The sequence below is a fragment of the Mirounga angustirostris genome, unplaced genomic scaffold (assembly GCF_029215605.1).
Source record: "Mirounga angustirostris isolate CCGP_5_RB_7025 unplaced genomic scaffold, mMirAng1.0.hap1 SCAF_3, whole genome shotgun sequence".
Classification (NCBI taxonomy): domain Eukaryota; kingdom Metazoa; phylum Chordata; class Mammalia; order Carnivora; family Phocidae; genus Mirounga; species Mirounga angustirostris.
Window position 1 is genome coordinate 56,327,678 of NW_026991711.1, and position 72,089 is coordinate 56,399,766.

General features: G+C 40.2%; 1 protein-coding gene across 3 annotated transcripts; it reads right to left on the reverse strand.

Moving 5' to 3' along the window:
* Nucleotides 1–2,715: 2,715 nt before the first annotated feature.
* Nucleotides 2,716–58,647, reverse strand: HTR2A (5-hydroxytryptamine receptor 2A). 3 transcript variants are annotated; one of them, XM_064586107.1, is made up of 4 exons: nt 58,245–58,647; nt 57,082–57,727; nt 54,133–54,333; nt 2,716–4,485 (listed from the first exon to the last, which is right to left on the reverse strand). In XM_064586107.1, exons 2-4 carry the CDS (start codon nt 57,491–57,493, stop codon nt 3,686–3,688), a joined length of 1,413 nt encoding a protein of 470 aa, XP_064442177.1. In that variant the 5' UTR covers nt 57,494–57,727; nt 58,245–58,647; the 3' UTR covers nt 2,716–3,685. The 3 variants fall into 3 exon arrangements, with proteins under 3 accessions (XP_064442177.1, XP_064442176.1, XP_045725403.1); XM_064586106.1 differs by having other exon boundaries at nt 57,082–57,814; XM_045869447.3 differs by having other exon boundaries at nt 57,082–58,647.
* Nucleotides 58,648–72,089: the final 13,442 nt, after the last annotated feature.

Consider the following 72,089-nt stretch of genomic DNA (forward strand, 5'->3'; position numbering starts at 1 on the left):
CTCTCCCTCCGGCTGCCACTCCCCCTGCTTGTGCTCTCTCTCTCTCTTTCTCTCCCCCCTCCCCGCCCCCATGTCAAATAAATAAATAAAATCTTTAAAAAAAAAAAAAAAAAGAAGAGCCAGGGCAACTTTCCAGTTTATTCAATGATACCATGTTTTCTGGGTTTACTTCAATTCCTGAAATGAGCTCCTGTGCATGTCTTGGGGGTACACCTGTATACACATACCCATCAGTACCCAGCATGCCCTGGGGCTACAGCAGTGGTTCTCTATGTTTCTAGGCTGTGCCGAACCAGATACAGTGACTGAACGTGGAGCATCTGTCTGCTGCAGATAACTGCAACCTGGATCCCAATCATAAATCTAACTCTACCACGTAGATCCTGGTTCAGTCACTGGACCTCAGAAGCACAGACTTTGTGCTCTCAAAATATCTGGATGATCCATAGAGTTCCTAGTTTGATGACTGGAAGGTTTGGGTAATTCCCTTTAGTAGACAAAACTATGGACTCACAAAATTACATTGATTTTTGAGTATACTTTATTTATAATTATTCATTCTTTCTTGAAATCTTTTAGAATCACCTTGATTAAAATCACTACACAAAATAACCTTCACTGTATTTATTATATATTGCACAGAATGATTTAACACTTTATAAATATGTTTCGTTGATGCACAAATGGGAGAAGCACCCTTTGCCAAAAGCACTACAGTAACTTAGTTCAATTTGGCTACGGTAGCACTTTAAAAAATGACCATGAGATGGCGCTGTGGCCAAGTAGATTAAATATGTCTAAACTGAGTGTTTCCCCTAACTATATGGCATTTAATTCCTTTCTTTAAATATAGAAGAATCCACTGTTCAACTTAAAATATTGATTAGAAGTGAGTCTTTTAATCACAGATCGATAAATCATTCAAGCACTGTGTCTCACTGGGGCGGGGTGGGGATGTTTTAAAAGCCTTAGTAGTCAGAAACTCCCCAGACTGAAAAAGGGTCCAAAGGTACCATTTTATTTAAGATCACTCAGCTATATAAAGGACCATTGTTTTCACCACCCTCGTAGAATTGTGTTAGTCTTCCCACAAAATTAGGCGAACTTCCAGTTTATTTAAAGAGCTGATACTTCTGTTACATTTTAATCTGCTTTGACAGCAATGGAAGGTCTTAGAAACTTTAGAACATGAATTCACATTTTAATTGACAGGATACAAACATGCAAACATGTGTATATACTGAGTGTTTTCATTAGTGACTCTTGCTTTTTCTCCATATAAATATATAAATATCGAATAAAGTGCATGAGAACATGTCTGTACATATACACAGATACATGTTTGTCTATGTACATTTGAGTAGATACTTACGGAAAGAAAAAACATACACATTTGTAATATATATGTAGTCAAAAGACATCTGTCAGGCAGTATTTATGTTCATCCTGATCAGGATTGAGTATATGGGGGTAGAATCTAATCTTTTCTCTAATATTTTATGAGATGTGCAGAGTTATAAGATATGGCAAAATACATTAGAGCAGAGATTTTTTAACATTTGTATTTTTATAAGTTAGTATGGTATTATTAAAGTGGTTCAGGTCAAACACAGCGTTGATATAAGTGGTTTACTGTAAATTCTAGCTTTGAAAAACATACCTTTCAGTGTATCTATAAGGATATAATTGGATAGCCTTAAAGCGTTTCCAAATTCCACAGTGGCATCTCCCACATCCTTTAGTTTTCAAATCTATACTATTTTCTCAAATGGCTTAGAGCAAAAAACTATTTTTCATTTAATAGAAATACTTCAGTATTGTAACCACATATCATCTAACATCTATTTTAGTAAGGATGTATAATTTAATCTAGAGTAATATCAAGGTGAATTAACTGCTGTTAATCTCTTTCTCTCTTTAGCAAACTTTTCTACAAAACACTCTATTACTGCTCTTTTTTATTAGGGAGTCCAGTGTCAGTGAATAACAAATAAATTAGATTTTTGGGGAAGTAAAACAAAATTTTCTTGAAACTTTAGTGATAAATTGTGATAGGTTGGGTCCATGTCGAGGTGTGAATTTCTAAACTACTTTCAAATTTTGACCTCCTGTAGTATTCCCCCCTTGCTCATTTGGTGGGTATTCCTTGGCAACCAATTGGGAAACTTATTGAGAAAACTACCCTCAGAGTCAAAACAAGCCTTTTTCGGGCGCCTGGGTGGCTCAGTTGTTAAGCGTCTGCCTTCAGCTCAGGTCATGATCCCAGGGTCCTGGGATCGAGTCCCACATCGGGCTCCCTGCTCAGCGGGAAGCCTGCTTCTCCCTCTCCCACTCCCCCTGCTTGTGTTCCTGCTCTTGCTGTCTCTCTCTCTGTCAAATAAATAAATAAAATCTTAACAAACAAACAAAAAAACAAGCCTTTTTCTGACCCAGGTAAGAAGAAAACAGCTTGAACCAATTCTCAAAATGCCTGTTAATTGGTATTTTTGACGAGGACCATTCCAATTAGGTCATTTTCTTTAAAGGCAGGGATCTTGTTTTAATTATTTTTATATCTTTAGTACCTAGGACGTTTCTTCACAGATAGTATACACCCAGTAGATGATCATGAGACCAAAGCTGAACAGTTTTAGTAAAGAATATAGACTGATCTGAAAGCATCAGTTTACCTAATGGGTGCCAATAGGAAAGCCACCTGCATTTTTCAGAGACGTCCTAAGCTTCTGCTGTCAGTAGCCAAAAACCCGAGTTTATTCCTCAATCTTGACCCAGTTACATCAATACTGCTTACTGCTCAAAGGCGTGCATGCACGGTGCAGTCATCAAAGAGCGAGTTACCAAACACTGCTATGGTGCTGTTGAGGAGAAGCAATTTCTAGAAACGTATTTGGTAATGTTAAATTTATCCTTTTGATAGTTTACCTAGTAGAACAAACACTAAACAAGACCACATTGGAGATTCAGAATAAAGCACAAAGAGTAGAAGAGAAAGCAGCAGTAGTTCTTAAATAACATTTTAAAACTTTTTCACTTCTGAGAAGAATTAGCTTGAAATGCAGCAAATGCCAGCAACTTTGTGAATATTTCCAAATGACATCTATGAAAAAGCAGGAATGAAAAAGTCATCAAGTATTTCATTTAATTATCTTAGCAATACAGATTTCATAACACTGTCCTTAGTGTCTTTTTTTGTTGTTCAAAATATGTAGCATAGTAAGTTTTAAAGAAGATCTTTCTTTAAGAGGTCATTATATTATATTCAACCAATTTTCACTATTTATAGCTATTGTTATTTACAGCAACAGGTAACCAACTCATGCCATCAATTAACAGAGTAGCAACGTTTCCACTTGAAATAGAAGGTAATTTAGACTTATTTATGGCCTCATTATAATTATACGATAAAAGCTAATTATTTTAAAGACATATCATTTACAATGTTAAAAATATCATAAAGCTCACAGCTGAAATGCTGTCAGAACATTTTTGAAGTGCACATTTTGTATCATTTAACCCTGCTTTTTTTTTTTTCATTGACGGAATAAAATGAGGCATATAAATATTATTGTTGGTTCTGCTAGACTGGCCTAATTTTTTTTCCAGTCTCCCTGTTTTCTTTTCTTTCCCCAGAATAGGTGAAAATTTGCCAAGTGTGCCCCCTGTGGTTGCTATGGCAACTAGTCTATCACACACAGCTAACCTTTTCATTCACTGTGTTAATATTGTCTGTGGGAGCATCTTCTGAATGTTGTTTTCCTAGAGCAACCATACTGTAGTCATTATCTGTGCTCTTGGCATCTTTCTTTGAATTCTTCTTTTGTCCCATTTGGAGTTGACTAGATTTGTAGGCCAAGGCTGGTATAGTGTTCACTAAAATTAACTGCAGTGGTTTTTTATTTTCCTTGTACTGACACTGAATATACCGGGAAAAGGCTGACCTGTAGGTCTTGTTGAACAGTGTGTATACCAGTGGGTTGACTGCTGAGGAGAGGTAACCGATCCAAACGAACACGTTGAGCAGGGCTCCGATGATATCCTCATTGCAGGACTCTTTGCAGATGACAGCCATTATGTTCGTGATGAAGAATGGGCACCACATCACCACGAACAGAAAGAAGACAATGCCCAGCACCTTGCAAGCTTTTTGCTCGTTGCTGATGGACTGCATAGTCCTCCTGCCATAGGACCCTGGCTCCCTGTGGATCGATCGTTGGAAGAGCTTTTCCGAAGACAGGGAACTCTGAGGGAGGAAGCTGAAAGACGACAGTTTGGCCCGTGTGCCAAGATCACTCACACACAAAGTAGCTTCTTTCTGGAGTGACTTGATAGTTAGAAAGTAGGTGATCACCATGATGGTTAAGGGAATGAAGAATGACACGAAAGAGCCTATCAGGACAAAGTTATCGTCCGCAAGTAAGCAACTCCCTTCCTTAAAGACCTTGGAATCATCCTGTAGGCCGAAGACTGGTATTGGCATAGATATACCTGGAGTTGGACAGAAAATGACACATGACTGTCAAGGAATTGTCTACATGAGGAGCATTGCTAAGTAATGGTGGCTGTGCAAAGAGTTCTATATCAACATTGTTTAAAAGCTCAATATATACTCACAGTGAGAATTTAAAATTCTCTTGGACTGACAGATATTATGTGGTTATTGTATAAATTTAATATATAGTTATATAGCTATACATAGTGACGTATTAGTTATATATAGTTGTAATATGCATATGAATATAATATATATTAGCTATATATAATACATCGTTTCTTATCCTTGTATGTTATATTGCCCTATAGAGATAGTCCTTTACTTATAAAGAATTACAGGGGGCACCTGGGTGGCTCAGTTGGTTAAGCGTCCAAATCTTGGTTTCAGCTCAGGTCATGATCTCAGGGTTGTGAGATTAAGCCCCCTGTCCGGCTCCACCCTCAATAGGGAGTTTGCTTCTTTCCCTCTCTCTCTCCCTCTCCCGTTGCCCCTCACCCCTGCTCATGCACCCTGTCTCTCTCTAAAGTAAATAAATAAATCTTTAAAAAAAAAGTATAATAAATCTAGTTTTAATTTTTCATGCTGTATTTTTTAAAGATTTTATTTATTTATTTGAAAGAGAGAGACAGATAGTGATAGAGATAGTGAGAGAGAGCACAAGCTTGGGGAGAGGCAGAGGGAGAGGGACCCGATGTAGGGCTCGATCCCAGGACCTTGAGATGATGACCTGAGCCAAAGGCAGACGTTTAACGGACTGAGCCACCCAAGTGCCCCTTCATGCTGTATTTTTTTCTGATTACAACATTACACTTATTAATTGAAGAAAATACAGAGTCACACAAAAATAGAAATGACCAATGATGCTACCATCCAGAGATCATCACCATTAACAATGTGATGCTATTTATTTTAGATAAACACACATACACAGCATTCATATACATTTTATAATTGAATTTCATATACAGTTTATAACTATTTGTCTCCTAACATTTTATCATGAGTATAGTTTATAAAAATACCTTCATAAAATTGTAAACATATTTTCTTTTCAGAAAATTTGAAAAATAGAAAAAAGTAACAATGAATAAAGAATACTAATATATATTCTTGCCAGCCAGGGGAAATTCTAATTTACATTTTATGTAGTTTCTTCTTCCATTTACATGCATATGTAAATATATATGTATATGCAGTATTCTTTGTGCAGATTTAGATCTTCCTATTCCATTTAACATTCAATCATGAAAGTTGCATAGATTTAATTTAATTTTGTTTTAAATTGTAATTTAAATTCTAGTTAGCTAACATACAGTGTAATATTGGTTTCAGGAGTAGAATTCATTGATTCATCACTTACATACAACACCCAGTGCTCATCATAACAAGTGCCCTCCTTAATGGCCATTACCTATCTAGTCCATCCACCTCCTTCCATCAACCCTCTATAGTTAAGAGAAAATTGCACATATTTTAAGGTATTTTTAGAAAATATGATTTTCTAGTGTGAATTTAAAGTAACTCACCAATTATATATTTTTTATTTTTTAACTTTAATTTTGATTCTTTTTTATATATATTTATTTTTTTAAGATTTTATTTATTTATTTGACACGGGTGGGAGAGCAAGCACAAGCAGGGGAAGCAGCAGACAGAGGGAGAAGCAGGCTCCCCGCTGAGCAGGGAACCCGATGACAGAGGATGCTGGATCCCAGGACCCTGGGATCATGATCTGAGCCAAAGGCAGCCGCTTAATCGACTGAGCCACCCAGGTGCCCTTTGATTCTTTTTTAAAAGAAGCTTTTTGGTATCAAAAAGTTCTAACATATGCAGGAAAAAACCACTGAAAAACCAAAACAAACCTAGCACAATGAACCCATTACCCAGCTTCAACAATAATGAACTCAAGGATAATCTTGTTTCACCCATATCCCCACCTGCTACAATCTCTCCCATGTTATTTTGAAACAAATCCCAGACATCATATTATCCAATCTGTACATAGTTTCTTATGTAGATATAAAAGCTACACATTCTTTAAAAACCTAATATTAATTATCACAATATCATTCCTACTCCTAAATAGAAATTTAATATTTCTTTAATATTATATAGAATCAGTGTTCCGATTTCCAATTGTTCCATAAAAATCATTATATATTTTTAGTAGTAGGATAGTCATAAGGGTGGAATACAAATAATAAGCAGATACAAACTTTTCTTTTAGTGACAAATACAAGAGTTAGGTACAAGAGGAGAGAAGACATGAAAACGTAAGCCCATGGTTGTTCCATCACTGAAATTTGGACAACCCATACAGCTTCCGTAGGGACATGGGTTAGGTGGAGGAGGGAACGAAGTGAGTAAAAGGAACACTTGGCCTCTAATCGTGCTAACTTATCCCCCCTGATGTAGGTAGGACCTTATTTAAGGGAGATGAAACTGGCCACTTGCTACCATGGTGCAGTTTTGGGGGGAGTGGGAGTGTCTTCCTCTCCTGGCAATCATGTGATGCCCTAAAGGAAAAATCAGGGAGATGAGGAAGGAGAGGAAACACGAATCAAATAACTACTTTGTATAACTTAGTTTAAGATTGCTTCTTTTGTGAAAGGGTAGATACCACAAGGGCACCCTGGGAGAAAGAGTGAAGTTTCTTTCTAATCCCTCCCTCAGAACTATGTAACACGGAGTGTCCTGCACACTGCTTCTGACCACCCTTCAGAGGTCAAGCTAGCCAAGAACACAGGTTCAGTCCAGAGTTGGGAGCTACTGCTTGCTTGAGTCTTGTTAAACGTCTGGAAGAACTTCCTTTGAGGCTCTGTAATCTAATTTGTGCAATACTCAGGACAGAGTTCAGCTCCATCCCACCATGGACCTGACTGTCCTACACTCATATCACCTCACACTGACCATCCTTGCAAGGAGGGGAACATGAGCTTGAGTTAATGTAATGTTTAACTCAAATCTTTCTCAGTGACATTTGCCATTATCCTCACAGACTTAATTGACAGTATTTGTCACTTGTCCATGCTAGGCCTTCCCAGTATTCTTGGAAGGTGGAGATAAATGACACCAGAGCCTGTCTTAAGAACACTTCGTGTGGTTAATGACTCTTCATTTCCTTTATTCCTCTCTGCCTCTGGCCTGTTGCTGGTAACATTCTGTGGGCCAGGAACGGATGGGAGAACTATGGCTCCGGAAGGAACATCCTCTGGATACACACCAGTTTTGTTTCGCCTTCAGAAAAGTCTTGATCAAAAAAGTTAAGAAATGGTTTCTAAGATGAATGTTTTGTTCTCCAAGTGTTTGAACATGTATCTGTGAAAGGTATTTCCCGTACTCATCTAGAAGGTCTTTGTTTGACAGTGTAGTTGCTCACTGATTAGAATGGAAGCTTTGGAGTGAGACAGACCTGGATTTGAGTCTTGGTCCTGGCTCTGTGCCCCTGGGATGGTTACTTCATCCCCACAGTTTCCCATCTCTTCTATGATGTGGGCACCAGCATGCCTCCATGGATGTGGGGAGGATAAAATTAATCAAATATGCAAAGCACTTTAGTCCAGAGGGGCTGTTCTGCCAATGGTAGATAAACATGGGAGTAGCCTTCTCCACAGAATTATTCAAATTGAGTACATTAACTTGATTTCATTCTATTTTGTCTTAAACCAAAGAAGTTAAAAAGTTTTGGCTATTGGCTACATTTTAATAATGATGTAATTATTAGCTTCTGCCAGGGTGACAAAGGGCCTCAATCAATTTTAATTCTGTACAGCTAGAACTGTTGATCACTTTTCTAATGTGATGAATTACAGCCATTACTATTAGTCATGATAACACGTAAACAAAATAACTGTGTGAAAAAAGGTGTATTATTTTGTTATTAAACTCTTGGGGGTGCATTTTCTTAATGCGAAAGAAGTCGCTACCTTGAGAGTCTTTTGCCCTATTTGTTTGCAACTCAGTGATTTATGTAAGTGGCAATTCTCAACCAGAATACGGTATTATTTAAAACACCAAATTCTTCAATCATTTGGAAATCAGATGAGTGTCCTTGTTTGGGAGAACACACATGCACACACACACACACACACCTGTCCAGAATGGCTCAACTCCTGTGGCCAGGGATAGAAAGCGATGATGGGGCCATCTTACTGAAGTAGAGATTCCCTCTTTTAGCTGCCAGGGATAAAGAGCCACTTTATTTATTTATTTATTTTTAAGATTTTATTTATTTATTTGTCAGAGAGAGAGAGAGAGTGAGAGCACAAGCAGGGGGAGCGGCAGGCAGAGGGAGAAGCAGGCTCCCCACTGAGCAAGGAGCCCGATGCAGGACTCGATCCCAGGACCCCGGGATCATGACCTGAGCTGAAGGCAGACGCTTAACTGACTGAACCACCCGGGCGCCCCTAAAGAGCCACTTTAAAATGGATATGGCAAGAAGGCACAGACAGGCTGTCTGGAAGTGGGTCCTTGATTTGGAGGAGAAGAATCAAACTGATTTGTTCTTTAAATGGTCCATTCCTTCTTAGGTTTAACAAAAATGTCCTGACTACTGGTGTATACCATTCTTTCTCAGTGCCTCATTCTTAGTAGGGGGTCAGCAAGGGTTTATGGAAAGAATAACTAGACAGAGCAATACTCTGTAACAAAGGGGAAAGAATTTTATGTCAGAGAACTAGAACATTTAGGGAAGCTTTGTGGGTACAAGAAGCAGTTCAAAAACACTCTCCTACCAAGAGAGATGAAGACGCTGGCTCATATCCAAGGTTGCGGTCACAGCCATCTGCAGTGCATTAATTTTCTGGCTGCTTTGTTTGATAATAGCTGCTTTTGGAGACCTGACATCTCCTCTCACTTGAAATTTCTGCATATAAAGCATTTTCCTTTATGAACAAACAGACAGTGGCTTAAACTACGTGACTCTGCATTTTGTTTAATATATTTTTCTGAGGAGTGATGAGTAGCAGTGAAGATTCACTCTCAGTATTGGACCCTCCATGCACATTTTCCTTACAACTCAGACAATGAAATGAATGGGAAACATTGACACCCAGGCACACAAAGGCTGGGGCTGGTGTCTTCCTTTCAGGGTAGCTCTGCTTACTGTGTACACGTCTATACCTCTGCTTAAGCTCTGACCCCGGTCTGGTGACTGGCCTTCCCTCAGAAGCACTGGCTGTGAAAGATACGCTTTATTCTCAATCCTAGATTTTCACACTTTAGTATCAAGGGTTGGTATGTGCTTCTGAGGTGTCTCCTTGGGGAATAAGAAGGTCGCCTTACTAGGTGGTGGTCCTCTGATAGGGAACATGACAGTGGGAGTCCCCAGGGCCTCGGGTCTTGTGGGAGGTAGAGGGGAAAGAAACAAATACTCTAGGGCTCTTGTGAAAAAGACTGAATTTTGGTTCATAGGTTTCATTTCCTCTGGAACTACTATCTTTCCTTTGTATTTTAACTTATGCTGAATTTTTTCATGTTAGAATGGATTTACTAGCAGTTTGACAGAAAGCACCATGAGTGAATGCTGCAGGATCGTCATCATACTGCGAGGAGAGAGAGATTGAGTATATAGGGAATTGGGGCTGGGACTCATCCTTCTAATACAAAGTGTAAAGCTCAAGAGTTACCAAATTCCTTATAATCTGTGGTCTTCTGACAGGCAGATGTCCATAAAAGTGAGAGCTAGATAAACATGTCAGTTACTCAAGAAATTGTATGTTTCTTCTTAAATCAATTCTTTTTTCCCCTTGGATTAATTCTTGATATCTCTAATAATAAATCATAACTTCTCGAAGTACTTTCACATATATTCATTGACTCTCGACCTTTTTTACACGATTGTAAAAACATTACCCACACTGTCCTATGGGTAGATAAAAATTTCACTTGGTGGAAAGGCTGGGGAGTGGGGGAGCAAGCTTAGGTAATTTATTTAGATTCACAAGCCATTTAGGCACAAAGTCAAGACTCCTACTTAGGTCTCTCATTTCTTATGGATGATTTTTTTTTACCTGCTTATTTATAAAAGTAGTTATAAAAGTTTATGACTATACCAGAGGTCCTTAACATTGGTTTTAGGAAGTCTGTGATGTTCCTAAAATCTGCAAAATTTTCATATATGTACATTTTTTTTGAGACAGAGCTTTCATCAGATTAGCAAAAATGTTCCAGCCCCCAAGGTAGTTAATAAACACTAAGTTATATCAATGCCCTACGTACAGAACACACACACACACACACACACACACACACACACACACACACACTCTCTCTCTCTCTCTCTCTCTCTCTCTCTCTCTGATGATTCTCTGCATCTAGATACTTCCTTTCTTTTTTCATTCTTTAATCTCAAAGTCAAAATTTCCTCTGTTGAGACATTATTCTTTGAGGCCAGACAGGTATTCCAAAACTAAAATCCTTATAATCAACCCCTAGTTTCTTTTTTATGTGGCAGTTATTCTTAACTTCAGCTGCATATTAGAATCACCTAGAGCGCTTTTAAGAATTACATTGCATGGGCTCCATTCCCAGAGGTTCTGATATTAGTACTTTTTAAAAATGCTAATGCTCAGGCCCCACACGAACATTGTTATTCAAACAAAAGAATACCTGGGTAACACCGATACACAACTAGTGCTGAGAACCTGGGATGTATAGGGTTAAAAGCATAGTAAAAATGTCTTTATTTTGAGGGGTACCTGGGTGGCTCAGTCAGTTAAGCGTCCAACTCTTGATTTTGACTCAGGTCATGATCTCAGGGTCGTGAGATCTAGCCCCGCATCTGGCTCCGCACTGGGTATGGAGCTTCCTTAAGAGTCTCTCTCCCTCCCCTCTGCCCTCCTCCCTCTCCTCCCTCTCTAAAAAATAAATAAATAATGTCTTTATTTTGAAATGAAACTAAATAGAGTAGTTTTATAGCTGCTCCCTTTGCCTTTGTTAAACAAATCTCTTACTTTCCAATAGGCTGAGGCTGACTTCCCACAGCAAAGTCAAGTGAAGAAATGATGGAGAGGGAAAGAAACCTCCCCTCTACCCCTCCCTCAACTTGGGCATGAGTTATCTGAAAAAAAAAATGTGTTGAGTGAGGTTATTGTATAAAGCCACGTATCCTTGTTTCAATATTTTGACTGTTGTGGCTAAATCTCCAAAAAGTTTGCTTAAAGCTTGTGTTCTGTCCCAGGCAATATATGATACTCAGAAGAAATGCTCAGACCCCCCTGAAGTATGACCAGCTGTGAACTGCTGAAGTTGGTGGCCCAACTAACTGCCCTGCCAGAGATTCCTGGAAAGGTGGTATCTTGCTCTTCAGACCCTCATTCCTTTTCCTTTTGGTTTCGTAGCCCAGAAGTTGTGCTTTCATATCACGATCTTGCATTCTTGAAAGGCAAAGGGGCTGAGTTCTGACTTGCAGGATATGGATTGTCACCTGTCACTGTGACACCTGGTAGCCCATCCATGTCTTTCATCCTAGGCAGGTTGACTTCCATGGACCATCTTTTTTCCCTGTCAATATGTTATGAAGCCCAAATAGAATCTGAATGATAGGATGGCATATGGATAAAGTATCAGCCTCATTTTGCTATTGGAATCACAAGTCATGGAGAAACTTTTCAAATTCTTCCATTCACCTTGTCATCCACTGACTCTTTTTAAATAAGTGGATAGTACACTATTCGCCAACAATGGAAAAGTTTCTTGTAGCAACATACTCACTAATAGAGGTTTATTATAAAAAAAAAAATTCCAGGGTGCCGGGTGGCTCAGTTGGTTAAGCATCGGCTCAGGTCATGATCTCAGGGTCATGAGATTGAGCCTCGATTGAGGCTCCCAGCTCAGCAGGGAGTCTACTTGAGATACTTTCTCTCCCTCACTCTCTGCCCCTCCCCCCTCAAATAAATAAATCTTAAAAAAAAAAGAAAAATTCATCTCTGCCCCATATTACTGAACCTCAACTTTAAAGGACCACATCCTTTCTTCCATTTGTTTTAAAAGGGACAGATTTTATAGTGTTTCTTTCTGAAAGCTTGGAGAATGAATCTCACATGTGACATCTCATTTCAGAGACTCTGGCCTAGAGTGTGTGTGCAGAATCAGTTATGGTATCTGGAAAGTTAGCTTGCAGCAGGTCCCCACATAATCCAGGCCTACAGGTTGTCAATTCTCCTTCCCCTCGACTCTCTTACACACACCTTCCCAAAGCACCACATTTATCATATTACATAATGAAGATCTACAGTGTCCCTAATGCTCAAGCCATTACCAACTACTGAGTCCATCCTCCAAGGTCTTTGTGATCTGGTCTTAATGTGACCATTCGATGTTCTCAGTTTTTGATATAGTCATGTGATGTGGTGTTTTCTCTCTTCTTTAGGCTATCTCTTGAATGATTTAGAATGGAGTTACACACAGCTTGATTTTTCAGTTAATCTCATAGCATGATCTGAGGAGCTCTCAAGATCTGCCTGTTCCCGCATGTCTCTTTCGCCGGTAGCTTGCTTGGTACACTGTCATGTCCCATTGTTAGAATGAGAGAGGTCCCATTTTTTTGTACCTGTAAAACTTCCAAGGGTTAACTATTAACCCAAGCTCAAGTTGTAGTGGTACAGAGGTGCACAGCAGGGGAGACTCAGGGGGCATCTAGCTTGGAAAGGAAGGCAGTCATAGGAGAGAAGACACAGAGCATAAAGAGATGCAGGTTGGAGAGGGCCGTGGTGTCTGTGGCATGTTGGGTTTCCCATGGGGGAAGGTGCACAGGAAATAGTGCCTGGAAGGTATGGGCTCATTTCTCCATTTTGCCCTGGACCAGTTCTGATTCTATCCTCTTCCCTGAAAAGCTCTACCAACCAGTGGGGACACCAGAATTTCTCTGTAGCAGGTTCCTAGGCGTGGCAGCTGGCTGGGCATGGGGGACTGAGGCAACCTTATTTTGTGGCTACGTTTGCATAGGAAGCACACTGTTTTTGCTTTGACTATATGATTATTTGGGTTTGGGGGCTACAGATAGAGGTTATATTCCCAAACCATATCCTACCTTGAAGACATAGCTCATGACATCTTTCTTTCAAGACATCCTCTGTTGGAAGCTTTCCTAAAGTTCTCTCTGTGATAAGAGACTTTTTACTCTATATTCCTTCATTGCCTCCATAAATAATTTATACTGTGTTAATTCACACTTTTTTTTTAAGATTTTATTTATTTATTTGAGAGAGAGAGAATGAGAGAGAGAGAACACATGAAAGGGGATAGGGTAAAAGGACGAAGCAGACTCCCCGCCGAGCAGGGAGCCCGATGCGGGACTCGATCCCGGGACTCCAGGATCATGACCTGAGCCGAAGGCAGTCGCTTAACCAACTGAGTCACCCAGGCGCCCCACACTTCTAATACCATAGAATTTTTCTCTAGGAGTGTCCTTTCACCCATGAGATGATAATCTCATTAATGGCAGGGATATCTTTTACTTATTGCAAGCCACTCCAGCATCTGATGCAGTTCTGCTCATCCTAGGGGCTTAGTAAATTCTTGAGGGATTGATGAGTAAGTGAATGAGAAGGGGGGGGAACAAAGATAAGGAGTTATAATAAATGTGAATTATAATCAATTTTATAGACCCAGCTTGAATTTACTGAATTATTTTATAATGTTTCCCTTCATTTTTGCCGGGAAAACACAGTAAATGTGGCTGCTAATTAGCCGCATAGGGCAGACAGAAGGAAAATGGATATTACTGTGATGCTAATTTGTGTGCTGTGAGAACTACATATAAGATCAACCAGCACAGGAGCTGACTACCTTAACAGCTAAAAGCACAAGGGACAAGATGCTGTAAAACAAAGTGCCTGCATGGGAATCAAGAGACCTGGGTTTATTCTTGTATGTTTTGACTCATCACCTGGATTTAGAGCTGTTATTTTTCTCAAAGCTCTTTGTTTCAGATAAATTAAATAAGTATGTTTGGAGAAATGAGAGCATGATACAGTAAGAATAGCACAGACTGGGTATCCCAAGACGCAGGGGTGCATCCTGACTCTGCCAGGCACTGGCTGGGAGACCTCAGGTTGCTTAACTTTAAAGCCTCCCTCTGTAAGGTAGAGATAACAAACTGAGGGCTTCCCTAATTTACACATAGGGCTTTGGTGAAAAAATAGTGAGGTATTGTGTCTGAATTCTTTTGTAAACTTTTAAGGTGAAAGTGATTATCATTTCCTTAGCACTATGCTAGACTCTTGGGCGCCACAAAAGGCCTTTGAGAACCTTCATGAAGCCTAAGATCTTGTAGGGAAAACAAAATATACGCACCTAATCTACCGTGGTGCAGAATAGAATGAGACCGAGAGGCAAAATAGATGATGATGTGGATACAGACTAATGTATGAGGTTAGAATGTGATGCTCATGGTAGGTTACTGTCTCCAGGAAAGAGTTGTGGAGGAGACAGGGTTGCTGATTTGGGTCTTGTGGGTAAACAGAATCTGGATGGCGGCATGCTGTGGATGGGGGAGACAGGTATATGACCGCTGGGCCTCCAGGCTGCACTGCACTTGGCCTTGCTGGGGCTGAGTTCTGCCATGTTTGGCATGCACCTGTGAACTCAGGGGCAAGCACACATTATTTATCAGGGGCATCAATAGGTCCTCTCTGTGTGATAGCAATCAGCTTCAGTCATTCATCCATTAATTAAATATTAATCAAACATACAGTGAACTAGGTACTTTAGGAATTTGAGAGGAAGAAGGTACTTGAGTCTATAATCACTGCTTTACAAACCAAGACTTTTTGCTCTCATTCATGAACTCATCAATCCAAAACAATACTGGGGAGAAAAATGGCACAGAGATGTAAGCAGAAAAACTAGGTTTAGCACCAGCGTCAGTTGGTTAAAAATAACACAAACTAAGTAAATCTGTGGCTAGCCTAAGGCAGCTTAATTCAGGATAGCAGTTCTCAAATATTTTGGTCTCAAGTCCCCTCACACATTTAAAAATGATTGAGGACTCCAGGGGCGCCCTGGTGGCTCAGTCGGTTGAGCATCTGACTCTTTTTTTTTTTTTAATTTTATTTATTTATTTGAGAGAGAGAGAGAGACATAGAGTGTGAGCACAAGAGGTGGGGAAGGGCAGAAGGAGAGGCATGCTCCCCGCTGAGCAGGGAGACAGATGTAGGGCTTGATCCCAGCACCCTGAGATCATGTCCTGAGCTGAAGGCAGACGCTTAACCAACTGAGCCACCCATGCACCCCAGCATCTGACCCTTGATTTTGGCTGAGATCATGATCTTGAGTCCTGGGATGGAGCTCCCATGTGGGCTCTGCACTCAGCAGAGTCTGCTTGTCCTCTCCCTCCCCCTCTGCCCGCCCCCACTTAAGCTGTCTCTCTCTCAAATAAATAAATAAATTTAAAAAAATGATTGAGGACTCCAAAGAATCTTTGTTTCTGTGGGTTATACCTATAAATATTGTTGTGTTATAACTGAAAACTTAAAATAATTGATCAATTCATCAAAAATAGCTAATAAACCCATTCCATATTAACATAAATAACATTTTTATGAAAAATAATTATATTTTCCAGAACAAATCAAATAGTGTGAGGAAGGGCGTTGTTTTAGTTTTGAAAGTCTCTTTTAATGTCTGGCTTCTTAATAGACAGCTGGATTCTCATAGATGCTTCTGTTTTACTCTGCCGTATCATACACTACATATCCTCCATTAAACTCCACCGTATCTTAGAAAAGTATGAAAGGGAAAAGGGAAGATAATAGCTTATTTCTTTCCAGCTTTATTAAGATACAATTGACACGTAACATTGTGTAAGCTTAAGATGATATGATACACCTATACATTGGTGTATTGTGACATGTTTGTCACAATAAGGTTAGTTAACACATCCTTCACCTCACACAGTTACCATTTTGTTGTTATTGTTATGGTGAAAACATTGGAGCTCTACTCTCATAGCAACTTTCAAATATAGAATACGGTATTATTAACTATTGTCACTATGCTATACCTTAGATCCCCAGAACTTATTTGTCTTACAACTGAAAGTTTGTACCCTGTGTCCATTTCCCCATTTCCCCCACCGTTCAGTCCCAGGTAACCATCATTCTACTCTGTTTCTATGAGTTTGATATTTTTAGATTCCATATGTAATTGAGGTCATACAGTATTTGTCTTTCTTTGACTTATTTCACTTAGTATAATGGCCTCAAAGTCATCCATGTTGTCACAAATAACAGGATTCCTTCTTTTTCATGGCTGAATGATATTACGTTGCATATATATACGTATATATTATCTCCAGAACTCCCAGGAACACACTTTGAAAGCCACTGATGTAGGAGAAAAAACCATCAGCTTGACATCAGAAAACCCAAGTTTGGATTCCCCAGGACCTTTAGGCAAGCCACTTAATCCCTGTGAGAATTTTCACCTTTTAAATGAGGATTATTTGATTATTATAGTATTCCCTTTAAAAGATTATCATGAGGGACAATGGGAATTTTTATTCCTTTGGTAGTAAAATACAGTATTGTCTGGCAGATGGAAATCTTAGACAGGAATGTTCTACAGCCTTCCTTAATGCACTGAGTTCTTCATCCTATCTAAAAATCTAAAAATCCGTGCTATAGCTCAAACCTCCAATGTCCCTTGTTTGGTTGTAACAGAAATCCAAACCAGCTTGATGTCGCCCTTACAGTTTAAGCTTAAAAATCTGTGCCTTACTTGCTCGGGTAGAGGTCTGTTAATATGGAACCCATTCATCACTTAACATAGAGGCCTTGCAGAGCAAGACCATCTCCCAGATGGTTGATAATGGACTCCTCAGCGCTGAACTTTCCATAACTGACTAGCAAATGGTGAAAATTTAATGACCTCTTCTGTGGATGGTAACAATTAAGTCAACTGCCAGGAGTACTGAGTAATACGTGTAATGTGATATTGCTTTAGAAAGTACATGTAGGATTCACAGAGCAAGAATAAAGAGAGATTTCTACTCTGTACTTCCTCTGTGGGAACAAGGATGGCCTTATAAAATCTGGGGCTTCTTTCACAGGTAATAGGTTTCATAGAAATTAGTGTGAATGACTTTCTCCCAAGGTACCCCCAATAAAAGGTTCTCCAAGACCCGTCTGCCAGCGCTTGTTTTATCAGTGAGGGTACTTTGGTTTTAAGCTATAGAAGCTGATTTGGGCTGATTTAACAGAAAATGAGTTTAATAAAATGATACTGATTAGTTCAAAGAATTCTTGACAGGGCTGGGCTCCAGGCTAAGATTCCGGGAGTAAAATTGCATTACAGACCTGGTTTGATGAGGAAATTTCTGCTGTTTTGCTTGTCCACTGAGCACCAGGGGAAACAACAACAGAAGCTCCTGCCTCACCAATGCCACTTCTGTAACAGGGATTCAATTATGCACCTGCTGGAAGCCTCACACTTCAGCTGCCTCCATGCTGGCAAAAATGGAGGCAGCTTGCTCATCCTATTTGTTCACTTTGCTCTTTTCCACATAACAGTTTTGCCAGGGTACTGCTATTTGGGTGAACCTAGGCTATAAGCCAATGTCCTAGCTATAAGGGAGGCTTAGAATTTGCGTTCTGCCTCTTGGGAATTTCCCCAAATATAGAAAGGTTAGTTGAAAGAGATAGGCAGCCACAAATATGGCAGGCATCCATTTAACTTGGCCCTTGTATGGCATGATTCGTAGCTGTTGTGATTGCGCTGGGCTGGGGAGATGCCTCTTCCAAAGATGGCGATGCTAGAATTTCTGGCCTTTTCCTATTTTTATCTTTTTCCTGTGATCGTCCCCTTTCTCTGTCATCTCTGTAGTCAGCATATGTCCAAGTATTTAATACTTAAAAATGAATCAATCTGAACATTACATACTGGTATCTATGAAATGCTTATGGGGCTAGCATGGTATAACCGAGCTATGTCCTGGGGTATAAGATGATAGGGAGAATAGTGCTTGGTAAACTGGACAGTGTCTAAGGACAATCAAGTTCAGTTAAAAAAATTACACATTGTGCAAGCCAAGGAAGACATATATCTGGGCTAGACAAAGTTTTCATTATTCATTTAGTTCGGCACAGGTTTGGAACTTTAAATAAGCTTTCTTTGGGTCTTCTTTTTCGTATATCTTATGGGCTTCTCATCTTGGCTTTGCTCTTGGAGTCATTGTCCCTGTATTAATAGACTGAGGCTATTTCAACCAGAGGCTTAAAGACAATTTTGACTTGGTTCCTAAGTCCAGTGATCAAGCAAGGTCTTTCTCAGCTTGGGTTTCAGATGTGCTCACCTTGGATTTAGATCAATGTTGTTGTCACAAAGGTGGATAAGTTCTTGTTCTGACAGTGCTTGTGGAGGAGGGGACACAGACAGTCCCCAACTAGCAACTCATTTTTCTAACCTGAGCTAAACTTCAGGATCTCCCTCCTGTTGTAGCCACCCTCTCTTTTTTTTTTTTTTTTTTTTTAAGATTTTATTTATTTATTTGACAGACAGAGACACAGAGAGAGAGGGAGCACAGGCAGGGGGAGTGGGAGAGGGAGAAGCAGGCTTCCTGCCTGAGCAGGGAGCCCGATGCGGGGCTCGATACCAGGACCCTGGGACCATGACCTGAGCTGAGGGCAGACACTTAAGGACTGAGCCACCCAGGCGCCCCGTAGCCACCCTCTCTTTGAGCTGCTAGGATTCTAGAAGCTTCTCTACAATTCCACTTTCCCATCCCTTTCATTACTCATCAGTCTGGTTGGCCCTGACCTCCAAACTTCCCATCCAGTTTAGGGAAGCCTGAGATGAAGAGCTCTGGGTTTTGATTTCTCTCAGACTGTATTTGCTGTGAGTGATCCCAAAGTCGCTACTCAGTGGGATTTCATTTACTCCATCTTCTGCAAAGCATTTGTATCCTGAAATTTTAGTGATTTGGGGGAGAACATTTTTGTGACATTGGAGAGACATTTCTCTGGTGTAATTTCTGCTTCTGAATGCCCCATCTTCCCTGGTCTAAGAAGTTTACAGAAAGATGCACTGATATCAGGTTAAAAAGCAGCTTTCACTAAGAAGTTTATCTGGTTGTTATCAAGAAGATCACTTTTTGTTGTTGTTGTTTTTGTTTTTGTTTTCCAACACTTAACATGGAGCTTAATGATCATCTGGTGAAGCTGCTTCCTTTCAAAGTCGATGAACAAAGGTAGAGAGATATTAAATGCTTTATGAAAGTTTACACTGATAAAAAGTGGTTCTTTGGCAAAAAGAGTGAAAGAATCCTATTTACAGATGTCCTATTTACACCTTTTTACAAGTGTCCATCATGTGTCAGACACTGTGGAAACCTTCACAGATGTCAACAAACTTCATCCTCACTAGGCATCCATGGGGCAAGAATTATTATCCCCATTTTCAGGTAGAGAAAACTGAGGTTTCAAGATATTCCATAATTGGCTCTAGGTCTTTCCCTTAATGAATGAATGGGCTAGGATTCAAATGTAGGACTCTTTGGTTTTCTTCTGTAACCTCACTTTGTGTTAGGACTGTGGCCTCCACATCCCTAGTCTAGAGGGCCTTCAACCACATCAGTGTTTAGTCAGCTTTTTCATTGCTTTCATTTTATAGCTAATACTTTGTTAGGCTTTAAGGATTAAGAGTGTTTATTTGTAAAGAGCCTGGAGAAGCACTTGAGCATTATGTGAGATCTTATATGTGGGAGACAGGAATAGAAACAAGAGATAGGGAATAGAAAACAAATAAAACCTCTACCCCCAGGTTCACAAAGCTCTTCAATAAAAGTATGCTATTCAAGGTCACAAATAACTCTTTAATAAGGAATAAACAAATATCTAGCTACCTACTTTGCCTCTCAGCTTGGATGTCCCCTAACCTTACATGGCCACAGTAGAACTCTGGAATGCATGCTCTCCCCCCCACCACCTCCCAACTGCTCATTTCCCATCCTTTCTCCATCCTAGCTAATGGTGCTACCATCCATCCAGGGGCACAGCTCAAACATTTAGGAGTCATTCTTTCCATTATTGTCTCCTTGCAAAAAACTTACCCACATCCTATTAATTCTACCTGCCAAATATATCTTGTGCCTGAATCTGTTCACCTCTCTCCATCTCCACAGCCGTCTCTGTACTCCACGCCAATACCGCAAGAGCTTCCTTACAGCTCTCACTGTTTCTACTCTTACCTTTGTAGCCCTGCCCCTGCTTAAAACTCTCAAAGGTCCCCTACTGCACTCAGAACAATGTCCAAACTCCTTACCTTGGTTATAAAGCCCTGCCTACCTCTCCTTCCTTGTCTCCTGTCACTCATCCCTTCTTGATGAATTTCTTGAACTGCATTAACTTCTTTCTGCTCCTTCAACTCCATAAGCTGGTTTCCACATTAGGGCCTTAGAATTTGCGGATCCCATGACCAGGAACATGCCCTCCACCGATAATCCCTTGGCTGGCTCCTTCTTATTATTTGGCATTAATTTTAATGCCCTCTCCTCAGTGAGACCCTTCCTGAAAAGCTAACATAAGTTATCCCTTCCTCACCCTACCTGAGTCACTCTATAGCACATTTCCCTGATTTGTTTTCTCCATAGCATTTGTCACTACATGAAATTTTTTGTTGGTCCATTTATTTGCTTGTTTGCTGTCTTTTTTCATGAATGTGAACTCTATAAAAGCAAGGAGTTTTCCTAAGATAGTTATGCCTGGTACATAGTATTTAAGTGTTAAATACTAAATAACGATCTGTGGAATAAAGGAACAGGTAAATTCAGAGGCCTTCGGGACATAAAAAGAACAATTATGAATAAATCATAATCCTCTTCATTATCTTGGTTATAGGGATAAGGGCAAGAGTTTGCCCAAATATAGGTCATTTGAGGCACTAAAAATTCTAATAAATTAGGTCTTTTTAGATGATAAAGGTAAAGCTATTAAACAGGAGGGCTTTTTATAGATATTACTCCTTCTCTAATATCCTGGAGTTAATAATGATACTTTATAACCTAACTACATCAGGGACACTATGCAGTGGTGGTGGTAGTAATAATAATAATAATAATAATAATAATGGTAGCAAATACGTGTATGAGGTTTCCTATGTTCCAAGCATTGTCCTAAGTACTTTACACAAATTAGCTTGCCTGATCCTCATAGCAACACTGTGAGTTAGGTTCTATATTCTCCTCATTTGCTGATGAAAAACTTGAGACACAGAAATTAACCAACACGGGTCACACAGTAAGTGGTGGAACTAGGTTTTCAAGATACTTCCAGCCTGGCGCCATGGTCTGTGGCTGCTTTGTTCTGTGGCCTCAGGACGCCTTAGCCATCAGGCACTCAGGCTTGGGGTGGGGGTGGGGGGTAGTCAAACTACCTCACTGTAGGGAATCTGCTCCTTAACAAGACAGGTCAGTCCGGCTTGGTTTCTGCAGCCTCAGGTCTGGATCCTGACATCCACATTGTGTCCTACTGATAAGATGAGTACAACGAGTGCAAGTCTCCTTCTTCCTGTGTTTGTGCATAAATTTCACATTTACGGTCATGTGGATGTTCTCCACGGAAAGGCCAGTCATGACCTTGAGTCATGAAGGAGGTACGATAGATATGGGACCTACTGCTTAGGAGCTCACGGTTAAGGAGTCATTATGCACTGTAAACCTTTAATACACTACTCTCAGGTTTGTTTCTTTTTCTAATTTAACATTTTTACATTAATATTACAGTAATATTGACAATTTTAACATTTAAAAGATTATAATTTCCTCTTTTTTAAAGCAGACACAACTTAATTGAAGTATAACATCCATACCGAAAAGTGTGTAAGTCGAGAGTGTACAGCTGAGTGAGTTACTGAAGGCGAGCCTATCCGTGCATGTGACACACACAGCATTACCAGCACCTCACAGGGGCCCTGGAGACACTTCTTGTGCACTCCTCCTCTCCTCCTGCCTGAAGGGCACTGCTCTTCTGACCTCTAAGGTAGGTTAGCTTCATCTGCTTTTAAACTCTATACAGTGGAATCACCAGTATGGATTCTTTTGTGCTTGGCTTTTCACTAACATTATATCTGTGAGATATGTTTTTAAACATCTGCTAAGCCTCCTCATACCATTGCTGAGCTTGCAGGTGGTCTAACCGCGCCCCCAGGTGTCCTCCCATGTTAAATACGTACACCTATATAACTGACATTTTTAATAAAAATTGTATACTTTATATTAAAAAAATAAGCATCTGCTAAGTGTTCACCTTTTTTTGTGCTCTTATTGTTTTGGGTGTTTTAGAAAATAATTATGAGAGCTTACATGCACTAAATGTTGAAAAAAATGGAAATTTGTACCTATATGGTATGTCTGAATTCCCTTTTTTATTGTGGTATAACAAACATAATGTAAAATTTACTATTTTAACCACTTGTATTTTTTTACAGAAGTTCATGCTATGTTTTTGAGACATAATGAATAAGACTTGTTAGCATTTAATCCTTTATGATTTCTTACTATGCTTATTTTCTTTCCATGGGTTTCAGCTGATTAGTATCCCACACCTGTTTTGATGTTGAATGTTTTTTCTTCCACCTTAACCTTTAGATGATTTCAAGGGTAAGGGTGGGGCAGGAACCGCCTGAAAATGGATAGAAAATTTATATTATTGTGACTATGTAAATTTTTTAGAAGAGAGGAAATCCCCCAATACTCTGTAATAGAAAAACGATTCTGAGCCACTGAGCCTGGATGTACAAAGGCTATGTTGTGTGTCCTAATAAAAATACAGCTTCACAGTTTCAGAATTGCACTTCCCCTGGATAGTACTTTTCCGAGAATATGGAGGCAAATTATATTTTTGAAAGACATTAAGAAGCAAAAGTCACAGTCAAAATCTAATGAGCCAGATAGTTTAAAGGAAAATGCAGGAAAGTGATATAGAACTAGCTCCTTGATGAATTGTGTATTCAGGTTAAAACACCCACACACACAGAGACACACACTCCACAAAACACGCTAATTAATTAACTTTAGTATCCTGCGGAGAAGTTAATTTGCCAGGCTATCCACATGTTAAAACTGGAGCACTTAGAATAAGTCAGACCAAAAGAATACTTTCACATAGAATATCTACCTGATGGAAACAGGAACATCTGAAAAATGGATTCAGCTGTCCACCTTACCTTATAAGGATAGGTTTGAGACTAACTGGGGGAGAAGCCCTCCTTTTAACAATATTTTGGGCACCTGGGGTGGTTGCGGATCCAGTTAATTAAACTGTGTACTTGCTCATGATGCACTCATCACTTTTCTAAGTTTTGTGACAGTAACAAAGACACTGTTTAACCAACTTCAGCCCACTAAATATTTGACCCTGATGCATTTTGTGGTGGGAATTATGATCCCCCCGAGAAGTCTCCATCTGTCTCCTGGACACTGCACAGGAAAGGGGAATTAAGGCTAAATAGCTGAACTTTAAATAGGGCGCGACCCCTGGGTTATCCAGGTGGGTCCAGTCTAATCACAAGCATTCTTAAAAGTGGAAGCGGAGACAGGAGAGGTATGTCAGAGTGATTCAGTCTCTGCAGAGAGCGGAAGGTGTCTTCTAGAAGCCTCAAGTGGACGCCTTCTCCCTTAGCGTCTCCAGAAAGAAAGTGGACTTGCTGACACCTTGATTTTGGCCTGGTGAGACCTGGTTTAGACCTTGAACAAAAATTGTGAGTAATGAAATTTTTTTTTTTTTTGAGCTAAAGAAAGTGTTGTTTAAGTTTGTGGTAGTTTTTTCTAGCAACAAAGGGAAACACATGTTTGTTGTCTGGACCCATTCCTGCTCCAATTCTTGGGTGTTGCTGTAGGTGTGCATGGTCCTGGAGGTGGGGGGCTCTCTAGCCTAGGATGACCATGTTTGCTTATATGGAGGACTCCCCTGTTCCCACTGTTCTTAATGGCATTGCTTTTGTCCTTGTGCCCTTGGAGTGGTCCTCGCCATGAGAATTCTTCAAAGGGACAAACTTGATGAGTTTTGATGACCTTCAGATTCTGTATTAACTTTTAAACCTTTCTGTGAGCAAGATAACCGTTCCATAATGAAAATGGCGTTGCTTTTCAGTTTTATGTAGGCTATTAAAATGCGACTCAGAACTGTAGCCAACTGGGATAAAGTAAGCCCTGGACTGGGGGACGGGAGCCCTGGCTTTTCCCTGTTCCTTCCTCTGCCTTGTGCAAGAGGCTGTGATGAATGGTTATTCTCCCATAAACATTTTACAGTAACTTCATCAAGTTCCTCAAATCCTTCTGACATTTGAATTGAAACTGTGGGTTAATTTAGGAGAGAACGAATATCTTAGTCCTGTAATTTACAATGCTACGTTATCCCAGTACAAACACATTGTATTTTTTAACAAGTTAAGTCATTTATGTCCTATGATTTTAAGGTTTCATTTTTTTCCCCCAAAAAGGTCTTGCAAGTTCTTATTGTTAAACCTATCTTTGTATCTAGTACTGCTGTAGCATTCTTTTTATTCACTTTGTTCCTCTTGTATGGTGTGTTGCTTCTGAACTGTGGGGTAAATGTTGGTATTCTTGTTCTATCTCTTTTACAGAGACTTGGTTTTCCTATGCCTAGGTAATTGTGTGTGTGTGTGTGTGTGTGTAAATGCTCCCTCGGTATAAGCCACCATAACCGATTCTGGACATTGGGAGGAGGTGTTGCAGCCTGTCCCTTCCTGGTGATTGTGACTGGGGAGGAAGATGGAAATTAGGGCAGAGAACCTCTAGAATTAAAATGTGGGCTCAAGGACACCTCCTCCATTTACCCACATCCTGCCTGGATACCTCCATGGACGCCTGTCTGGGCTGCTTTTCTAGCTCCCGATCTCTAGCCCTTGGTCCTGGAGAAGCAGGAGGAGCGAAAGATATGACCAGGCAGCTGGCTGCTCCTTTCCCTCCCTACGTGCCCTAATTCTGGGGTTCTTGACCACGGAGCAGGATGGAACCACCTGGGAGCTTTAAAAATACTGATGCTTGGACTGAACCCATGGTCTGATCTTTATGAGCCCCAGGTAAGGCCTAGGGCATAAAGAGGTCTTAAAACTACACGGGTGATTCTAATGTGTCACTAAGACTGAGCTCTATCTAGGTGGCTCTAGACCTATGCTAAAATTACCCAACCAGCTGGAGGAGGTGCTAGGCCACCATTTTTGTTTCTCTGCTTTGCTTGGCCACCAGGCAGGTGGGCCCCTGCCCAGACTACCCTGCCTGTGGCTCTCTGGTCTTCCCATCTGGGCTACATGTCTGCCATGTATGGGTCCAATCACCCTCTTTCTTAGAGGTTTTTCAAAGCTCTTCTGCTCTCCAGTTCACCAACTTATCTTAGATTTAGAAGAGGTAGCTGGCAGTCCTAGTTGGTTTGCCTACATAATAGTACGTGGAGGCCCTTTAAACCTGGAGAACTAAAGGGAAACCAGCCTGAAGTGTCCTGGTTGTCCGTGCCATGTGTATTTTGCTTCAGAACATTCTTAAATTGAGGGGGGTATTGGAGAAGACCTAGGACAGAGTGCCAAGTCTGGGATTAGATTCTTAGCTAACAAAACAAACTTATCCCTGAGTTCTTGTGAGGATTAAATGGGATAAAATGGAAAAGTACACACCAGCAATGGGCTCTCAGGAGATAATCGTAGATATTAGCTGGATTTTTAACTCCTGTGGTGTGAACAGGACAAACATTAACTGATGTGTGACCAGGGGATCAGCCATCAGAATAAAAGAACCATCTAATAGGTGGTGGTACAAATATCAGGCTCAGGTGTTCCTCAGTGGCCACGAGCCACACCTTAGTGCTTCCATCTGTTAGGATTGCTTATTTTAATTTGTTAGAAGTTAGCTTATTAGATTTGTTATGCTACAAGAGGGGCATATAATAAAGCTCATGTAATTTAGCTCACTTTGGTCTCGGACTGACTTTGAGGTAGAAGCTGCTGCAACTTTGTGTCCAGACTTAAAGTAGTGGTTTGTTGTTTTTTGAGTCTGTATTAGAATACATCAGAATAAAATCTCACCATTCCAGGACTGGCCCTATCTGACTTCAGTTCTTTGTGGAATCTACCCTGAGATTATTAGTCTACCTGACTAACAGAACTTGGTGGTATGGAGATGAGGTAATATAACTAACATCTGGTAACACTTGAGGCTGAAACTGATCTGTGCCTTTGGCCAGTAGACCATAGATTCCCTCCTGCCCCATTATGGGTTGAATAGTGTTCCTCCAAAAGATGTTAAGGTCCTGATCCCTGTGAATGTGTACCTGTGAAATGTGACCTCATTTGGAAATAGGATCTCTGTAGATGCACGAGTGAAAGTAAGATCATTAGGGTGAGCCCTAATCCGTTATGATTGGTGACCTTAGAAAGAAGGTAAAATGGGGGGTCAGACGAGCACACAAGGATAATACTATGTGAAGATTAAGGCAGAAATCCATCAATTCAAGGAATGCAGAAGATTGTCAGCAAACCAGCAGAAGCTGGGAGAGAAGCATGCAATAGATCCTCACAGCCCTTGAAAGGCACTAACCCTGCCAACACCTTTATTTTGGCCTTCTAGTCTCCAGAATTGAGGCAATAAATTTGTTAGTTGAGTCACCTAGTTTGTAGTATTTCGTTATGGCAACCCTAGGAAACTAACCCCGCATTTCCCTCACTTTGTCAGGAGAAGGGATACTATGGATTGGTTGAATTCAAAGACCTGCATTGAATTACTAGGTTGAAAAGTGAAAAGGCTGATATTTAACCATTTTGACCTTCAGAGAGGGCAGTGTCACGTGATCCAACTTAAGACTTTTCTTGGGGGTGGGGGGAGCCTTTCCTGTGACCTATAAATCTCAGTGCGGGTGGGGGCTGTCTCTCAATTTTTTTTTTCTTTTTTCATTCATTTCCTTCCTTGTTGGGCTTAGGGAGGTACCTCAACCGGGGGACATCCTGGCTACCTAGTTCTTTGGCTTTCCCTTAGGCTTTTGGGATGCTTCTATCTGTTCCATGTAGCCAGGTAAAATCTAATGGGATGAGGGGGGAGGAACAGGACCCCAGAGCCTTACCTCCCTAAGAAGGTCTGAGGTGGGTGGGTAGATGGGGACATTTTGGTATTCTGAAGAGCCTACAAAAATCTTAAGACCTGGAAAAAATAATTCAAAGTACAGGTAACCTCAAACACTTAACTTGAATATCTAAAACATAGCATTTTCAGCCAGATCAGTTCTGATAATTCTAGATTAATATATCACATTAAATCATTTAAGCTATGATGTGGGTGGAGTCTCTAAGAGTTACTAATCTTCAACAGCCCTGGGCATTGGGGCAAATGGTCTTTTCTCCTCTAGCTGTACTTACAGCTTCTGTTAGTACACCATCCTGTACTTAAACCTTCTTCCTGGCTGGTACATTTATTGACCGCTAAGATGAGCTTAGATCCTCCCTGGATTGAGGACAAAGGTATGGAAGAAAGCAGTCTTTTGTGCTGCTTCATCTCCAGTTATACATTTCTCTGCGGAGAAATGATGTTCTGATAGTGTGTTAGGAACAAGACTCAGGCATGTCTGTCCCTGCCAATACTTTCTTACCTGTTCTGTAAGAGTCGCCAATTTGAGGAGTTTTCTCTATAAAAATTTTTCATTAACGAAAACAGCAATCCCCTGTGGCTTCATAATCAGCGACGTGATTTAGAAAAAACTTGAAATAAAAGCACATCCCTAGGTACAACTTCCTGACTTGACAGTGAAGCCTCAGTATGCTGAGTTACTTAACCTCTATTTTTCCCAACAAAGTAGGAAGTAAAAATATAAGGAGATGTCACGTTGACTGTGATCCAAGCTTATGAAACTCAAGAGGTTTAAAAAATGCAGCAGAGTTTTTTTTTTTTTTTTTTTTTAGATTATTTATTTATTTGACAGAGACGGAGATAGCGAGAGCAGGAACACAAGCAGCGGGAGTGGGAGAGGGAGAAGCAGGCTTCCCCCCAAGGAGGGAGCCCGATGTGGGACTCGATCCCAGGACCCTGGGATCATGACCTGAGCCGAAGGCAGACGCCCAACGACTGAGCCACCCAGGCGCCCTGCAGCAGAGTTTTTAATAGGAGTCCTCTAAATGGATGTGAAGCTTGGTTAAGGATAACCTTTATGGGATCGGAGTCTTTTAAATAAGAGTCTCAGACTTCAAGCCTATGAATTTCCCAGTGGGCTTCAACTCTTAGGAACAAAATACAAGGATGAATGGACACCTAGAATAATTGAATAGGGTGATTGTTACGCTTATACTCAAAGTACTCTTCTTCAGGGATCAGTTTCTTATTAAAATCCTTGTAATTTAGGTTAAAGAGCGATCACTAATTAATTATCCTGCAAATAATTTCTGAATGTCTACTAAGTGTTAAGCGTGATGCTAAGCAGGGTGGATCCTTGGCCAAAGCAGGTTGGATCCTTGGCCAAAACATGAAGCTTACAGTTCAGTAAGAGGCATTAATAATTCATGTTAATAAGTTCTAGGGATGATGGCTGTCTCAAGGTGCTGTGAGGAACACTATGGAGGAGAGTTGACTTAGATTTGGGGACTGATCAAGAAAGCTTTCTATAGGAAAGGATCCTAAGCTAAGACCACAAAAATAAGGGTTTATTCAAACTGGACAAATTCCCTAGAGGCAAAAAAGCAGAACACATAATATGAACTGAAAGTAATTCACTAGGAAATAAGGATCCTCGAGAGGAGCCTGGAGAGGTATGCAAGAGCCACATCTCGGAGGGCCTTGTGAGCCATTTGAGAAGTTTTAATTTTATCCTGAGAGCAACTGGCAGCCATTAAATGATCCTCGGCAGAGAACGAAAAGGATCAAATGAGTTGCCTGGTAGTGTGGAAAATGGATTAGCAGGGAATTAGACCTGTAAAGGGGCTGATGCAGTAACAAGGAGAGAAGTGACGGACAATGGTGGCAGTGGGGGGTGACCGAGAAGCGGGGGACACATGAGATACTAAAAAACAACTGGTAGAACTTTGTGAGTGGGCGTGGGTATAAGGGAGAAAAGGAAGACTGAAGGTTTCGTAGCTTAGTAGAGTTCTACCCCTCATGGAACTCAGGAACTCGGGGAGAAGGACCAGTTCTAGGGAAAAGGAAGTGAGTTAGCTTGGGACACATTAATTTGTGAAACCGGGGATATCCAAGTAGAGCTGCTTGGTAAACATCTGTGAGATCTGCAGAAGGAAGGTGCCAGGGGTTCCTCCAGGATAAGTCCCTCAGACAGCTTTTGGGGGAAGACTCCAGGAGGAAGGGAGTACTGCGCTGAGTTTTGAAAGATGAATAGCAGTGGTCAGATGATAAAGAAGGGGAAGGTCCGCCAGAAAGGAGCATGTTGGTGAAAGAGACCAGAAGACAATGAGGAACTATAGGTGGCATAGAAGGGTTGAGCTGGAGGAGGAAGACAGGGAATAACTGGGTCTTGCATGTCCTGTTCTATGCCTACAGGTTCTATGCCTAATAAGGTTGTAGGCAGGGGAGGGACCTGATATTTGTGCTTTAGAAATTAAACCAGGGACTAGCATGAGTACTAGAAATGGGAATAAGTCACACTAGTTCAGGGAACATGGTGCTATTCCTGTCCAAAGATGAGGTCCCAAATTGAGGCAGAGGGGATGAAAGAGGTGTGAATACAGGCAATATTGAGGCAGTGGAAATGACCGATGTAGCCATGGACTCTAGGAGGCAAGATGGCAAAATGACGTTCAGGGTTCTGACTCAGCTGATGGTGGGCCACTTGAAAAGGACAGCACCAGGTGGGTGACGGCAAGGGGTAGCTTTGAGAAAAGCAGTATAAATGGGCCATAAACCTTAGTTTTTCATCTTACTAAAGTCATGAGTTACTAAAGGATTAGAAGTTGTGTTCACTATAAGAAACAGCAATTTTAACTTCTGTCCGTAGTGAAGAATTGTAGCAATGTCACTTGACCTTTTTCTATCAGTATTAAGGGACAGGAATTCACTCTGTAAAATTACTTTGTTTTCTAAAGAGACTTCAGTATTCAACACTTGGGGGCGGGGGGGGGGAATACTGGGACTTAGAATTGGTAGCGTCTATTTCTTTCCCAAACCAAGTATCTGCAACAAAAGCTTTTCAATAATTTGTCCAATGCCTCAAGATGTTATACAGCTGATCTATTTTTAAAGTTTCAGCTGAAATGTTCTGAAAAGCCTTCCTTGAATACCTTCTCTAAATAGTATCCTAATAACGGGAACTATGTACTGTGCATTCAGAGCACTTCCAGCAGCTTCAAATCCTGTTTTTTGTTTACATATTTGTTGTTCTCACTATGAGGTCTTGGTGTCTGTGTTATATGGGCTGGTGAAATATTTTGACTGTCACCCCTGGCTACACTTCTGATTTGAAGCCAGAATCTGCTTTATGTGGCTATATGATACATGGAAACCTCCGTAATTTGAGATCCCCAATGGTAACATGAACAAACTCAAGAAAAAACAGTGTCAGATACTACTGGGAAGTGGGTGCGTCTGTGTTCTAGGGGTTCCTGTTAGGGTCTGAGATGGGGAAGTTTGTGGCAAGCAAGGATTGCAGAGCAGTCACTCTATCTTTTGGAGGGAGGACAAAACTTCTTTGCTTCCAAAGAGGAGAGCTTTATTGAAATCAAACTAAGTTTCTATGACTAAGTGGAGAGATCCTGAATGAACCTTCCTCCAGAAGCTGGCTTAATTGGATTCCCACTGGGCAGAATGAGTTCTTAATCAGAACAGATTTTATTTGTTTAAAATGAATATTGAAGTTACCCCCTATTTATCAACAAAGTGGTCATTAACAGCCATCCGTGGCTGATTGACAGATTCCATTACTGAAATAATGAAGTCTGATGGGTTACTATTAACATTTGCTAATAGTTTTACATTTGCAGAGCGTGAGCCTGGAGTGAAATAGGGCTGCTTAGTCAGGTAGGTTGACCACAGGGAGGAAGGAAGTAATGAAAAGCACAGGGAGCTTGATGAAAAACGAATGGCTTGCAGGAAGAATTTCTACAAATAAATGCAAATGCAGATCCATATCTTTTAATTACTGTATCAGAAAAGTTGATTATATAAAATTAGACTTGCCAGATGTTTTTGTTCCAAGCAGGAATGGGAAGCTGACTGAGTGGGGGAAAATACACGAATTTATCCTTTTAAAAGGTCCTAATTATTTCCTAACAGCTTATAGGAAACTGAACTGAAAGAATGAAAAAGCAACCAGGTTCAGAGGGAAATGGAGAAAAGCTTAGAAGTGAAAAGGAGAATAAATAAGATCAAATCCTATTGAGTGTTAGTATTTCTGAAACTTGGAAGCTTGGGCTGATGTACAAAAGGATGAGATTTTATTTTTCTCCTAAGCAGCTTCCTTCTCACTGACGTACTTTGAGATTGTAAAAATTTTCCTTCCCTCATCTCCCAGACCATTATTAATTTTTCTATTACCTCCAACCCCAGGCCCCAGAAACAAGAACTAGTGACACGGTTCGTCTCCTCCCTTCACCCCGCCCCCCCCTCAGCTGGGGGTAGAGAAATGAACCTGCTTCTAGAATACAGTTTGGGAGACATTGGAAAGTCCTGTTCTCTAATTAGCTCTCCTACCATCCTAAAATTTTTCCATCTGATTCATTCGTTGTATCTATCAAGCATCTTTTTCTTTTTTCTTCTAGCACTCTGCCTAAAAAGCACACATTTCTGGAAGGGGTAGTAACTTCAAACCCATTAGCGCTTATTAAAATCTTAACCCAAAGAGAAATCCAGGGGCGGGGTGGGGGGGGATTGAAGCAGGTAGAGAGGATTATCTGGATATTAGCATTTGAAAGCGGGGAGGGGGGGTGAATAACACTTGTAAGAGGTAGAAGAGCTGTGTTTTTTTTTTTTTTGCCTGTTGTGCTCCTCTGAAGAGGCTCCTTCTCTGGTTTAATTGCTATTGCCACTTCCCTGATCACTAATTCCCCCAACTAAAATCAATTTCAGTCTTTATGCCTTTTACATATTGCCAAAGAGCCCAAGATAATAAATACTGGATATACATTGGGATAACCTCTTTGTGACAAAAATTGTCTTGCTATTGTCTGTCCTATAGTTTCTGGGTCAGTGGTCTGGGATCCTAGTTTCTTACATAAGAAATTAGCTGTGGACTTAAATGACCTCTATCCAAGCATGCAACAGAGAACCAGAGGAGGACAAGTAAGTTGCTTGTCAGATTTGACTATTACAATGAAAGAAATTACTGTATCTTTTGAAAGTACTACGTGGCCTATAGGCAATACATCTATAGTTTTGAACCAAGCAGTTTAAACAGCTCACATTGGAAGAAATGGACTCCCAGCAAGCACCTCTCTGGGGGAGGGGTGGGGGGATAGGGATTTTGTGTATTAAATCATTAAGGGCCTACTCTGGTAAGTATTAATCAGTATAGAGGTAAACACTAAAAGATTGGTTCTACCCAAATGTATTGGGGAAGATAAACTATATTTTACTATCAAGTCTAATCAAATATAAAGTACAGAAAATTAGCTGGAAAATATTGTAGAATTCACTTTGGGATAGATCAAAGGTGGCTTTCAGTGACCTAGAGGCCCCCTAATGAGCAACCCCATAAATAGGAAGAAAAAAGAATTTGGCTGACCATGGATAGGAAGTAAAGTTGTTAGTGGCTTCTATTAAACTCCTAAGATAACTTCTGTTGGGTCCGCTAACTGTGTCCTCTAACTGGTAATGGCTCTAGTTGTAAAACCAGTCCGTCAAGACCGAAAGGAAGAGTGGAAAGTGAAGTGAATGGTGGGTGGGGTAGGAAATACTTCAGCTCTGAAGCCTGGTAAGTGGGGAAAGTCTAGGCAGACTTGAAGAGTGTTAAGGAACAAATGGAATAAAGAGGGTGGAGAAATGGGCAGGTGTCTGGGGGCAGAAGGGCTGACTTCGCCTCTAAGCCTAATGAACTCCTTTCAAACTCCTCCTAAGGACAATGGAAAGCCATTGAAAAGTTACTAAAAGATCTTAGATAATGCCCACTTCTGAATTCTGAATACCTAAAATAATGCATCAAGCCTCTGGTTTAAACATTTCCGTGTTCAACTACAAATTAACGGGGTTAACAGGTACATATATTTAATGAGTACATAAAAATCTTGGTACTATTCTGACCACTTGATGGTCATTAAGACCTCTTATGAGCATGAAACCTAGATGTGGACCCTAGACAACTGTTCTTGAGGTGAATGATGCTACGACTCTCGACTGACTTTTATCAAGTACTAGAATCAACTATTATGCAGTAGGGTGTAGTTTTAGTTTGCCTAAACTACAACAAAGCTGGTGAGAGTATTACTGTTACGTAGATTTTTCAATCACAATGAATGAGGCAAAGACCTATAGTAATGCCTGTAATGCAAGCCATCCAAGAAAAAATGTTCTTTGGTTGATGGAATAAAACTTCATTTGAATATCACTATAGTACAAATATTTCTCATATATTTGATCTACAAAGTGACATTCCTACAAATAACTTCAAATAAGCTATTAGTAGAAATATTGAAGTTGTCTAGACAGCTTTCAGGTACATGGTCCTTTCTGTGTAAATCCCTAATTATACAGCTCTTCAAATGAATGGAAGAAGATCCCAAGGACCTGCATTCACTGACCTTTCTCCTTGGTCAGTTTACTTTGGTCTAGTTTACTATGAGCACATGAGAGAAAAAATTAATATGCACTTTAGATTGTTTAATCCAGATTTACTTTCCCAACAATTAGATAAGGTTCCATTATAAGTGATGATACAAATTTGAAATAACCTATTGCTTATGGATATTTGCAGAGCAAATACAAATGAAAATCAAACGGCTTAATTGTCATAAGGAAAAAGGGAGAGACCTGCCCTCTCCTTTTTCTTAGGGTGTTCACTTTTATAAAGTTGTAATTCTTCTGCCTTGAGTTTTAAGTCCTCTTACAAGTCTATTGGAGGGCTTAGAATTAGGACCAGGGAGCCATCCTTTTGAAATGTAATTAAGAGCTACTACATCTACCAAGTTCTGTGGGAAGGTGGGACCCTGACTTTGGCTGATAACCCCCTCTGAGTTGCAAAACTACCTTCGGTCATAAAGATGAAAAATTTATATTTGTATACAGCTAGTTAGCTAACACAGATGGTCACACCAGTTACCAGGTAAGTCTAGGATGGACTTGATGTGACAAATGTTGCTGGTAAGTCCTCTAAACCGGAGGACTAGTGAACTTGAGACCACATAGGTAACAGGCTGCATCTGCCTGGCTATATAAAAGGGTGAGATTTCCTGGTTTCAGCACTCCTAGGTTGCCTGTGATGCAGAGCACATTCTGACTAACGCTGCTTCATTAATAACTCTTGGTTACCTTTCGTGGAGAGGTTTTCTGGGTTGGGAGAATCTGAGTTTAATTTCTCAACCAGATCTAAAATCGATGTAGTTCTACTTCATGCTGTGAAAATATTCCCTCAGGCCTCCAGCAGATGTGAATACTTCTACAAATAACAAAGGAGACTTTGAGAGAAGTTAGGGGAGTGGTCTGTGGGTTAACCATGACTGCCAAATTCCGAGTTATCCTACTTCTGAATCTGGCCTATTTTTACTTAGAATACATTTTGCTACCCTTCCCCATCTTCTGGCCTTTTAGCTAATCTGTAACTTTAATTTGGACATTGAGAATTTTATGATCTATCAAAGGAGAGGATAGCAAAGTAGGTTGTCCCAAGCCTCACATGGCCAGGAACTGTCAGCTAGCTGACAAAAACTATTGCAGGTGGGGAGGGAAGAGGCTCAGCTGTTGAAGACTGAAGGTCAGTGCGTATGATCTGATGGAAGAGAAAACTAGTCTCCTAAGGACAAGGTAAAACAATTGCTCAAAGTTCATGAAAATCAAGTGTCAAAGAGCTATTAGGCACAAATTCTAACGTCGGGGCTGCCAACAGACTGCCACATGAAACCATTATAGCTCTACCAGATTGAGATGTAGACTGTAAATGGTCCTGTATCACGTGGGTTACATCTAGAAGGGCACTGTCCAGTAGAACTTTGTATTGGAAATGTCCTAGGTCTGTGTTGCCCAACACCGCCTTCGCTGTGTCTACTGAACATTGAAAATGTGAGCACTGTGAGGAATTACATTTTATTTTTTAGCTTCAAGTTTTAAACACACATTTCTGGTGGCTACTTGATGGATAGCTTTATGGAACTACTTGATTCAAGGGAAATCTTGGGGTCACTTAAGAGTATGTGTGGATCTATACACACAGACTTGTGTTAGGAGTGGAAATAAGTACCTATGTATAGGACACTGATGGCAGGATATGTAGACACTGGAGTGAAAGTCCTCAGAGTTAGCAGTGATGGGAACGTAGGGATGCTCAGACCCAAGTAAGCTTTTCTGGGCTTTCCAGCCATCTCATGAGGCCTTTTTGCTATCGTTCTCACATACTTCATTATTTTCAAGTTCTGTTTTCGCTATCTTGCCCACATCCTGGGAATCCTAAGAGGATTCACTTGGGAGAGTTTTAGAAATCGCTTTGTAGATTAAAATTCTCTATAAAATCCTATGGGCAGTCCTGACTTAGAGATTAGACTTCTGAAAGCTTACCTTTTATAAAGTTCAGAGAACTGCATCTGTTACCAACCCAGGAGGCTAACCCAAACATACAGTTGGGTCAGGTGGTCTGTTTACTTGGAGAGCTGACCCATCCTTCAGGCTCTGCCTCCCCTCACAGCCCCTCCCTTTCCTGGGGGGTCTCAGCTCCTGGGTAGAGCTTGCATACATGTACCTAGAGGCCTGGGGCAGGGGGAGGCTAGCAAAGTAAGTGACATACAGTGGAAATGGTAACTGAGTCAGAAGACCTGCATCTGTGTCCCAATCCTACCTTGTTATGATATCCCGCTGAGATACTTCATCTCTTTGGGCCTCCGTTCTCTCCTATAAGCAAATTTCCTGAGCATTGACTGTGGGTGGTTACACATTGTTTGGGGCTGGAGATTCATCATGTGTACTAGATTACATACCCTTACTCTCATGGGACATATATTCCAGTGGGATAAGCTGAAGATAAAAAAATACACAATAGAAGGTAATAAGCTGGGTAGAATGGGTGGGAAGTAGACAGGACAATGTGAAAACTTCTCTGGGTTGGGGGAGAAGTTAGATAGGCCTCACCAGGAAATGAACATTTGAGCAAAGGCTTGAAGGTACATGTTCCGTTGGTTCACTTCCAGTCTGGGGAGAAGCTTTCTAAGTAGGTTTGAGTCTAGACATAGAAGAAAAAGTAGTTTTTTGTTTCTTACATATTTTATGTATAGTTTTATATATTAACCAACTAGTTTCCATATATAGTCTAAACAACCCTTGCCTGGAACTAATAACATTAACAGCTACTCTGAAAATGCTTATTATATGCTAGATCTAGAGTGGACAAAGTATCTGGCATAGATTATATCTAAAATACTTTATCTACCTTACAAGTTGGTACTAACTAGCCTTCATCCTAGAAAGTAAAGGCAACCCCATTATCTTGTCCCCTTCCCTGTGACTGGTAACTTGTCATTTTTCACTTAATCTCTTGTTTTACCATTTACCATTTGTCATTTTATATCAACATCGTGACAGCCTGCTACATGCATGTGCAACATGGCTTAAAACTGAGGAGACGATTCTGTATGCTAACTATACCGGAATTAAAATTTTAAAAGGGAAAATAATAAAACTGAGGAGACGATTCTCCACAGAACTGAGTTGCTGCTCCTCTAGAGTATCTTTTTGAAAATGTTTGAATAGTGAACAGCCTTGGATGACCGGTAACCTCTCTATCTGGAACAAGGGGCTGGTTGCTTGCTGCTCATGAAGGACTTGGGTTTAAGCTCAGGTTCCTTGCCTTAGATTAATTGTCTCCGTCTACTGCAAAGAGATGGTCAGTTCTTAAGTAGCTGGTTTCCTTAGGCAATTGGAAACCTAGAGAATACAAATCATGAATTTAAGAGACGATCAGGGGAAATTGTTCCCATTTTCAAACCTTTTCTTTCCATTTCTCTAAAACCATGGGGATGTCCTCTCCGTAGAGAGGTCAGACTTCAGGAAGCACATAATATTTGCATAATCTGAAAGCTCCATATCCTAGGATGTGCAAAACTGCCAGAGCTGGGTCAGAGAGTCAAGCTGAATGGAATTACTGAAGGCTGCTGTGTGGCTGGAAGTGCAATCTATAGATGAAATAGAAGGCAAAGCCCTGACAACTTGGTATTGAGATTTAACATTTGTACAAGGTCTTTGAGGGTGAATGCATGGCTGAGAACAAAACTATTCAGAAGATCCTGTATTGGGAAGAATCCACCAAATGACCAAAAACAGACTCCAACTGAAGGAATTAGACTAACACCTGCCTAAAATATTGTTGGATTCTTTTACATTTTAAATGCAGGAATTAGCACCATCAAATGCTTAATTATCATGCCTAGTTCTTTTGAGTACTCACAGGTGTAGCATATTTTAAATTCCCCATATTTGACTGTGTTCCTATTTTATCCTCTATACTACATTTTCATTATCTTCAGGCACTTACCCAAAGAAGCCTAGGGTGGCTCTTCATCCTTGAAGCATCCAAAAGTGCTTTATAAACTACATCGACATTTACTGGCTACTGAAATAGTGCCATTTCTAAAAAATGGAAGTTATTCACTGCTATTAATATTGCCACACAGAATTTCAATACTTTAAATGACAGGAAAACCATTTTTCACAAATCCTTTTAATCCTTGATAACTGATAAAATTACTAGCAATAGTACAACTTGTGAGGATAAAGAAACCTTAGGGAAGATGTAGGGAGTAAGAAAGCTAGATTAAAGGAATAAAAAGTGTTGGAAATAGGGAACCAAAAGTGCACACAACAGAAGAAAAAGGTAAATTGGACTTAATGTCCTTCTGTGCACAAGTTTAATTTTGATTATCAAGAAAAGGACAACCTATGAGGAGAAAATGTTCGCAAATGTTCTCTGAAAGGCTTATATCCAGAACACGTAAAGAATTCCTAAATGAAAGGATAAACATACCAATTAAAAAGTGGATGGAGGACTTGAAGAAATTTCATCAAAGATACACAAAAGTCAAAAAAACAGTCCTTAGGAAAACACAAATCAAAGCCACGATGAAATATCACTTCACACTACTAATATGGCTACAATAAAAAGCAAGGTCGGGGCGCCTGGGTGGCTCAGATGGTTGAGCGTCTGCCTTCGGGTCAGGTCATGATCTTCAGGTCCTGGGATCGAGTCCCGCATCAGGCTCCCAGCTCAGTTGGGGAGTCTGCTTCTCCCTCTCCCTCTCCCTCTGCCTCCTGCTTGTACTCTGTCTTGGTCTCTCTCTCAAAAAAAAAATCGTAAAAAAGGCAAGGTAACTTTGGCTGATGATGTGGAGAAATGAGCCCTTCTACATTGCTGATGGAAATGTAGAGGGGTATAGGTACTGTGGAAGACGTAGCAGTTACTCGAAAAGGGAAATCTAGAATATGACCTAATTCCACTCTGTGATAGATACACGAAAGAATGGAGAATGGGACTCCAATAGATCCTTGTATGCCAGCGTTCAATACAGCAGTATTCACAATAGCCAGAAGGTAGAAATAACTCTTGTCCACCATCAGACAAATCAATAAAATGTACTTACAATGGACTATTGAACTATAAGAAGGAGTGGTTTTATATGTAGTGCAATAAACCTTGAAAACCTAAGCTAGACCTGAAAGGACAAATATAATTCCACCTCTATGAAATGTAAGAGACCAATTTATAGAGGCAAAGCAGATTAGCAGTTACAGGGGTTGGCGTAGGAGGGAATGGAAAAGAATTGCTTAATGCAGTTTCTGCTTGGGATGGTAAGTTTGGGAGTAGTGGTTATGGTTGTACAAGATTCTGAATGTAGTACCACTGAACTACATACTTAATAGTGAAATGGCACATTGGTTGTTTTGCCACAATTTTTTAAAGTACTTGCCTTCATTTGTGACTTTTTTTAAAAAAGAAAAGCAACTTCTAAAATGGTCAGACTTCCTTAAACAGGAGAAAAGGGATCATTTGGACTGAAGTAAATATATCTGAGGAAATTAAAGGCAAGTGAAACACAAAGGACTAAACTAAAATGTAACCGACTGTAAGGACAGAATAAACCAATGCTACTAAATGCCAAGTGAGTGTTTTGAATATACTATTGCTAGTCAAAACTAGAAACAGAATTGGGAGAATGGCTAACAGATTATGCTATACCAACATGAGGGAATAAATTGCAGCCATTAAAATCCTAACAATAGAGCCTGTAATGGAATAGTAGAAATGCATTACAAGTTAAAGTATGATATAGAATCGTATGTAGGCTATTTGCTAAAATATGTTCTATGTGGGAGACAAATGAAAATAGTTCTAGGATTAAAATTGCTGATGATTTTTCCTGTTCTTGAAAGATCTTGGCGGGCTCAATACCTTGGGTCTCTATTAATAGTGACCTATTAATTGGAGTTTTGAGCTATATCTTGGAGCTATATCAATTATACTCAATTTTAATCTGATGAATTTTATCTGTTGGTCTAACATGCAGTATAGCTAAGTAGTAGTTTGGAGATGTTAAATTCCAATTAAGTTTTGCTTGGGCTCTCCCTAAATATTCTCAATACCAAGACTTGAGGGTTCAGTTTACAGACTATAGCACTATAGAGTTGACCATGAGTTTAAGAATTCAGTAATCCAAACTTCTCACTTCACAAGTGAGGAAATGGACCCAGCCCATGTGCCCATAAAAGCTGGTTGATGGCCCAGGCTGCCTGGGTCTCAGTACGCTGCTCCTCTTGCCAGAGCAGCTTCTTACCTGGTGCTGAACTCTGAATGGCAATTTATTATGGACAGAGGAGCTTGGTGCTGCAAAACCACTTTAAAATGTTTAGTTTATTGCCACTAAGTTAACCAAACCCATCATTCCTTCTCTCCTCCCTTTCAACTTTTAGGATCTTTTACATTGTGAGAATTATTTCAACTTTGAGGAATTGGACTTTCAGCTTCTAACATGTACTAATGTGGAAAAAGCTTTCTAAAGAACCATGAAAACAATTTGATTCAGATTTCTTATTTTATCCTTGTGAAAAATCTGTTAAAAGCCCATAAACTAAACAGGTCAATTTTGACCTGAAAAACAAAGGGAAATCAATCATAAGACCCTACCTTCTTTTATGATTGTTGTCTATTCAATTCTATTTGCAACTGGGGATGGGTTAAAAAAGAATAAAAACTTTTTGACTCGTTGGTTCTCACCTGGTCTATTTCTATTTCTACCCTGTTTCAGGCTGCTGAGCCACTGATTGGGTTGCTAAATCAACTGTCTTCTCTGCCTTCAACCACTCTGGAAAAAGAAAAAGCAAATCATTCTGAAGATAGGCTATTTAGTGTTACTCTTTCCGTAGAGTCTAGGAATTAGTTTATTCACCCAGTGAACCATCCCTATTTCAAAATAATTATGAAGAGTTGGTAAACTTTCCAGGTAGGTGAACAGATAGGAGTTGCAGATAACACTACTTAGGTCAGGCCAGTAGGAGGTTTCAGTGCTTTTCTCCGTATTTTGACACCCAACTTGTTCTGAGTATAATTTTGAAGGTTGGAGACCTAGAAATAGAATTCTTTGCTACTAGAATGAAAACATCTTTGTTCAGAGGCTTGCTGACAGTTTTAGGTATTCTAGATAAATCTCATGTGAGACTTAAGACTTTCTAGACTATTTCAAAAGAGCTCCAGGGAAACGAGTTGGTCATCTTCGTTGTATTTTTCCTCTTTAATTCTGGTAGGGTTATTGATGGGCAGTGATATCTTTCAAACAACATGATATTCCTTTATGTGAGAAGGTACTTTATTACCTTGACCAATTTGAAATGAAAATTGAAGAAACCAGGATTGGCTGATTACTGGTCAGTTTTGCAAACATGTATTGAACACCTACTGTACTAGGGATGAAGAACACAGACAAGTAAGACATGGCTCCTCCCTACCCTTAAGTTAAAAGCCTGGTGGGGTGCCTGGGTGGCTCAGATGGTTAAGCGTCTGCCTTCGGCTCAGGTCATGATCCCGGGGTCCTGGGATCGAGCCCCACATCGGGCTCCTGGCTCGGCGGGGAGCCTGCTTCTCCCTCTCCCTCTGCCTCTCTCCCTGCTCATGCTCTCTCTCTCTCTCTCTCTCTCTCTCTCTCTCAAATGAATAAACTTAAAAAAAAAAAAAGCCTGGTATGTTCTGCATGGTTGAGCAGCTGTGTACTTCTAGTAGAAATGCTTACATGGTTCCTTAAAAATACATGTACATGCAATGCACAAGTCTGAAATCTTGAGTATGAAATACAGTTCATGAGAATATACATTAAAAAATTTAAATTCTAAACTGATAGTTCAGGCAGTGCTTCTTGAGGTATACTAATTCCTGGGCTTCTCCATTTCTGTTGAACAAGATTATCTGAGAATGGCTCTAAGCATATGCATTTTACAGTAATTTTTACTGTGCTTCCATTGTTTCCTTACAGAAAAGTCCTTCACAGACCCAAAGGAAGCTTTCATCCAAGGGTGAAATAAATGGTCTTCAGTTATGGGTTATCACTTTTGTCTGTTTCACATGGTTTCAGAAACTGATAGGATGGTTACTTAGGGATGCTTAGAGAAATACTTCACTTTTACAGTTTAGTCTTATTGTTCGAGTTTTTCAGTTTTCTTTAACATTCTTAATGTCTGGCTAAACGACAAAATACCTCACTCAAAATAGGCAGGTGAACAAGTGGCGGCTAAGACCTTTCACTGAAAGGGCTGGGTGGGGGCTGTTCTGAAGACCATTAACCAGAATCTGAAAGTTTTCCATTCCCCTGAGGAACATTCCCTATTAACACTTCTGTAACTGCTTTCAATTTTGAGAAATGTGTACAGTCAAAAAAGAAACCTCATTAATGAAAAATATTTCTTGCTTGACTTAAGGCGCTCTCCTGCTGAGTTTAAAGCACCAAGTTACTGAAAAGACAAAAGTGTGACTTTTAGTTTTTGCCTGAAGTTAGTGAAATTCTCATGGAATGTATCTCATTCTTAGCTTCTGTGAACCAGCCTTGCCAAACCTGTTTCTATGGAAACAGACATTGAATCTGCATACTGAAAAAGCTACTCTAGAGATGTGTATGCAAACCTTTATCTGCTGTACTTGGCCAAGTGAGGTCCTGTACATAAATCAGCTGGGCATAGGTGGACCTATTAAAGATGACCTGTCAGGGGAAAAGTGACAAGGACCTCTCAAGAAACCTTATTTCTCTCCCTCCCTTTATTTCCCTCTCCCTTCCTTCCACGTCTTCCTCCTTTTCTCATTCATGTACTTGATTCATTCAAACAGCATAATTGAGTGCCTGTGTATGGCTAAATACTCTCATACTTTGTCTCCTAGGTGTCTGATTCCTTGGTAAATGGCTTTAGGAGACAAATCCAAAGAAATAGTGCCTTCAAGTATATGTGGGGAGCATGTGTGTTAAACCAGAATGATAGGGCATGGTTGGTCAATTTGCATCTAAGAATGGTGATGCTGGAATAGAGTGGCTGGAGTCATGATAGAATGCTGGCAGAATTGTACAGGAAGGTGCTGGGAGATATAAGAGGAATCTCTCCTTTCCCTTGAATTAGAGGAACCACAGATACATGGTTTATGGTACATCATGGGCATTTACCAGGGATTCAGTAGCCAGTGCCTAAAACAAAGACACAACCAGTGGACCAAACAAGACCACAAAAAAGATCAACTTTCTTCCAGACAGGCTTGAGTTATCTTTCATTGGATGAAATGAAATTTTAATAACCTTTAAAAAAACACAGATGGGTTAATTGCTGTATCAGAAGTAAAAAGCACCCCTGAATAAACAGACTGTGGGTTTCTGTATCCTGGATGATTTCCAAAGTTCCTATATCAAACATGTAAACTGGGTGGTTTCCTTAAATGTGGTGGGAATTGGTCACATCTTAACCATTTGAATGTAGCCTGTAAATACGGTTCCTTGTATAAACCTTCAGTGGTTCATTTGGGAGTTAATAAAGGAACAGAGAAAAAGAGCTAGTATTGAAAGCGATTAATCCATAGAATTAAATACATAAAAGGATAGTAAGGAAAGAAAGATTTTTGAATCAGGACCATGTCCAGACGTGTGTATACGATCCTGAAATTCCTTTCACTGATTAAACAAAATGCATTGGTCACAATCAACTAGAACAACCCAAGAAAAGAATGTGCTCTTATTAGTAATTCACAAATGGAGGACAGTAGATTAAAAAAAATGAGAAGGGCTAAAACAAGAGAAGCTGCAGCAAAAGTTTGAAGAGCAAACTGAGTCAAAGGATATCCAAGTGAAAGGGGACTGAGGCATTCTCAAAGGGCTGAAATCTGAGGGAGCTTTGCTTGGTACGACTCACTTGCTCCTCTCCTGCTTGTACTCTGCACTGAATGATAAAGGTGAGGTTCGGGTTAGCACAGATTGGGTGCTGGTCTGGAAAGGCAGGAGGGATGAAGGGCAAGTTTGCATTCTCTGTAGTCTGAGCTGCTGGATTCTCACATTGAGAAAGTACTCTTGTATTACTTGAGTACATTATTAGTCTCCTAGATATGACTAGGAAGCAGGAAGGCTTTGGTGACCTTGAACAGTAAAAAGGGCAGCCAAAGCTGGATGGTGCTTTGAGGTGTGAACAATGTGACAAAATGCAGCAAGCTAAGGGTAGAATCATTAGGGGAGTTAACATAAATCAGAGATGGATGGGGAGGATTTTGAAGATACTTTGGGGAAGCACAGGAAGTAGAGACAAAGTACAGAAGAACGTGGATGGTCCTGGCATGCCTGTTTGGAAACTGGAAATTGAAAGCAGAATTGGAAAGTAGAAGTAGGGAAAAGGTAGCTTTAATGGCCCTTTCATAGAGGAGAATGGGATAAGGCCTTCTGGTTGGAGAATGAAGGTCTGAGGTTGAGAAAAGTAAATAGGAAAAAACTTGAAAGTTGCACTAGGGACAGACCAAAGGACTGACCACAACAAAGGGCAGGCAAAGTTGGAAGACCGATATGTGGCACCATGTGATTCAGTATGAGATTTTCTCCAGCAGCTGTTGGTTATGTGGGTGCAGTAACCATAAGGGGTGGTGGTCTGAGGGATTCAGGGTTGAGGTTTTGTTAGGCCAATGAAGGAACAAGTACTAGGATATGAAGGGTGCTGGTGATAACCTATCGGAGGATCTACCACAGCCCCTGACTTGAGGGTTCCTACCTTCTAGCCCAGAAAGGATGGTTAGATCTGGAGAAAGTGGAAGGCTCCATAACTTGCACGGCCCGTGGGCAGGAAGGGGCAGTATATGGATGCTAGTCCTCTGCTCTCAATATCCGGAAGTAATAAAATTCTCAGTCCTGCCCCTCCTTTCCGTCCTCATTTTCCTTGAGAGAATGATCAAAAGAGCAAAAAAGTCCATGAAGCATGCCAAAGTAGCAGACTGACAAGGCACAGAGCACTTGTTTACCACCAAATCACTTCTTAATTTTTCTCACCAGTTTCCAGTAGCCCTGGAGAGTTTATGCTAAGTGCTGTTTTATTGAGCATATTGTGCCATGGCTATGGCTGAGCCTGCCATGCAGAAAGAAGTCAGCTGTCATTCTGGCAGCTTTTGAGCTACTTGGGCCATTAAAGGGCCTCTTACCCATGGGCAAGTATGCTGAAGGACAACCAAGGATGTGTCCTCCAAAAGCATAGCCTTTCTATGATGTTTCTAAGTATGAAGTGCTGGTCAGCAGGGGAGAGGTCCCTACATTCTGCACCTGTGGGCAGAAGGGGAAAGGACCATGGCACTCCAAGAGCTAAGAGACAGTGGGCTGAGTGGGTAGTGGCTCTGCAGAGCCTTTGTTTCAGGGCTGTGACAGTATGGCCGGCCACTTAGCAGCTGTCTGGTGCCATGATACTCTTGGGAAGGACTGCAATCTCCATGTGGCTGTTAGCATCCCTGCTCCTAGATACTGGCCCACTCACCTGCAGACTGAGATGGTGCCCAGAGCTCCTTCCTAGCCTTCTGGATAGGACATTGCCATATGGTGGAAGCAAAAAGAAAAAAAGACCATTTTTGCCTCACCCAGGAGGGAGAATGAGTCAAGAAACCAAGAGAAAAGAAAAGTTAGATTAATTCCTCAAGTTTGCCTTTGTGTCCTGCTAGGTGCTAGCCTACATTATGATCTCCCAGCAGTGGAAAAGAGGTAACCCATTTGTTTCCTGTTCTGGTTGCTTGATGAATCTCTGGACTCTACTTCCTAGGCTGGCTGACTCCTGGCAATAAGGGAGTTGGGCATAAACCTGACAGGTCCCAGAGGAGAGAATCCTAGGACGACTCCATATACTTTGTTTCAGCTGGGAATCTCCTCAGGCATGAAGGCCAACAGAACACTGGATTTAAGCACATTTTATTCAGCTGATTCACTTTGTATTTTTGCAAGTATTTCTTTCAGAAGATAGTATATGATAGAAAAATTAAGCATAGTTCACTATTCTTGGGCTTAAATTGCATGTGACTTAAAATTCTAAATGCTAAAATCTTTGTTTATGTACATTCACTTCGTTCTACGTAGAATGAGTGCTCACAAACACACAAAAATAGAAAAGACCAAAAAAGTACACAGGTATGCCACCCAAAAGGTCTAGAAAGTTGACTTATAAAAACTACATGGGGTTTCAATAAAACCATTTTATTTTTCAGAAACTAGATAGAAGCTGATTTCTAAAACTCAAAGCACATGAAAATGGTCATGAAAAGTCTGAGAAAGAGTTGATCTAAGGTAATAAATGCCATTATATATTCTCAACTGAAAGTATATTCTGGGTAAGAGTAAACTGATCAACAGAACAAGTCCAGAAATAAACCCAAATATATATGGGAACTTGGGTTATGATAAGTGGCATATCAAATCAGTGGGGAAATGGTAAAAGTAGCTGTGTAGAAAGAATAAGCTCACAGGTTAAATTCTAAGTGGTTCAAAGACTATAATATAAAACCTATAAAAGTAATGGAAGATTTTTTTAAACTTTCTAGTGGGAAAGGCAAGCTCAGTAAGGATTCAAAATTCAGAAAACCTAAAGAACCTACATAAAAAAAAATCCTATAAAAACAAAAATTCATGTGGAAAAACCCACCAATGTCAAATGGCTAGTAACACACTGGGAATACCTAGATAAATTGTGAAAACAGACAAGAAGCTAATCCTGCTAATTTGTTAGGAAGAAACCAAGAACCTGACAGAAAAGTTTACATGTTGTAATGCTTATGACACAAACCCCATATTTACTCAATCAGTAAACCTCATGGCATAGGTACTGTTACTAAAATTTATTCATTGGGAACCTAAGGTAGAGAGGTTAGTAACTTGCCCTATGTCCCACAGTTTAGGAGCAACAGAGCCAGATAATCTGACTCCAGACATTTAGCTTATAACCAAGATTTATGACCAATCAGCTATACAAAATGGAAATTTGTTGATAGACAAAAAGATGCTCAAAGTCCTCTCTAAAAAAAAATTAAGCATAGTTCACTATTCTTCAAAGTTTCTTCTTTGTTCTTCAAAGTTTCTTCTTTGTCCTTCAAAGTTTCTTTATAAATCTGCACTAAGACAGTAAATTTCTGACGTGCCTAAAGGCAAGAGTTGTACCTGGTGACCTAAGCATTCAACTGAGGATTTATGCAAAGGTGTCCGTTTGTGAAGACAAAGGTTCTGAATAAATGTGACAGCTTGTTTTTATCCTGTTACAAAAGTAGTGGTATTGTGGTAATGTAGAGAATAGTAGTCATGAATAGAATTTTTTTCCCTCCCTGCTCAAGGCTATCTGGACTTGTGATACTTCAAAAATTACCCCATGAGCTGCAAATATATTTCTGAAATAGAAGAAAAAAATTTTAATTGGGGTCTTTGCCTGTCCTAGGACAATGTGAAAAATAGTCCTTTTCGCTTTATCTAATCTGTACCTTTACCTGCTAAAGATAGGGAATAAAGTATTTTCTTACATGATGTTAGCAAGGCAATCGTTGTGAGGAAAGCGTTTGCTCATTTTTTTATATTGTAGTGAAGTCACGGTTACCTCTGATCATGGGAATTGGGTTTATGAAAGGATGATGAAATCCAGAAAATCCTAGATTCATTCTTAATCTAATGCGTCAGTCTTTCTGTCATCAGCTCTTTACTCAGAGCTCACAAATAGAAAGTACATTTGATTTGTGATTATGTTCATTTTCCTCAGAATTGGATGAAAGCCTTGGCAACAGTAAAATGACCAAGCTGGTAGCAGTAAGCAGGGGGATGCAGCAGCAAATTTCAGAAATACCAAGTGCAGGAAACCTTGAGTCATCTAGGCTGTGGTTCCCAAGGTTGCCATTTGTTAGATCCTAGCAGACTTGGAAGGTCATCCACCTTCTCCATGAAGCCTTCTCTCCCACACCACAGATGTTATGATGATCAAAAATGATGCATTTATAATATTTGTGACAAAACTATACAGAAGGTTACAGGGGAAAACATAACAATGTTTTTTTCTAATTTCCCCTTCTTGACAAATGTGAAGTCCTCAGATTCTTCCTGCTAACAGATTTACATAAATTATTCCTATTTTACCAGAATGGGCTCAGACCATCCATACCACCCTGAAATATTGATTTTTTGCATTTACATCATGGACATTTTTCCAGTTGAGTATCCAATAACCCCACCTCAATATTCTTAAGAGCTATAAAATGTTCTGTAATTAGGATAAAAACAATACAGTGAACCATAATCTTTTCTGCTATTTTCCAAGACTTCTGAGTTAAATGTCCTTACATCTACTTTTATTTTTCTGTAGGACAGTCTGAGGTAGGATTGGTAAGTCAAATTTTAACAACTTTGGCTACACTGTCCAAGAACAAATCATATTCACAAATAAGATCATACATAGGGCATCACTCTGGGTGTTTCCACTTATTTGAATTGTCTTTTTATTTATTGAAATGTAGGTACTCCTTGTATGTTGGGAACATCAACCCTTGGTCTGTTCATACACACTGAAACCTTCTTTTGACTTGGCTTATATTGATTTTAGCCATAAAACTTTCTCATGTAGTAAGCAATGTCTATATCTTTATAGTTTGTGTATTTCTTTGACTTGCTTAAAAAGCTATTGCACTATTAAGTTATTTTAAAATTATGGAGAAGTCTAAATTGGGACTCAGGGTGAATGAGGAAATAATACAACCTAGTTGATTATTTATGATCTTCTAATAGAAATATCAGCGCAATTGTTTGGGATGGGACTGCAATAATAAAAGGAATGGAAAAGCCAAATAATTCAAACTGATTGGGATGGGGTTAAGGAAAGAATGACCTTGGACAAGTCAGTAAATGCATGAAATAAGGTAAATGAACTACTAGAAAATATATGAAATAGAAGATGGGAAGAATAAAATTGATTTTTGTTAATTGTGATAGTAGCATAGGATGAATTTATCAAAAGGCAGAGGTAGGAAAATTGTGTTTTAAAAATGTGAAAATATATGGGGTGCCTGGGTGGCTGTCTATTAAGTGTCCACCTCTGGCTCAGGTCATGATCCCAGGGTCCTGGGATCGAGCCCCACATTGGGCTCTCCACTCAGCGGGGAGTCTGCTTCTCCCTTTGCCTCTCTCTCACCCAACTTGTGCTCTCTCTCATGCTCTTTCTCAAATAAAAAAAAAAAAATCTTAAAAAAAATATGAAAGGAACAAAGACATGACAAAAATGAAGAGATGAGAAAAGATGCAAGGGAGAATTTCAAATGAGGAGAAGAGGTATGGTAATACTAATTTCAAATAAGGCAGAACTCAAGGCCCAAAACCTTGTCTCAGGGGTTAGAGAAAAAATTGAAGTTAGGGCTACCAAGGTAGCCGGGATTTCAGGAATTAAGATTCTGGAGTGAAGGGAAGGAAGGTATTAGTAGGAGCCCCTTCTCCCATTTAGTCATTTACCAGGTTGTTAGAGGGATAGACTGAGAGGCTGAGTACCTAAAGAGTCAGTAGCAGTCTTGTAGTGCTGAGGGGGTGGGAGTTCGGAGTTCTTCAAAATGGAGAACACCTCAGGCTTTCATTTGAAAAAATGAAGGAATAAAACCTAGGTGTAAGGGTAAACTAAAAAACAGTGCTTATGAAAAGCCAGCCTAAAATAAGCTCAATCCCTGACTGGATTAAGGGAATTTAATTGCACTTGGCTGCTAAAGCTAAGGAACACCTCTCTGAACAAGAATATTAACAGTTTCTTTTTTCTTATGGTGTCTAGTATTCAATAAAAAAAAAAAATTACCAGGTGTACTAACAGTCCAAGGGGAAAAGACCCCAGAAAATAGAATATCTCAGGTAATCAGCTGTCGAGATATCTGTGATTAACCTTTAAGAAAACAGATGAAAATATGGAGAATTATTTCAAAACTAAATACAATAAAATGGGAATTTTAAAACTAGAAATACAGTGACCTATTAAGGCTACAACACATCTGTTGAGCAGCAAATTTGAAGTAGCTGGTGAGAGGATTAATAATCCAGAAGATAAAGGAGTAAAACTACCTGGACTAAAGACTTAAAGGTGAAAAATGTAGAAAAGTTATTTGAGTCATAACCATGGATAACATTTCTACCATCTGTGAAACTGGAGTCCAAGAAATGTTTTGGGGAGAAAGAATGTGGCAGGAGCAACACTTGAAAAGATAATGGCCAAAAATGTTGCTAAATGAACAAAAGACATTGAGTAAAAAAATGAAAGAATGAATATAAACACCATGCAGGACAAACCCAAAGCTAACAGACATCTAGGCACATTCATGGTAAAATTGCTAAGATACAAAGAAAAATCCTAAAGCAGTAAAGGGTGGCAAGAGATGGTGGTTTCTAAGGGACACTGCTAAGTCTGACAGCTGAGTTCTCATTATCAAACAAAATTCTATAAGCTAGAACTTTGGAATGCCTCTTCTAAATGGCCAGAAAACCTGAAACCTTGAGTTGTATATTGAGCAAAAAAATATGCTTAAAATGAAGGCAAAATAAAGAGGGTTAGAAGAACAAGCTGAAAGAAAACGACATGGTTACTCTAAAATTCAGAAGTAAGGACTATGAATCATGGAAATGACAGGCAGAATCATGGAAATGACAAAAGCAATGGAAGGCAACAGAAAGGATCAATATGTGGGAAATAGTGAGTAGAACACTTATGTCCTATGGGTTTTAAAAGGATACTTAGACAATAGGAAAAAACATGAAAGATAGGGATAAATGGAGTTAAAATATTCCAAGGTTTTTCCATTATCTAAGAAATGATAAAATTTGTTAGACTGTATTAGGTTAAAAAAAAAATCACAAGGATTTAAGAGCATGGATAACAAGCTTATAAAGGGGAACAATGAATTCTTGATCAGGCCATAAGGCAAGGATAGAAACTAGAATATAGAACAAATGGGACAAAAGAAATAAGTAACAGGGTAATTTTAAACCCAAATACTATGGCCTCCATTAAATATAAATGGAGTAAATATTCCAATTAAAAGATTGGATTAAAAAAAACTTTGTGCTGCTTATAAGCAATATACTTTAAATATTAAATCAGAAGTGACAGTAGTAAGACAGAATAAGAAATATTCAGCAAATGACCAAAAGAGAACTGGCATAGCTATACTAATATCAGATGAAGTAGATGTAAAGGCAAGAAGAATTGCATTTAGTAACGAAGAATCAATATAAAAGATGATTTCAACTTTCTATGTAGCTAATAACCCAAGACAAGGTAGAAATTGTAAGAAACCACTGAAAAAAGTTTAGAGTTGTAATTAAAGAGAACATTTAAAAAGATACCAGGATGAGAGAACTTTAGAACTAAGTTCTATATAATCTCTAAAGAACATTCCTATTTAAGAACATTCCTATTTAAATATTTGAAGACCACAGAGAAAAAAATATTAATGCTCCAAATTTATTTAATATAGCTAAAAAGGAAGGAAAAAAAAAAAACCTTGTAAGAATGATAAACCAACAACGTCCTCCAAAACCAATTTCGTTTATGAATGTATTTCAGGAGTGCAAGGGCAGTTCAAATTCAATCTATCAAGAAAACAATATCAATTTGTCTGAGGGTTCTAGAGGGGAGGGGGGTGGGAGGATGGGTTAGCCTGGTGATGGGTATTGAGGGCACATTCTGCATGGAGCACTGGGTGTTATGAACAAACAATGAATCATGGAACACTACATCTAAAACTAATGATGTATGGGGATTAACATAATAAAATGATGACAAACTGATAGTTTTTTTATTAATTTATTGATATATCAATAGATGCTTTTCAGGCTGTATTCATTGATAGAAGAACCTGTTAGATTGTATACGCAAAATTCCATCTGGACTAAGTAAATGTAAAACAGAAGTGGAAACTAGGAGAAAATTCAGAATGTTTGTGATAAGCACCTTCAGGCTCTTGGTTAGAACTTTTTTTTTTTTTTTTTTAAAGCCTTTCCCAGTTGCCATCTCCTGAGCCTTATATCTCAGACTTGTGGTATAGAGCCTAGGTATGTAACCTTAGCTCTTTTGTTTCCTTATTTGCCTTCCTCCACCACATTGTTGGAGGCCTCCAGATACAGATCTTACTCATCTTAGATATATTTAGTACTAAGCACATAGTAGCTATGTTGTAAGTATGGCCAAATTGATAGCTCTTCCTAGCACCCCCACAACCATTCCATCCTGCCTGTCTCCTGGACTGATAGCTGAATGGAGTGATGTCATTCTGTGCACCTTATCTACAGTTTATTTTCTGTAAGATGCTTTAAACATTGTGGGTTGGTTGTCTTTGCTCTGAAACAGCCCAGAAATAGCCTAGTGCTATTGAGCTTTACTAGGATGGGGCAAGGGGTGTCAGTATGGCAGAAGGTAAAAGATGGGTGATGCTCCCAGCATCTGTCTCACCAATGGGACCGCGTACAAAGGTAAAACTAGAATAAACCTGACTATAGCATGATTTGCTTTGTTTGCATTATTGGCCACCTTTGCTAATCACATGTGTTTCAGTGGTCCTCAACCCTGGTTGCACCTTAGTCACCCTACCATGGACCAATTAAATCACAATGCTCCACAGCGGTTCTTAGGTGCAGCTGGGATGGAGAGCCACTAGTCCTTCATTCTCTTGCTCCTAATAAGAGTCTAAGATTACATGGGCCCAGAAACCACAAGCTGCATTTTTTTTTGGGGGGGGGGGAGCAAAAATGGTTTCCTAAAGAAAGTGGTCATGCAGCAGTAAGTGCATGGCTTGGTGCCAGAAGTTTGGAGTCCTAGCCCAGTCACTAGTTGATCCAGCAAGCCCCAAAACCTCTCTATGCTCTGGTTCCCTAACTGATCAAATAAGCATAATCTCTTCTATCCACCTCAACCTGTACTAGGAAGTTTAAAATGGAAACCAGGTAAGACCCTTCAAAACTTTGAAAATCCCACAAATGTAATTTGTTAACATTTCCATCATAAAATTGGCACTGTCCTATTTCCTAGCTGTGGGGTCTTTTCGGGTCATTTCACTTGAACCCCCGTTTGTTCATCTGTAAAATGGAGTTGCCTACTCTACAGAGGACATCTTTAGCAGCAAGGCAAGGAATAGGAACTGAAAAACACAAAATATCCTATTGCTTTTGCTACTAACTTGGATTTTTATTACAAAGACTCAAGTTTTTGGTATCAAGCCTACCATCAAATCCCACAGTGTCTCTCATGTTAGCAGATGCTGGAACCTATGTGGCCATAAGCAGGTGCAGTGTTCTTGCCTGAAAAGCTTTGTAACCTTAAATCCCAGGGAATTTTTGGTTACAAACCAAGCCTGCTGAGGTGACAGGTGCCATTGACTTAACTACCTGGGAGCTGCCCCTTTGGCTCCCATTACCTGGGCTTTCCTGCCTGTTGAGTGTGCGTGACAGGAGATGGATACTGGTGAGAGGTGAATGTGTAATCAAAGCAAGTGAAGTGGGTTGAAATCTTGTGTGCGGTGACCTAACAAGAGGAGTTACTGAGGCACTGGGCAGGCGGAAATGCCTTGCCCCTGAGCTAGTCCTGCCACCTTCCTCTGTCCTCACCTTCTGCCTCTGAGTTACAGCACCTGGTACCTTTCTCCAACCTCCGGAAGCTGTGTATTCTCCAGCATGGGGATCTGCCATCTTAAACTGGCAACAAGTCCAGTGATGATAAATAGGGTTTCTGGGGAAGCTCAAGATTTAGAGTAGTGAATTTGAAAGTGTGAGATGCAGAAAAAGCATTTGGAAGGGGCTATGGCACAGTTATTTCTAATTTTGGCTCTGTAGGTACATATGTTCTTAACTGTGCAAACTTACATTGTCAGCCAGTGACATTAATACTTTTTCTTCCTAAAGCAAATCTGATAATTACTACATTACAACCTAGAGAGGACAATAACAAAACCCCCATAGAGTCAGGGTGTCAGGTTTCCGTGCAACAAAACAGAACAAGTCTCTTTGGAAGTCATCAGCAGTTATTTCAAATAAGCCCCTGAAACCCTATACCCACTTACCCACTGATATGGTCCAAACAGCAATTATTTTCAGAAAGGCCTTTGTTCTGGAGTTGAATCGGCTATGATGGATGGGGTTCTGGATGGCAACGTAGCGGTCTAGTGAGATGGCACAGAGGTGCATGATGGAAGCCGTGGAGAAGAGCACGTCCAGGTAAATCCAGACCGCACAGAGCTTGCTAGGCAGAGGCCACCGGTAACCTGGGATGCAGAAAGTTAGAGTTAATAAGGGCTATCAGGCCTCCCATGGTGTGTGGAACTGACCCTGCCAGAAGTGTTTCCATTCGGGGGGTGGGGGGAGCGGTACGGGAAGTTGCAAAGGGCAACATCAGATATTTTCCAAGATTTTAAAAAGCCTAAGAACAACTGTACTGAACAATGATAAGATCCTACTAGCTGATGAACACAGGGTTTAGAAATTTCTTGTGGTTGGAATCCTATGCCAGTGTGTTGTAGTAAGCTTGGGTTGTCTTCAGGGTTTCTCTTGCTGTGTGTCCCCTAACGACATCTACCTTTTTTCTTTGTTTTTAATGAGTTAGAAGCCTCGATGTCGTTGGAGCTCCTCTATTAAAGTGCCTCTTATAGGACACTGCCTTTACTTGTTCACATCTTTGACATCCTTTGGGTTCCCTGAGGTTTAGCCCACCTCTTAATCACTATAACTGCTCAGTCTAGCACAGTGATGTCATTTAGTGGTCTCTCAATAAATGCTGTTGGTGTGAATGAATAAATGATTAACAAGTCCAGATGGAGAATATTTTTTGGAAAAATGAAAGATAATTGCTTTAGGGGTTCAACTCAAATTTGGGGTGTGTGTGTGTTGGGGGGGGAAATACGCAGAAAAGCATGGCATTCTTGTCCTGATGAGTGTTTCAGGGCAGTGGTTCTCAAACTTTAGCGAGCCCCAGAGTCTCCGAGGTAGGGTCTTAAAATGGTACTGCTGGACCCCACCTGGAGGTGCTGATTTTGTGACTGCAACAGGGCAGGAGAATTGCCATTTCTAACAAGTTTCCAGGTGGTGCTGCTGGTCCAGGGATAACACTTTGGCAACAGCTGCTTACAGCAGTGGTTGTCAGCCCTGGCTGCACTTGAGACTCAGCCGGAGAGCTTTTTCTCTAGGTCTTGGTGCTCAGCGAGGGTAGGAGGAGGTGGGCCCCAAATAAAGTGTTCCAGAGCTCTCCTGATGATCCCCAAATGAAGAGCACTGCAGGAGGCCCTTAATGCATATTCTAAGTTCCTGTTTTTGTTTTAAAAGGGATCAAATGGTTATATAAACCCAAATTAGCTTTGGTAACTGTATAAGCGATATTACATCTGAGTACGAGGGAAAAGGCAATCATAAAGATCTCCTTTTCTTTACAATAGTCCAGACCGACAAAGCCGAACAAGTTCCACATTTGCAAGTATACTCTACCAAAATGCCACCACCTATAATGAGGAAAGTAAAGGGTGCAGGATACAAGCCTAACTTCAAGTCACACTCTGCCTGGTCGAAACTGATGTTGGCCCTTGGAGTTTCCTCTGCAAAGAGGCAGCCGAGGTCGGGCCACAGTCTGGTTTCCGAAGCCGGGATAGGGAGGGGGCATTTCCTTACTCTGCGGAGTGAGAGAGGACCGGTCCAGGGAGAGTTGCAACTCTGGCTGGAACTGGCTGCGTGCGGAGCGGCCGCCGCCAGGGGGCGCCGTTGCACCCCGAGCGGGAGGTAGGGGCCAGGTCCTACCTTCTTAACCCAGCTCAAGGGTGCCTGCTCCCCACCTGCAACTGGGGTCACCCCCGCCTCTGGCAGTGGTTTTGGTTCCCTGTCAGGACCTCTGGGAGCCCTGCATCACTCCCGGAGTTTGCCTTTGAGGCAGGGGTCGGGTCTTAGGAAGCGAGAACCTCTGCAGCCTGTCTGGGAAATGACGAGCAAATTTGATGAAATCATCTTGGTGTGACATTTGAGTGGTCAAACGGAGGTTGGCCTTGCAAGGAGCAGTATCGACCCCGTGCAAACCAGCACCTGTTCTTCATTGCCCATCTCCTTCCTCCTCCATACCCCTCAGCGCTGGGGTAATATATGTATGTATATAATTTTAGCCCTTAAGACTTGGCCAGAAAATCCCTGTTTACAAAGATCATAATGTATTTCTAGCTCTGGATGATTGCTATGTGCTGTGTCAGCAGCCTAAATACTCTTTAAAAAAAAAAAAATCCAGCTGTATTACTCATAATTTGAAAAGAGCATCACATTCTGCTTCCTGCCGAAGCCCTCCCAGTGTTTGCTGACTTGCTAAGGGGTTTGACTCTCTCAAACTGTTGAAGAAATCGAGATTAATGTCTTCCATTTGTTTTCTACCCTTCTCCAAACAAGACTGGAGGAGTTGATGTGTATGTATTTTTAAAGAGTTGAGGGTATAATTCAAAGGCACACTTCCAAATTAGCTTCTCTGGGGTAGGGAACAATTGAAACTGCAGTAATTCATTTATTTGAAGGCAGAATCTGCATATTTTAACATTAAACCCACTGTACCACTAATGTTCTCCCTGCACATGTTCCAAGGTAATTGGGAAGGTTTTACTACTCCATTAGAGGTGCTGAAAACTGTGTGACAAAGATAAAACTGTGTTGTGTCCTGAAGGCTGGAATATTTGGGAATATATAGAAGCGAAAATCAAGTGGATTCAGAATGACAGCTAAATTACTGCTTTATGACTGTATTGGGGGGCATTTAAAGGGACTACATAAAATGTACATGTTTCAAAGCACAAAACTCTCCAAGGATAATAGGTTGTCTGATCTCTTAATATGTGAAAGCTCACTTTAAGATTTAACTAGTGTACCATGGTAGACCCTTGTCTATAAATAAACCCTTGTGTTTAGTTTGTCCCTTGAGCCCCAGCTCATCTGCTCATAACATGCACATGCTGTCTATTCCGTGTGGGTGCAGCTGGGAGGCTAATGCCACTCACCATACAGGATGGTTAGCATGGACACGGGCATGACAAGGAAACCCAGCAGCATATCGGCTATGGCAAGTGACATCAGGAAATAGTTGGTGGCGTTCTGCAGCTTTTTCTCTAGGGACACTGCCATGATGACGAGTATGTTTCCAGCAATGGTTAGAATAATCACTACAGCTGTCAACAAAGCAGACCAGTTTTTTTCCTGGAGATGAAGTAAGGAGAAGCATGATGGTGAGAGACAGCCCTCACAGGAAAGGTTGGTTCGATTTTCCGAGTCCACTGTCCAGTTAAATGCGTCTGAAGTGTTAACTTCTCCGGAGTTAAAGTCATTGATGTAGAGCCTTGGGTCCTCATTTAATTGCATTAAGGAGTTTGTAGTTGAGCTCAAAGAAGCATTTTCCTCAAAAAGAATATCCATTTCTAAGCCGGAATTTGTAGCAGATGAAGTAAAGAAAAACTAACAAGTTATAGCCTCAGCTCGCCATCCATCTTTCTGTCCCCACGCTTGGTCACACTGAAGCCGGTATACATGCTGAGCTCCTTTGGTCGCCTTTTTTCTCTCATTATTACAATGGGAGCTGAACTGCAGTGGCTCTTTGTATCTCCTTCCTTCATGGTGTTAGTGGAGTCTTGCTTAGTTTCTTTCTTTTTTCTTCAAAGCAAGATCAGAAAAAGCAGAATGAACTTTTTAACCTAGCAGTTGCAGAGTTTTGAGCATTCAGGGAGGAAAAATGTGATCCTGGCCAGAAAAGAAAAGTTTTGTAATTACCAGGAATCTCATTAGGCTCTATCTCATTCTGTTGGTTATGTCGATCACAGTAGTTTAGCCACAGCGGTATTAAAGCAGCATGCAATCCAAAAACAGTGGGGTGGTATGCATTCTACATGAAGAAAGTCAATTAAAAATACATCCAGTGTTAATCCCATAGTAATTGGATGTACTTGGGGTTAGAGTTCTCAGTCTCTAGGCTGAATTGCCATAGTTGCTGTCGGGAATTTCCATTTGCATTATGCTTAGTTAATAGAAGAAGAAAAGTCTTAAGCAAAGATTAGCCAACAACTTTCCACACTAGAAATTCTCACTGAAATGATAACGTTTTGGCCAAGCGTGATTTCAAGCCAGAAAGAAAATTAACACAGAAATAAAATACAGCAGCGTGAGAACTTACATTTGTCTTCAGGGTCCACACATGAGACATACTTTGCTGTTCTGTGACTTGCTGCATCTCCCATGGTAATTAAGCCAGGGTAGAGTCCCTTCTTCTTGAGTGTCCACAGGCATAATAGAGTAATTTGATTTCTGTTTTGCTGACTTCAAAAACTGCATGCAAGAGTAGAGCCACTTCCAGCCCTGCGCGGTCTGTGTTTGCTGGCTCTGCCCCCACTCGGCTGGGTTACTCCCTCCCTGTGCGGCTTGCCTGAGCGAGGCACACGTTCAGAAATCATTCATGAGCCCCTCTCCAAGTCACACAAAAGAAATCCCTCAGGAAAGTAGGGAGAGCTAGCTGCCTGTGCTAAAGGACTCGTGGTTTCCACGGGAATGGACCGGCTCTCGGGCTGCCTCCTTCACTTCCCCAGACCTCCCTCTATCTGTATGTCAGAAACTGCAAGGTAGTAACAGCCAGGGAGGGCGGACCAAACACGCTGGATTGTTTTTTCCCCTTGTTTCTCTCTCTCTCTCCTTTTTTCCCCTCACACGTCACCATTGGGAAGTTTTGTTACGTTAGAAATCCCCTTTTATGCAGATGGCTAAGGCAGGTAAGCTGTGCTGTGAGGTTCTTAGTGTGAAGAGAGCACATAAATAAGGCTAGGAAATGGCATATCCCGGGAGCGCTGGAAGCATGCAGAACTTCCACCCAGAGCCCATAGTGCTTATGCCTGAAGTGCAGTTACCGACGCCAGCGACTTGGGCTCAGAGTGGCCAAGCACCTCCTGGGTGGTACTCGAGCTATTAGTAGTAGTTTTACTTATTAAAAGCATGCACCATTCAACTAACTTATTTTCTCCAGAAATAAACTTACCTGGAAGTAATTCAAAACCTCACATGTGGAAGAGAAGTTTTTCAGAGAGCATTTTAAAGACCACCTGCCTTCTTTGTTTAAAAAAACAAAACAAAAAAACCCTTCTCAGGTTTCTAAAGACTGCAGCTATGTGGCAGATACGTAAGTTGTATATATGTATACACACTAGATCTCCTTATTTTTAGATGAAAAAAGGATTCTTCCCTGAAGAGTGGGGGGTTTCCTTTATCTTCACATTCTCCCTAGACAAGTTCTGTTACTTGTGTGCTTTCAACATGTCTTTGGACAAATTGGTACCTTCTTAGCAGGTGATTTTTCTCAGCTCTTGACCTAAAAATTCAGTTGCCTACTGAGACCTTCATCTGTGCTCTAGAAGACCTTGACCTCTGCATCTTTCTCCCATCCCCCTGCCTGCTTCTTGGTGCTTATTCCACCCATTCTCTCAGTCAATGGAATCAGCATCTCTTCAGACAACTGGCTGTTAGCCAAGACTCTGCCTTCGTTCTTGCTGCCAGATTTTAGTCTCCAGTGCCACTTGCGTGTACACAGATTTCCTATCCTCCAGCCCACATCTTACCTGTCATCTGGGCTAGAGCATCTCCCTTGTGGGAATTTGCCCTTTGTGCCATCTCTTGGAGGAGAGTATGATTGCTGTGCATCTTGAGCAGGCAGCTGAAAGCCCAGGCTCTGGATTACAGCTCCTTAGTTTTGAATCCCAGCTCTCTAAGTCCAACAGTAGAACCCTGGACAATCGAGCTGTCTTCCTTAAGACTCTGTATTCTCTCTTGTAAGTGGAATAATAGTAGTACCTCCCTCAAGGTGGTAGTGAAACTAAAATGGGGTCATGCATATAAATACTTAAACCCACATGTTTATAGGATGCTCTTTATGTTAGCCATTTTTATTAATCCTGTTTGATGTTGGGCGCCTTGGTGGCTCAGTCATTAAGCATCTGCCTTCGGCTCAGGTCATGATCCCAGGGTCCTGGGGTCGAGTCCCACATCGGACTCCCTCCTCGGCGGGAAGTCTGCTCTCCCTCTCCCACTCCCGCTGCTTGTGTTCCTGCTCTCTCTGTCTCTGTCTCTGTCAAATAAATAAAATCTTTAAAAAAAAAATCCTGTTATTAAAACAAAATTGACATCACTGTAATCAATTTGTGCTTCCATTCCTTTAGCCCCTCCCTTGAATGGGACACAACTCCCATCTTTGTCCCTCACTTTGTCTATCTGCTCCCACTTCCCAGCCTAGACTCCTGTTTTCTTCTATAAGCAGGCTACATGCAGACGAACTTGCAGGTTGATAATTTTAAAGCATTTGTACTTGTAGTTCCCTCTGTCTGGAATGCTCTCACCACCCCCTCTTAGTATCCATCTGGCAAATTTCTACTCAGTTGTCAAGGCTCAGTTCTAAAGGTAAGTCCTCTGAATCCCACTCCCACCACTCACCACCTGGGTGACCTTGACTAAACTGCTTCATCTCTGTGCCTTAATTTCCTTATCTGTAAATAAAGGTAATACCTACATGAGAGGATTGATTGAGAGTCGAAATGTACCAGGCATGTGTAAATGTGAGTGCTCTGTAAAGGCTAATCCTTGGTTTACAGATATCCACTTTCCATGGCTCTCCTCCCACAGTGTAGGCAAAGACCATGGTACCTTCAGAACCTTTCTATTCTATCAGGTCTCACCTTGCATGTAGGCAAAGACATTTGTCTTGTTAATGGTAATACACATAGTGCTTAGTTCTGTTTGTTGAAAGAAATGTGTGACTGATAACTTACATGTCTGTCTGTATTAGACGGTGGACTTCTTAGTCCTCTCTCTACCTACAAGACCAAGCATGGTATCTCCTAATGGCAGGTTCTCAGTAAATGCATTTTGAAAGAATAAATGAGTTGACAGCCTATATTAAAAAGCATAGTCAGGGAGAAACAACCCTACTTCCTTTATTTGTGCAATGGGATACCAAATTTTATTAAAGAGGGCAAAGAGAAATGTTAAAAATTCTGTTAGAAAATTAAGGCTTTTTGATAAATTTTTATGGCTTGCTGTGTTTTTCTTGGAGAAATCTGATGTTCTCAGGCTTGAGGTCTTCATGGACAGCCAGGTTTCCAATCATGACAAAGCTAGTCAATGAATTCCTTGCTGTATGGTTTATATTGTGAAATAATTTTGTTAGTAGCCATTGGAGATTATTTGTAGTTTTATGAATACTTGTTCAGGACAAAGGAATATGTTAAAAAATCAGACCTCTGGCTACTAATAGTTAAATGGAGCTTGTCTATTAATAGCATGGGAGTTAGATTTGGTAGGAATGGTTTCTTGGAGGTCAGACACTCGAGTTTCGAAAAGGGATGTACATTTCCTGCTGTAGTGAACACTGGTGTGCAGCTCAGCTCCCCCTTCTGGACAGACACTCATTTTCCCTGCAGCTGGAAGTGTTGATGACTGATGGCTCTCAGCCGATTCTCGCTGTGAAAATTACCCTCAGCCGAAGAGGCCACCTTCCCCATAGTCAAGCATCTCCTCTAGAGCAGCCAGAATAGAACTGGTCTGTTGTGAGGATACAAAAGTCTGGCTTCCTTGCCTCAAGCCTGGACACTGCTGAAGGATCTCCTGGTACCAGAGTTTCCATGGGATCTGTCCAGGCCTTTGTTGAGACTGCATCACAGTTAATCTCCTCCCCCTCCCTAGTCCTGCCTTTCTCACTCCCCTGCAGGTATTGGTCTGGAGTTCTCAGCAATCAATCTCCCACACACAAGTCTATCTCAGAGTCGGCTTCCTGGGGAACCTAAGGCCTATATTTTTAAACCTGTGTTTTAACGCTTCAGTGCCACTCTGGATGAGTTGATTGTTTCATAGAAACAAAATTATTGTATGTTGATGAATATATTCTTCTCAGAAACTAGAAGTTCTTCAAAAGACAACTGGTTTTACTATCTACTTCCGTAGGGAATTTAAGGGCAACAACCCCAAAGTGAAAGTTATTTGTGGCACAGTTTCTTGAGTACCCCATTGGACTTTCTTTAGGGATATGTTTTGCAAACAGTTTAAGAGAATTGCTTAAATCAGGTGTTGATTTTTTTTTTTTAATGTCTATGGCGATATTTGTAGCCCTTAATTTTTTTTTCCAGTTAAAAGTTAGTGGCTTCTGAAACATTAGCACCTTACAGATGTTAGTATATGTGTGAAGGAAATTCCTTGAGCGAGTAAGCCTGGAACATAATGCATCCTATAGCCTCCTCTTAGAGATCTACGGTGTATATTAACATACTAAATGTGGTGAGAGAGAGTGCAGTGAAGAAATTTGTTGACCTTAACTTGCTCACTCCCCATCTATGCCCTAGAACACTGATTTCAGGACCCTTTTATTAATGTAATGATGTAAAACGTAACCCAACTTAAAGTGTGAAGATATCAAGTATATAGTTCAAGTTTTGACAACTATACACCTGTATAACCATCCCCCAAATCAAGATAACCACCCACACTTGTGGAAGTTCTCTCATGTTCGTCTAACCTTGATTTAAATGGAAGCATGTAGTATATACTCATTTTGGTTCTGGCTTCTTTTGCTCAATAATGTTTGTGAGATTTACCCATGTTGCTGTGAATAAACTTTCTATGGATTGTAGTCTGAAAAACTGTTATGTGGCCTGGATATTTGGGAAATAATTTATTTTCTCTTGTTCAAAGAAACATGGACTAGATCCTTGGTCTGTTCTTTTTAGGTTTCTTTTCAAGACCATGCCAACCTTTACCTCTGCTCAGTGGCCTATATCTGATTTTATTTTGAAATGGCTGCATGGAATTCTTAAACTCCATGTTCTTTTTTAAGAATATGTCCCTGAGATTTATGCTGTCCAAATCTTAATAGTCTGAGAATGAGAACAAATTTTCATAGAAGATTTCCCAAATGATAAATAATCCATTCCTTCCTTTGGATGTTCCAGTTCTCAGGTTTGGAACAAACCAGATTGCTTGATCACTGCATGCCTGGAAAACAAGGCTTTAAACTGCCTTCTCTTACACCATTGACTTGTGTCAAAAGAAGCAACTACTTGGAATTAGCTACTGACTCTTTTAAATCTTCTCATGGGGTATTCAGTTTAACAATACTCATAAAAATAACAGACAACCTTTGAGTGCTATACTCTTGCCTTAATTCATTCACTTAAGTAGTTGGTGGTAGCAAGTAGGAGTACAGGGGTGTAGGGAGGAGGTATAAACTTGGTGATCAATGGCATGTTGGTGGTATATAAAGTGTGAAACTGGGTGAGATCATCTAGGGGGAGTGAGTGGAAATAGAGAAAGGAAAAGAGGTTTGAGGAATGGGCCCTGGAGTACTCCAGTATTTTGAGGTTGGGGAAATCTAGAGGGAACTACCCAAGCAGAAGGAGAAGGAGCAGCCAGTGAGTAAGGAGGGACACAGAGTTGTATCCCAGAAGTCCAGTAGAGAAAGACAGTAGTGGGGGGAAGGTACTCAACTGTCAAACACTCCTGATGAGCTGAGTGTGAGAAATAAGAAAGGACCATCATGTTTGTCAAAATGGAAGCTTTTGGCTTTGATTAGAATGAAGGGGTGGAAATCGGAGGGGGAGCAGAGAACCATGGGAGACTATGGACTCTGAAAAACAAACTGAGGGTTCTAGAGGGGAGAGGGGTGGGGGGATGGGTTAGCCTGGTGACGGGTTTTAAAGAAGGCACGTTCTGCATGGAGCACTGGGTGTTATATGCAAACAATGAATCATGGAACACTACATCAAAAACTAATGATGTAATGTATGGTGATTAACATAACAAAAAAAGACAGTTGAAGTAAGAGCTCAACATAGATAAAAGAAAAAGGAATAGGAAGAAGTGGTAAGTGTAGACAATTACTTTGAGGATTTTTCTTGGAAAACAAATGGAGTTATAACTGATGGGATAAGAAGCAAAGAGGATTTTTCAAGATAGGATGCATTATAACATGGTTTTATGATGGAATGATCCAGAAGAAAGGGAGAAATGGACAATGCAATAGAAGCATGAGATAATTGCTGGAATGATCTTGATTTGAAGAGAAGGGATGGATTTTAAAGGTTTGAAAGAGGTAGAAGATTCAGCAAAAAAATTCCTTTGAGAAATGGTAAGGCAACTAAGAGAGTCTGGTGTCCTAGAACCCAAAAGAAAAAGATTTCAAGAAAAAGCCTGAGGTCTACTACATTGAGATGTCTATTAAGATGAAAGCATAGATGAGTCCATTGGATTTAGCATACACGTTTTGGATAGATGTCAGATCAGTTTTGGGTGCATTAAACTGGAGATATAACAAATAACTGTCTTATAACACAGTTGAATGTAAGGATTCAGAGGAGAATGGGAGGTCCAGGCTGCAGATATAAGTTAGGATATTGTGAGTATATAGATGGTATTGAAAGTCATGAGATATTTAAGAAATGTCATCCTATCGAAGGAGAGTAAGAAGCAGTCTGAGAACTGAACCCAGAGATACCTCAACATTTAGAGGTGAGGGACATGAGAAAGAACATGCCAAGGACACTGGGGTGGGGGTGATAAGGAAGGAGAAAAATCAGAATATGTTGTCCTGGGAGCCAAGAGAATAAAACATTTTTAAAATATTTATTTACAATGAAGTATGACATACAGTGTACAACAGAAGGATTTAAAAACTCTGTATGTTACCCAGTGCTCATCATAAGTGTACTCTTAATATCCTTTATCTGTTTCACCCAACCCGCTTCCCACCCATTTCCCACTGGTAACCACCAGTTTGTTCTGTATTTAATGATCTTTTTGTACTTTTGTTTTTGTTTCTGAGATTTCACATATGAGTAAAGTCCTATGGTATTTGTCTTTCTCATTCTGACTTGATTTAGCATTATACCTTTAGGTCCACCCATGTTGAAAATGTAAGACCTCATTTTTTATGGCTGAGTAATATTCCTTTGTATATATGTAACACTATCCATCTATTGATGGACACTTGAGTTGCTTCCATTTGTTGACTATTGTTGATGCTGCAATAGAGGGGTGTATAGATCTTCTCAAATCAGTGTTTCCATTATTTTTTGAGTAGATAACCAGTAGTGGAAGTACTGGCTCATACAGTATTCCTATTTTTAATTTCTTGAACTTCCATACTGTTTTCCAGAGTGGCTGTACCAATTTGTATTCCCAACAACAGTGCACGAATGTTCCTTTTTCTACACATCCTCACCAACGCTTGTTATGTCTTGTCTTTTGGATACTAGTCATTCTGACTGGTACGAGGTGATATCTCATTGTGGTTTGGATATACATTTTCCTGATGATTGTTATTGAGCATCTTTTCATATGTCTGTCAGCTATCTGTATATCTTCTTTGGTAAAACGTCTATTCAGGTACTCTGCCCAGCTTTTAATTGGATTATTTGTCTTTTTTGGTGTTGAGTTGGAGGAGTTCTTGATATATTTTAGATATTAACCCCTTGTCAAATATGTCATTTGTAAATATATTCCATCCACTATGTTGCTCTTTTGTTACTTTCCTTCACTGTGCAAAAGCTTTTGATTTTGGTGTAGTTCCAATAGTTGATTTTTGCTTTTGTTTCCCTTGCCTTAGGAGACCTTTAGAAAAATGTTTCTGTGGTTGATGCCTGAGATTACTGCCTATTTTTTTCAGGTTGTTTGGTTTCAGGTCTTTAATCCATTTTGAGTTCATTTTTGTGTATGGGGTAAGAAACTGGTCCAGTTTCCCCAGTATCATTTATTGAAGAGACCGTCTTTTCCCCATTTTCCTCATTTGTCCTAGATTAATTGACCACATAAGCATGGGTTTATTTCTAGACTCTCTGTTCTGTTCTGTTGATTCACATGTCTACTTTTTGTGCCAGTACCATACTGTTTTTATTACTACAGCTTTGTAGTATAGCATGAAATCTGGAATTGTGATACTTCCAGCTTTGTTCTTAAGATTGCTTGGCTAGTTGGGGTCTTCTATGATTCCATACAAATTTTAACATCCTAGTTGTGTGAAAAAGCTGTTGGTATTGCACTGAATCTGTATACTGCTTTGGGTAGTATGGACATTTTAACAACATTCTTCTAATCCATCTGCATAGAATATCTTTCCATCTGTGTCCTCTTCAATTTCATTATCAATGTTTTAGTTTTCAAAGTATAGGTCTTCCACCTCTTTGGTTAAGCTTATTCTAAGGTATATTACTCTTTTTGGTGCAATTGTAAATGGCATGGTTTTCTTAAAATAGAGCAAATGAACTAATGAGAAGCTTTTGAGAGTCATATACTTGAAAAGTCTTTCATTATGTGGGAAACTACTCACATGTTAATGTTAAACAAGAGTAGGATAGGAAGACCCCTCTGGAATATTATCTTACCTTTAGGAACCTGTATGTCCTTTTTAAATTGAAAGGAAACACATTAAAATGGTCACAACAATCTGGGCCAAGGAGTTCTAGTCATTTTTTATTTTGGATTTTATAAGTTTTCTGAGCCTTATGTATGTTAAGTTTATGACAAGGTAATTATTTATTACTTAGTGATTAAAGGTCATAGGAAGAGAGCCAGGGATGATCTTATATCCTTACCATGACTGGGATACACTGGCTTTAAGGTGAGATTTTAAAAAATAGCTTGTTCCTTTAAGGCATAGCAGTTGTAGTGTTCAAGATCTTATTGGCGAGTGGCATACATCTAAGTCAAAGAAGCATCAAAAGGAGAGTCGCATGTAACTGACAAGTCCAGGAATAGAACTGGTACTTCAAACATGGCAAGATCTAGGGGCTAAAAAGATGCAGACTGTATTTCTGTCTCTAGAATTAGCTTTCCTCTGGGCTGACTGGTTTTCTTTTTACTGCAGATGTCTTCCTTTAAGTAGCTGGGAAAGATGGCTGTTGACAGTGCCATTTTTTCCCAATATTTAAGCTTGTGAAAAAGGACTTAACTGATAGCCCTTTATCACATGCAGCGAAGACCCTGATTGGACCTGATGTTCATATGCCTATCTCTGAACCAGTCGAGGTGGCTGGAAGAATGGAGTACTTGAACTGGGTCAGTCTGGGTCCTGCCACCTGCCCATCCTTGTGGAAAGAGCGATCAGGGCAATGTGGTTAACCACCTCATTCGGACTCTTTGGAATGGACCCCTTTCTAAATAAGGATTTCTGCTCAGACTAGGAAAAAGACTATCTAGTCTCTTAGTGGAACGTCTTACTCGATTTACCGATTTCTAGCTGTGTTTTAGTCAGATTGGCTGTGGTACCTGAGTCATACTGAGGTGCATCAAAGGGCATTGACTTTGTTTCAAGTCACAAGGAGGCCACTTGATAAATTCTTACCAGGTATATTTCCTGAAATACCTAACTTACTACCAGACATGACCTAGGTTTGAGATAAATAAATACATTATTTAGACTAACTATAGGGTGAGAGGATAACCTTTTAGAAGAAAAGCACAGGGTACTTGGGTGGCTCAGTTGGTTGGGCATCAGACTCTTGATTTCAGATCAGGTTGTGATCTCAGGGTTGTGGGATTGGCCTGTGTGGGGTTTCCTGCTCAGCAGGGAGTCTGCTTCTCTCCTCCTCGTCCTGCCTCTCCCCCCCACTCATGTGTGTGCTCTTTCTCTTTCTCTAAATGGATAAATGTTTAAAAAATGAAAATAAAAAAGATTAAGAAAAACAGAACTAATTGAGGCAAATATATTTGCTGATCCCAAAGAATTATAAAATTTTGCAGATGCCTATTGGGTAAAAAGTATCTCAAAGATACTTAGGCAGGATCCCAAATTTTGTTCTGGCACCAACTGTGGATACAGCCACCCTGGTAGCTGTCTGTGATATGTGTTGGAGGATTATTCCTGGCAAATTAACTAGGGTATGTAGTGATCCAGAATGGGTTGTGAGGGTTCTATTTGTGTGATCAGAGTCCTGCCTAACAGCTGTTGGACCTCTCCTCTGTGCCCACTCCATTTCCAACTTAACCCTTGTGGGGGGAGTAGTAGGGGATGGGGAGACTTATAGTTGAGGTAATTTCCAAGGGAGAAAAACTCTTCAGGCCAATTTTACTGAACAAGCACTATGAAAACAGCCTATGAGAGGAAATGCATCAAAAAAGCAAATGAGTGCTCACTGCTCAGAGGACAAAATTTTAATGTCTTTGCTTCTTTCAGTGAAGGCTGTATCTTTTAGCACCGTGGCCTGATTGTGCCCTTGGTTTGGACCCATGTTGGAGCTCTTCTCCATCTGAATTTTGAAGAATAAAATGGGTAGACCATATACTTCTTCTATATCCCAGTGCGTTCAATAACCACAGATTAGTCAATGTGAATAGGAAGTGTTGATTCCTCAGGAGTAAAACTGTATATCAAAAAAGCCAAATTTTCACTTTCGTGAGGTCCCTTTTATTTTTTATACTGTTCTTATTTTTAAGCTTTTAGTTAAATTCCAGTTAACCAACAGTGCAGTATTAGTTTCAGGTGTACAATAGTGATTCAACACTTTCATGCATCACCTGGTGCTCATCGCAACAAGTCCCCTCCTTAATCCCCATCACCTATTTAACCCATCCACCCACCCATCTCCCTGTAACTATCAGTTTGTTTTCTATAGTTAAGAGACTGTTTCTTGCTTTGATTCTTCCTCCCCCCCCGCCCCTTTGCTCATTTGTTTTTTTGCTTAAATTCCACATATGAGTGAAATCATATGATATTTGTCTTTCTCTGACTAATTTTACTTGGCATAGCACACTTTAGCTCCAGCCAGGTTGTTGCAGAGGGCAAGATTTTATTCTTTATTGAGTAATATTCCATTGCATTCATTCATCAGTCCATGGACACTTGAGCTACTTCCATAATCTGGCTATTGTAGACAATGCTGCTATTAACATTAGGGTGCATGTATCCCTTTCAATTAGTATTTTTGTATTCTTTAGCCAAATAGTGTGTTTGCTGGATTACAGGTGAATTCTCAGAATAGAAAGGTGAAAGTGAAGATTGGATAACTGCATTTCAGTAATTTTTATTTTTTATTTTGGGATCTTTAAATTCAATTAGCCAATATAAGTACATCATTAGTTTCAGATGTAGTATTCAGTAATTTATTGGTTGTGTATAACACCCAATGCTCATCTTGTCATGTGCCCTCCTTAATGCCCATCACCCAATTACCCCATCCTTCTACCCATCTCCTCTCCAGCAACCCTCAGTTTGTTTCCTATAGTTAGAGTCTCTCCTGGTTTTTCTTTGTCTCTGATGACTTCCCATGAAGTTTTCCCTCTCTTCCCTTATGATACTCTGCACTGTTTCTTATATTCCACATATGAATGAAACCATATAATAGTCTTTCTCTGACTTATTTCACTCAGCATAATCTCCTCCAGTTCCATCCACATCGATGCAAATGTTAAGTATTCATCCTTTCTGATGGCTGAGTAGTATTTCATTGTACATATATACCACATCTTCTTTATCCATTGATCTGTCAGTGGACATCTGGGCTCTTTCCACAGTTTGGCTATTGTGGACATTGCAGCTATGAACATTGGGTGCAGGTACCCCTTATGCATGGAACCAGGAAAGACCCCAAATAGCCTGAGGAATGTTGAAAAAGAAAACCAAAGCTGAGGACCTCACAATTCCGGACTTCAAGTTATATAACAAAACTGTAGTGATCAAGACAGTATAGTACTGGCATGAAAACAAATAGGTCAGTGGAACGGATTAGAGAACCCAGAAATGGACCCTCAACTCTATGGTCAACTAATCTTTGACAAAGCAGGAAAGAATATCCAATGGAAAAAAGACAGCCTCTTCAACAAATGGTGTTGGGAAAATTGGACAGCCACATGCAGAAGAATGAAACTGGACTATTTTCTTACACCACACACAAAGATAAACTCAAAATGGATGAAAGACCTAAATGTGAGACAGGAATCCATCAAAATCCTAGAGGAGAACCGAGGCAGCAACCTCTGTGATCTTGGCCACAGCAACTTCTTGTTAGACACATCTCTACAGGCAAGGGAAACAAGATCAAAAATGAACATCAAGATAAAAAGCTGCTGCACAGCAAAGAAAGCAGTCATCAAAACTTGAAAGGCAACCTACGGAATGGGAGAAGATACTAGCAAATATGACATAGCAGATAAAGGGCTAGTATCCAAGATCTATAAAGAACTTCTCAAACTCCCAAAAAACCAAATAATGCAGTCAAGAAATGGGCAGACATGAACAGACATTTCTCCAAAGAAGACCTACAAATGGCCAACAGACATGTGAAAAAATGCTCCACATCACTTGGCATCAGGAAAATACAAATCAAAGCCACAATGAGATACCACCTCACAGTAGTCAGAATGGCTAAAATTAACAAGTTAGGAAACACAACAAGTGTTGGCAAGGATGTTGAGAAAGGGAAAGCTTCTTACGCTGTTGGTGGGAATGGAAGCTGATGCAGCCACTCTGGAAAATAGTATGGATGTTCCTCAAGAAGTTAAAAAATAGGGCTACCCTAGGGCCCAGCAATTGTACTACTAAGCATTTCAGTGATTTTTAGAAAAGACACATTCATAGAATGAGATAGCTTTTTTCACTTTTGAAGCTTTTTTTTTTTTTTAAGCATAGTTGACCTATAATGATACATTAGTTTCAGGTGTACAACATAGTGTTTTGACAAGTTTATACATGATACTGAGTTAGCAAGTGTAGCTAAGATTTGTGACCATACAATGCTATTACAGTATCATTGAATGTATTCTTTATGTTGCCTTTTATTTCCATGACTTATTCCGTAACTGGAAGCCTGTATCTCCCACTCCTTTATCCATTTTGTCTATCTCTCACCTGCCTCCTGTCTGGCACCCATCAGTTTTCTGTGTATATAAGTCTGATTCTGCCTTTTTTTAAAAAAATCATTTTAGATTCCACATATGAGTGAAATAATGGTATGTCTTTCTCTGACTTTTTACTTTGCATTATACTCTGTAGGCCCATCCACACTGTCAAAAATGGAACAATCTCATCCTTTTTTATGGCAGCATATTATTCCATTGTATATACATACCACATCTTCCTTAGACATTTGTCAGAGGATGCTATGGTTGCTTTCACATCTTGGTTATTGCAAATAATGTTACAGCAAACATGGATTTATATATTTTTAAGTTAGTGTTTTAATTTTCATTGGGTAGATACTTAGTAGTGGAATTAATGGATCATAAGGTATTTCTATTTTTAGTTTTTTTTTTTTTAAGATTTTATTTATTTGAGAGAGAGAGAATGAGAGAGAGCATGAGAAGGAGGAAGGTCAGAGGGAGAAGCAGACTCCCTGCCGAGCAGGGAGCCCGATGTGGGACTCGATCCCGGGACTCCAGGATCATGACCTGAGCCGAAGGCAGTCGCTTAACCAACTGAGCCACCCAGGCGCCCATCTATTAGTTTTTTGAGGAAACTCCATACTGTCTTCTACAGTGGATGTACCAATTCACATTCCCACCAGCAGTGGATGAGGGTTCCTTTTTTTCCACATCCTCAACATTATTTATTTCTAAGTCTTTTAGATACTAGCGATTCTGACTTGTGTGAGATGATACCTCATTGTGGTTATGATTTGCATTTCCCTGATGATGAGTAATGTTGAGCTTTGCATGTATCTGTTGGCCATCTGTATGTCCTCTTTGGTAAAATGCCTATTCATGTCCTCTGCCCAGTTTTTAATCACATTTTTGTTTTGGTGTTGAACTATGGAAGTTCTTTATATTGTGGATATTAGTCCCTTATTGGTTATATCATTTGCAAATATCATCTCACATTCAATATGTAGCCTTTTTGTTGATGGTTTCTTTTGCTGTGCAAAAGCATTAGATTTTCATGTGGTCCCAATAGTTGATTTTGGCTTTTGTTTCTATTGCCTTAGGAGACCTATTAAGGAAAATGTTGCTATGGCCAACACCAGAGAAATTACTACCTATGTTTTTGGAAGTTTTATGATTTCAGGTG

What these genes read in the sequence shown, in the direction of transcription:
- HTR2A (XM_064586107.1), bottom strand. Translation starts at nt 57,493, where the DNA reads ATGGATATTCTTTTTGAGGAAAATGCTTCTTTGAGCTCAACTACAAAC. An exon ending in CATGCTAACCATCCTGTATG is followed by an intron (nt 54,334 to 57,081) that starts GTGAGTGGCATT and finishes TCTGCATCCCAG; the next exon opens with GTTACCGGTGGCCTCTGCCT. An exon ending in TGTTTGGACCATATCAGTGG is followed by an intron (nt 4,486 to 54,132) that starts GTAAGTGGGTAT and finishes GTCCAACTCCAG; the next exon opens with GTATATCTATGCCAATACCA.